The 72,089-nt window shown below is 46.2% G+C and overlaps 1 long non-coding RNA gene across 1 annotated transcript; it reads left to right on the forward strand.

Moving 5' to 3' along the window:
* Positions 1-15,175: 15,175 nt before the first annotated feature.
* Positions 15,176-33,555, forward strand: LOC146340600 (uncharacterized). Its single transcript, XR_014784076.1, has 3 exons — positions 15,176-15,338; positions 31,961-31,989; positions 32,380-33,555. It is a non-coding gene; the product is annotated as an uncharacterized LOC146340600 (long non-coding RNA).
* The last annotated feature ends 38,534 nt before the right edge of the window (positions 33,556-72,089 follow it).

Raw genomic sequence — 72,089 nt, forward strand, 5'->3', positions numbered from 1 at the left:
AATAAATAAATAAATAAATGTCTACACTGACTGGCAGCAGCTTTCTAGAATTTCAGACAAGGTTCTTTCCCTGCCCTACCTGAATATGCCAAGAATTGAACCTGGGATCTTTTGTGTGCACTGTATGTGCCCTATCACTGAGTTATAACCAGCTGCTGATTTACAAGCACTATCTGGACTGACTGTGAGGGAAAGACTCTGCAAATCTACTTCCAGGTAGGAAGAGTGAGCAGGAGGAACAAAGCAGCTACAATCACAGAGGGAGACCCTGCCCTGTCCTTGCAGTTGGTAGTATTCAGTGGAGACTGGTGGCCCCAATGCCAGTGGGGTAATGAATCCTCCCTGGATTTGAGCCAGAACCAGTCAGAACTGTAAAAGAGCTGTTCAACATGCTGGACTTGTTTTGGGACTAGGGTTCAGCACCTTGGATAGCTCCTTTAGAATTCTGGGTGGTCCTGACTGACACCCAGTGGATTCACTGCTCCATGACATTGAGGCCACCAACCTCCTTTGGCAGTATTCATGCCCCAAGGCCCTGCAAAGCTGAGAAGAGTTTCCATCTTCATCGATATGTGGACAATGATGTTGGAGGCAGGGAGCAAACCTGGAAAAAGTGCAGAAAAGGGCAGGGGTTGGAGCACCTTTCCTTCAAGGAAAGACTAAAGAAAATTGCATAATTCAGCCTAGGAAGAAAATGTCTACAAGATTCCTGTTTCATCTTTCCCCTTGTCCTTCTGTTTCCCCTGCACATACCTCCCCCCACCGCTGCACACACACTTACACACACACATTTAATATTTTACAGTTTTTACCTCTCGCGTATATGGACAGTAGAGCTAACTTAAAATGACTGTGATAATTCAAGAGCTATTTCACTCACATCAAAATGAGTTGTTTTGATCTGCCCATTTGTCAACAAAATAAAGAAGAATGCCCTGCAAAAACCCGCAAGTGCTGTATCCAAAAGAAGACATGGAGGATTAAAAGGCATCCCAGGCCTTTTTGGGTGGGTGGGGGAATTAGAGATTAAGAGTGCAGTCCTATGCAGGTCCACTCAGAAGTCAGCCCTACTGCATTAAATTGGACTTATTCCCAAGGAAACATGCTGAATAATCAGCACAATAAATCAGGCTCAGGAAGACAAAATTGCAGGTGAAGCTATTTCAAAAATCCCCCCCTTCAAATTACTGGGTCAAATAATATGTTTAAAAACAAACAAACAAACAAACAAAACAAAACCAGTCACTGTTTCTTGCAAGCTCTATTGGACCAAGCACCCAATTATCACATTTGTTGTTGCTGTGGCAAAGTGGCAACAATGCAGAATTTCCCTGTTCCTTCTGAATAAGATGAATAACAATTATACTAGAGATTTGCTCTCTAGTTATGGTAAATATCATAATGAGAGGGACAGAGGTGGATGGATCTCTGTGTTCTACTTTCTCTAACCTCCTCCTCCTTCTTTTTCTTTTTCTCCCAAGATAAGTCCATTCTATCCTGTTCTTGCAACATTTAAAGATTTTTTTCCCCCCTATCTAAAAAATCCACATGAAAATTAATACACATTTTTGGGTGCATTTCTTCCTAATGTATGAAAAAAAAATCCACATTTTCTCCTAAGATACATGTTTTTGCAAGGAATTTCCCCTGCTACATCCCTTTTTGTGCACAATTTTCCCTAATGTACCCATTTGGGTATGTGGCAACATTTGGAGAAGAAAACCCAAGGAAAATTGTGTTCTAGTTCTTGCTAGTGAAGTGTGAATTAGGTCTGCTTGTGTTCAAATGCAAGCCAGACAGATCTCCCCCCACTTCCCTATTGAGGGGAGATTCCAAAGAAATCACACAAAAATGATGAGCGCAAGTCACTCACATTACAAGATTACAGCCTTATTCATTGGATATATCAGTGAAGGGGGAATAGGATTCTAGACAATACTCAAACTACCCCACTTTCATGCATGTTAAGGTTAGGGATGTATGAAATGGTCCATTTTCAATCGGTTTCAGGTTGTGGGGTTTTTTTTGTTTTGTTTTGTTTTGTTTTGCATGTGTTCATGCGTTAGTGGGAAACACTGTTTCCTGAGCACTTGAACAATGTAATTAACAATCTGAACATGTGATGCAACATTAGGGACTGGAGAACCAGGGATGCCTGAGCTCATTGACATTCGCTGATCTTTACTTCAAAGCTTAGTTTGGTTCATTCCCATTCTTGTATTCAGTTTGTTCAAATGTGAAAAGTTGTGTATTTTGAGAAAGTTGCACATTTTGATGTGCAAATTTGGTGAATGCAAGTTTGGGAATTTGCAAGCGTTTTTGGAGAACATGTGCCCTTCTATTTGGGGTTATGAACTGGGCATTTCCGAGTGATTTGTGTGAAATGAACTGAAATTCTCATACATCCCTGTGCATAAATCCATTCTGTCCTGCTTCCACATGAATTCGAATTATTTTTTTCTTGAGGGGGGATCTGAATAAAAATTTTTGAATTTTACTAAACTAATTAAAATAGCTCAATAACTTATATCTGTTGAAATAAATATTCCTCTTCCCTAGAGTGAAATTAACAAATTTAACAGTGCCATCTGCCACAAAATAATCTGTCCCAGCCAATAAAAAAAATAACATTTTGTTTGAAGGGGAATTATCTCTGATACCAGCAGTAAGTGGATCAAAGTACTGAAGTGAATCCTCAATTCCAAATACAATGAGCATTCCAAAAGAAAGTGAACCAAATCCTCTACCTTGTGGCACCTAACTGGACAATGCTAACTGGACAATACCGCATCTCTTAGCTTCCGTTAACTGCAGGGTGTTCAATATAAGTTTGTATATATACTACGAGTCAAGGTGGGTCCAGTCGGCATGCTTACGGCTAAACCTTAATTAATTGACCTGGGACAAAGGCAGCTATTTGGGGAGGGGGGGTCATTAAAAAAATAAAAAGAAAAAAAGAAAAGATGTTGTGTTGCAGCAGAAGTGATACAGCTTTTGTTATTGTTATTGCAAAAAAGAAAGACATATTAAAATGCTTAAAATGGAGGAGGGCAGTAGCACAGGTCTTCTCATTGTCCTCCCCGTGATTGCCCCAGTTAGTATCATCCTGGGGTGTTCTGAGAAGTTTCCATTTACCCTTAATATCCACACATATGTTATGTGAATAGGGCTTCTGTACACATTTAATAGGAGAACTGAGACCAATACTTGTTTTACTTTCCCATTCACAGATGTATAGAATATTTATTTGGAAATCTGGGAACTCTCCAAAGCAATCAAAACCACTGCTTGATTTTTAAGGCCCAGAAGGACCACTACATCAACCAACAATTAGGTCAACAGCATTGAAACAATGCATCTTTATCATCTGACGTGAGATTATCAGTAGGGTGCACGCTGCACGGCCCAGACAATTTCACACAGATTCATGCCTGTCAATTTAAACTAGAGATGAAATACAACTTCAGGAAGGAGCTGGGACTGTCTTCTCCCTGAATGCTCATACAAAAAGCTAATCAGCAAAAGAAACATGTTGCACCAAATGTTTAGAGATTCAAGTTCATTAGAATTTTTTTTTTATGAAAACAGAATTCATAGCATTTGCAATTTCTTTCACAAAAAGATAAATAATTCCTTAAAGAGTTTTGCATAATAGTTAAAACAAAAACAAAAAACCTACAGCCACTTTAGGTATGTATGTATGTATGTATGTATGTATGTATGTATTTACTGTCTCTAACCTGCTCCCAACAACTTGATTTGAGAGGAATTGAGATTTTAAAACACAATGACATCTGCTGAAATTGCATCTGGGGGTAAAATCCAGCTCCAGACAAGCTGTTCTGATTAGTTTCCTCCAAGTTCATAATTAAATTGAAATGATATGGTCATCAATCATGATAGGTGCAATGGTGCTTAGGTGTAGATTATATTGTATGTGTTCCTAGCCCAGGTACATTTGCAACAGAGAATTTAGGATGAATGGATACAAACTTTCATAGCTCTACTTACTAAAGTTAGGCAATGGGTTGGATCCAGACTTAGTCATGCTTAGTGTAGACCATTGAAATCAACAGGACTTAAATTAGTGGTGACTAGCTTGCCCTGTTGATTCCAATGGGTCTACTCTAATCATGACAAAATCTGGATCCAGCCCAATGTCTTAAGTAAAAGTATGTAGTCCCGTAGCCAAGTGATGATCTTGGGTGCTGCATCCCCCTATTTAGCACCAGGCTTTGAACTAGAGCTGAGAGGATTGCCCCTCTTCCATATCTTGATTGTACATCTACATTCACTCTATCCTGCATCATACCCCTTCTGCATTCCAGTTTAACAAGAAGAATCTCAAAAATTAATTCCAGACCTAGCACATGTCATTTGCTTCTGTGTTCTGTTCCCCCATCTAAGCTAACAATGTTTGCATGTGTGTTGATGAAACATAGCCAAAAATGGACTCTTGACATGATGGTATGTACAGTATGGTTATTTCTACATTCTTTTCATGCTGCGCTTTACTTACAGACATGTTAACTCCTTCCAGTTGGTAGAACAACATATAAAAATAATCTTGATACAATGACACATGCAATAACATCAAGTGTGCTTTTTAAATTTGTCAGTATTTTATCGACTCAGCCTTCCATCCTTCTGAGTTTGCTGGGGGAAAGGTAGTCACAACTGGGGAGGGCAATGGCATGGCAAACCACCCCGCTACAGTCTGCCTCTGCCATGAAAATGCCAGCACAAGCAGCATCCCTCTAGGGGTCAGCAATGACTCGGTGCTTGCACAGGAGGAACCTTTCCTTGTGTGCATGGGCATCGGTAAAAGTAAAACACTGGGAAAATCATTTTGAAGCAAGCATCCATAATGTCACATCAAGACTGGTTTTGTTCATGTGGAGAGGGTGGAGAGTTGTGAATGAACTGAAGGACCTGAAATATGCATGCAATCTGCAGACAAGTGTGCACACATTACACTATGTACAAAATTAGGGGGAACTCCATACAAAATAATGGAGAATCCCTGATGCATCAATTCCACTTTGGAAGAAAGACCAAATATATCAACACTGCAAAATCCAGGGAGAAATGTGTATGAGAAGAAAACTTGGGAAACGTCCTACATGTCATGTCTCTCCCTGTTCAGTTAGCTTTAATCGGAAAAGGCCAGGGTACCACTGTGATTCAGCAGCCCAAACTGAGAGGACCATGAATCCTCTGCATAAGCAGGGTTCTTCAAAACTAATTCAGCCCCATCATAGTACACTGACTGTCTGCTCATCACACTGGATATCAGTCATCAATTGCACTGGACTGCACGGTGTCCCTGATAAGAATATAATTCTATTCCACGCTAGATCAGACCAAGTGTCCATTTAGTTCAGCATTCTGTTCACACCATGGCAAACCACCTGTTGCACTCAAGCAGAACATGAGTGCAGCAGCATCCTCCCCCCTCCCATGTTCCCCAGCAACTAGTGTACATAGGCATGCTGCCTCTGGTCCTGGAGGTACCATATAGCCACCAGGACTAGTAGCCATTGCTAGCCTTCTCCTCCAGGAATTTGTCTAACCCCATTTTCAAGCCATCCAAATTGGTGGCTGTAACATATGCCTGTTATTGTGATGTATGTGCTTATATTGTTTTATGTAACCCAGGGAAGCAAGAGTTAACAGAGTGTTAAGGAGTGAGAGAAAGGTGGGAAGTGCTTGTATGTATGTGTCAGGATTCTGAGGTTATTTAAGGAATGAACTGACAGTTAAGAGTCAGATAGGGATTTAGGGGATTGTGGAAGCAACATCCAGTAAGGGGGGTTTGTTGTATAGGACTTTAGAAGGGGTATAGTAGGTAGGGAAGTTAGGACCAAGCATTAATGAATAATAATAACATATAACTCCTCATGTTACAAATAAGTATTTTATTCTTTTTTTTAATACAGACTCCTGTGTGTTGATTGAATTGTTATGCTACTATAATTAAATCTATGTCCTTTCCAGAGAGAGTAAAAGGGCTGAAGCTTCAGTGTCAGGGGGTTTCTTTCTCAGTTTCAGAGGTGGAAGCTGGGGAAAAGCGGAACCCGAGGCAGGAATGTCACAGTAGCCATCAGTACATCTTGTGGTAGTGAATTCCATAGTTTAACTATGCACTGTGTGGAGAAAAAAATCTTTCACCAATCAGATTCATGGGATGACTTGGGTGAGAGAGGGAGAAAAATGTTACCCAGCAGTTCTAGGATCTAGTATCCAAATCTAGTCCAGCATCCTGGACTACCCATAGTGGCCAGTTAGGTGCCTATGGGAAGCTGACAAACAGGACACAAGTAGGGATGTCCAGGTTTTGTTAAGTCTGTTCTGTCTCTGTTTTGGATTGTTAGGTGTCTTTCGTTCTACTTATGCTATTTCGCATTAGCACTAATTCACTAATGTGCATCGGCTAATGCAAATCAGCACTAATGTGCATTAACAGATGTGCACAAGTGACCAAGTGCACATTAGTGCTAATCTCCACTTGCACTAATGTGCACTAGCACTTATGCCTATTAGTGCAAATCCCCCCCCCCATGAAAAACTGGTCCACAAGTCTGTGGAATCTGCATGACCCAGGAAAAGCCAGTCCGCTGCAGAATCTGCAGATCAGAGTCATTGAAATCTGAACTCACTTGAATCCACTGCGGATTTCTCCACCATTGCTAGACACTAGGGATGTTAGAAAATTCCGCCATGGATCCCAGGAGGGCCGAATTCCAATGAATTTGGCCCCCCGGAATCCGTGGCGGAATGGAGCAACCCGCCCCACCACCCCGCGAAAGCCCTGCGAAACGGAGCCTACCTGGCTGCGGCTCCGGCGGCAGCTTCAGCTCCGGCGGTGGCTCCGGTGGTGGCGGCGGCGGTGGCGGCTCCGGCTGCTGCCAGGCTGCTGTGGACACAAATGGTGTCCTGAATAGGGGACGCCATTTGCGTCCCTATGGTAGCCCGTGATAGGCTAAGTAAATACTTACATAGCCTATGATGGCTAAAGCGGGAATGCAAATGGCGTAGGGGACAAACTGAAGTACTTTGGCCACATAATGAGAAGACAGGATACCCTGGAGAAGATACTGATGCTAGGGAAAGTGGAAGGCAAAAGAAAGAGGGGTCGACCAAGGGCAAGATGGATGGATGATATTCTGGAGGTGACAGACTGGACCTTGGGGGAGCTGGGGGTGGCGACGGCTGACAGGAAGGTCTGGCGTGGGCTGGTCCATGAAGTCACAAAGAGTCGGAAGCGACTGACTGAATAAACAACAGCAACAATCACGGGCTACCATAGGGGCACAAATGGCGTCCCCTACTCAGGATGCCATTTGTGTCCATAGCAGCCTGGCAGCAGCTGGAGGCCGCGCTGCGGGTTGGCCCGGCCAGCAGCTCCGTGGCCTGGCCATGGAGCGGAGCTGGCCGGGCAGGATTCCAGGGGGGGAGGAATGGATCACCCCCCTGTCAAGGATTTTTGGGGGAGGGACAGAGTGCCTCTCCCCCACCGCGGATGTCCCTGGACAAAACCAGGTAAGTGTTTCGTACATCCCTACTAGACACAAGTGCAATTGCACCCTCCTCCTTGTGTTCACCAGCAAACAATACTGGGGGCAATATATAGCTGTCTAATCCCTTTTTAAACCTAAGTTGATGGCCATCACTACATCTTGTGGTCACAAACTCCATAGTTTAACTATGAAGAAGTCCTTACTTTTATCTGTCCTGAATCTCCCACCGATCAGCTTCATGGAACCCACTGGGTTCTAGTATTATGAGAGAGGGAGAAAAATGTCTTCCTATCTCCTTTCTCCACGCTCTGCATTATTTTATACATCCTTTTCTTCTAAGCTAAAAAGTCCCAAACATTGCTGTCACAACAATGTTATACCCACAGCCGATTCTAACCAATTATTTTGCTCCTTTGGGGAATAAGAAAACTTGGTTGTTGTTTCTAGGGAATTAGATGAAACTTGGTTGTTGTTTCTAGAGAAATAGATGTAGTGTTCAAAAATACCAACACACCTGCATTAAGTAGAGCTTCCACTTAAAGAGAACTCTAAACTTGAGAAGAGGAGAAGGGAAACCCCTCCAGTGTCTCAGCTGTATACCTAAGACTACGCTGTAGGATTAAGGTTTTATTTGTAATTCTTCAAAGCTCTATTTTTCTAGCAGTCCTATATAGTTTGAGGAATAAGAATATAATGTCTGCTTCAGTGCAGGGGAACGATATGAAACAAGTGAAAATAAGTTGAAAAATTAAATATACGTAGCATTATGTTTGGATTTAGAAACAGTGGGAAGTAATGAACCTCCTATATCTGTGTATCAATAAATAATGTAAATATGCAAGTATTGTGATGTTAAAAGAAGTGGAAAGGTTTAAAAAGGAGAAGAAAAGTTTAAGAAAAGCATACACAGAGAATTCCCAGAAAAGGGGAAAATAAGTATGTTGAGATGTATTCTTAGCAGGGATGTGTAAAACACAAGCTTCGCAAGGTTCTCTATAGTTCATTCAAATCTTGTTTCTACTCATGTCCATATCAGGTTGAGAGTGTTGTTGTTGTTAACTGAAATGCATGTGTATTTTAATGAACACTTGGCCAGGTGTATCCATTAATTGTGTACCTGTTTTTAAATGTATGCATTCTTCTCCTATTAAAGTGTGTTTGTGTGCATTTTTATAAAGTATATGTTTTTCATGCACATTTTTCAATATGCATGTTTTCAACTCCATTTCTTTTGTCTGCTAGCATGCAGTCACATTGCATGTGTGGAAAGATATGGACTTTGACTGCAGATTGCATTTGAGTCTGTGTTCAGCTCTGGGAGGTGAGAATTGGGTAAATTCTGGGCAAAAATTAAATTGAGACAAATATCTTATACATCCCCAGCTCTTAGTATTGCTAATGACCAGAATGGATTAAAAGGCTGCCAGCAGTAATACATATGCCAGTCTCCTCTCCCTCCTCTGACATCCTGTACCAGTTCATCCCAATAGTGATCCCCAGCTAGGGATGGCGGAGAATTCCACCACGGATTCCAGTGAGGCCGGATCCCCCTGGAATCTGTGGCGGAACGGCCTCCTGCCCCCTGCCCCCCCCGTGGAATCCCCCGGGACGGCACTTACCTGCGGTGGATGCGGCGGTGGCCACAGCTGGCCGGCTTTGGCCGGGCTGCTCCGGCTGCCATTGCTGTCCCTCCAGGCTGCCGTGATAGGCTATGTAAGAATTTACATAGCCTATCATGGCTAACCCTCCCAAAAAAAACCAGCGTACACAAATGGCGGTGGCTATGGCGGCCGCCATTTGTATTCCCTACTTTTCGCCGTTCTAGCCTACAGGAATATTTATGTAGCCAATTACGATGAAAAAAGGGGGAACACAAATAGCGTAGTGGGTGCTATTTGCATTCCTTTATTTTTCACTGTTCTAGCCTGCATAAATATTTAGGTAGGCTAGAACGTGAAAAATAAAGGAATGCAAATAGCACCCACTATGCTATTTGCATTCCCCTTTTTTTCACCGTTTTATCTTATGTAAATATTTAGGTAAGATAAATCAGCGAAAAATAGGCAATGCAAATGGCGGCCGCCGTAGCTGCTGCCATTTGTGTATGCTGGGTTTTTTTGGGGAGGGTAGCCATGATAGGCTACGTAAATTCTTATGTAGCCTATCATGGCTGCCTGGCTGGACACAAATGACAGTTGCTACGATGGAGCTCCTCCCCCCGTCCCTCCCACCGCGAAAGATTCCGCGAAAAGGTAAGTTAGTTTCGTACATCCCTATCCCCAGCCCACCTTCTGCAGAGGAGGGCAGTTTTGTCTCTCCTCCTTTGAGCATGATGTAAGGTGCTGGGTTGGTTGTTGAAGGATTTATGACTTAATGAATGGGTTGCTTAAAGTGGGTATAATGTTGATGCTATTGATATTAGTTTTTAATTGACCTATTGGTAGGTTTTACAGTCATGCATTTAATGATTATCCATCAACAATTGAACTGCAAAAATTATAATCTAATACTAATGTATTATTGCTAATGTGGTCAGTGATATCATAGGGATGTACGAAAGTGACTTACCTTTTGCGGATTATGTTGATGGTGGGGGGGAGGCGTTCCGTCCCTCCCCCCGGAATCCTTGACAGGGAGGGAGGCGATCCATTCCTCCCCCCCGGAATCCTCCAACGGCCACCTGTGCTCCACGGCAGCTCCGCGGAGCAGCTGGCCAGGCCCAGTCAGGCCAGAGCCATCCACAGCCAGATTTCCAGCCACGGAGGGCTCTGGGAAAAAACAACAACAACCCACATATGCAAATGGCGGTGGCTATGGCCGCCGCCATTTGCGTTCCTTCTTTTTGGCTGTCTTAATCTATGTAAATATTTACGTAGACTATGATGGAGAAAATAAAGGGGAACCCAAATAGCTTAGTGGGCACTATTTGCGTCCCTTTTTGATTCACTATTTTAGCCTACGTAAATCTTTACGTAGATTTACGTAGCTTTACGCCATTTGCGTACGCAGGTTTTGTTTTTTTTTAAACCCACCCAGCCATGATAGGCTACGTAAAGTTTTACGTAGCCTATCACATCGTGTATTTTTTTTAAAACCCAGCCATGATAGACTACGTAAATCTTTACGTAGCCTATCACATCTTTTTTTTTCTTTTTTTTACCAAGACTGGAAATGGCGGCGGCGGCGGCAGCCGGTCGGAAGACCAGCCGCCGAAGCCACCAAAGCTGCTGCCGGAGCTGCCGCCACCCGGAAGATCCGCCCCGGGTAAGTCTTGTCCTGGGGGGGATCCGCAGGGGGGCGGGGGGTGGCAGGCCGTTCCGCCACGGAGTTTGGGGGGCTGAATGAGCTGGCATTCGGCCTCACTGAGATCCGTGGCAGAATTCTCTGACATCCCTAGTGATATGTGCTATTATTGCATTCAGATTGTTGTCATGTTGTTTTCCATGAATCACTTTGAATGCAATGTATTTTTGGAAGGTGTGGTGTATAAATTGACTATCACTGTGACTATTCCAACAGTATACTGTGCATGAATCTCTTTGAACATCATCAAGTGATATGTACATGCTATGTATTGTGTCCATAATTTCTTGTTACAGGCACACAAGATAGCCACAGTGTTTTCTTTTGTTGTTTTCCCCCTGCAAGTTGAGCTAAAATAGCATTTGGAAAGGCTGTATATACAGTTAACATTTCCACACAGTTACATTTGCCACTCTTTTCCTTACAAGCACTAGTTTCTTTACTTATATAAAAATTGCTGCACTGCCCTGTCTTGGAAAAGTAAAACAGTTGATATGTGCTGAAAGGCTTGAGATCCCTAGCTGGCAGGCATGACTTCATCTATTGCTCCCAAATTATCATTTGGCATCTTACATTCTGTGACCCAGACCCCCGCCACCCCCACCCCCAACATTATTTGATTCTTCTTACTGCAAGTCAGCAGGTCTCTTCTGAAATGGTTAGATGTTTCTGTTAAGAACCAAAGCAGCAGGGATAAGGTGAAAAAGCAAAAGGAAGAAAGTATATTTAGCTTGCTAGTTGAAATATTCAGAGTATTCATCTCTGGTTCAGTAGCGTGATATTTGGTTTCCTTAATTTAAGTCACAGATCAGACATGAGAATTATAGCTATTCACAGCATCACTCAGTGGGGCATGGCAAAATAACAAATAACTGAAATATCAGAGCTTTGCTTTGTTTTAAATGCTGCACAGGGTCACAACAGCAGGTCAGCAGATAAATGCATGTATATACCGTGTGTGTGTGTGTGTGTGTGTGTGTGTCTTAGATTAGAGAGAGCTAGCACATCACAGTGGTTGATGTTTTTATTATATATGCTTTCCCAACACAATTAATCCAGCTCTTAGTCCTGTTATCTCCAGCAATACTCTAAGAAACAATGATTGCCTGGCTCTATGACCATCCTCATGAACAGGACTTCCTGTTTTTTGTTTATCTACCCATTCTTCTCTCTGCCTACCTTTCTCACACCATTTATATCTCATTATCTGGCGCACTGACCATACAACACACCTGCACCCCTCCTTCAGGAACATTGTAATTGCCTCTTCTCAGGCCTAATCCCTGTCTCTCTGTATGTTTGTCTGTCTGTCCGTCCATCCATCCATCCCTCCATCCATATTAGAGCTGTGTGAAAATGGCCTCTCAAAATTCATCACCATCTTTGTGGGCAAAGAAATGGGGGTGGGGTCGGGATTTCACAAAATTTCTCCAAGGAGAGGAGAAATTCTCTAATAGTTTCTCACAAAAAAAAGTTCAAAATTGGCAGGGGAAGGTGACTACCACTAGGGATGGCATGGGCATCTGATTCCATCTGGGAATCTGGTGGAAGTGCCACTGCCCGCATCCCCGAGCCCCACTCACTGAGCCCCTGCCCGCTCTCCCCCCCTGCCTGAGCTCGATGAATGGCTTGCACTCATCCCAGTAGCCTCATCAAGGTTTGCAGTCACCGTTTTTTGAGAAATAAAATGGTGATCACAAAAATTCACGTATCTGTGTATACGTGAAAATGCGCATTTTTGCAAGTGTGCATATTTGTGTATGCAGAATGTGCATTTCGCGAATGTATATATTTGCATTTGCATGGAAATGTGCATTTTGCAGAAATACGCATTTTTTAAGGATGTCAGAGAATTTCTCCATGAATCTCGGGGAGGCCAAATGCCAGCGTATTCGGCCCCCCCGAAATCAGTGGCGAAACGGTCTGCCCCCACTGCCCCCCCGGGACGGGACTTACCTTGGGCGAATCTTCCTGGTGGCGGCAGCGGCTCCGGCGGCGGTGCGGTGGCGGTGCAGCGGCGGCAGCAGCTGCAGCAGCCGGTCTTCTGACCGGCTGCTGCTGCCACCATTTCCAGTAAAAAAAAAAAGTGATAGGCTACGTAAAGGTTTATGTAGCCTATCATGGCTAGATTTTTTTAAAAAATACCGTGATAGGCTACATAAATGTTTACGTAGCCTATCATGGCTGATTTAAAAGAAAAGAAAAAAACACATGCGTACACAAATGGAGGCGCCCATGGACGCCACCATTTGCGTTCCTTATTTTGACACGTCTTAGTCTACTTAAACATTTACGTAGACTAAGACGGCGAAAATAAGGGGAACGCAAATAGTGTAGATGGTATGCTATTTGCGTTCCCCTAATTTTCGCCATCTTAGTCTACGTAAATGTTTACGTAGACTAAGACATGTCAAAATAAGGAACGCAAATGGCGGCGCCCATGGGCGCCGCCATTTGCGTACGCATGTGTGTGTGTTTTTCTTTTAAATCAGCTGTGATAGGCTACGTAAACATTTACGTAGCCTATCACGGCTGACTGCAGGGACGCAAACGGACCCAGGACGCATTTGCGGACCCGGCCGGCCAGGATTCGGGGGGGGGGAGGGACGGAGCACCTCCCCCCCGGCCAGAATTTTTTGGGGAAGGGATGGAGCACCTCCCCCCCAGACAGAATTTCGGGGGGGAGGGACGGAGCGCCTCCCCCCCGGCCAGAATTTCGGGGGGAGGGACGGAGCGCCTCCCCCCCACTGTGAATGTCACCCTTCGAAAAGGTAAGTGACTTTTGTACATCCCTAGCATTTTTGCACACAGACTCAAATATGCATTCGCAAAATGTGCATTTTTATTTTTCAAAAAATGTCACCCGCAGAGCTCGACAAGGCCATCAGGGTTAGTGTGGGCTGCTCACCAAGCATGGGAGGGGCTCAAGAACAGTCTGTGGACTGGCAAGAGGGGTCAGGGGCTGGGCAGATGCCCGGAGAACCCAGACAGGGATTGTTTTGCACATCCCTAGCTACCACATATAAAAATGGTGATGAAAATGTGGAGAAAATTCAGGGATAGCCTCCCCCCCTCCCCCCTCAGGGATAAGAAAAAAGAACTTTTCTGGGGGAAATGTATTCTGAGAAATGTTGGTCCAATTCTAGCTGTCATTTTCCAGGGTCCAGCACCTTCCCCAGAGTCTTCCGAACATTAAATTTGTGAGGGGTGACTGTGGATACATCTGGTCTTTAATGCATATGATTATAATACCACCACTACTTCCCTGAAACCCCTGTAGCAGGTGTGAGGGGGGGCAATGCTGTGTCCACCTCTAGGGAAGAGGTTCAGCCAGTGCTATGTGAAAATCTGTTCTCCAACTTCCTAAAAGGGTTTGCTTGTTTTGTTTTTTTCCACTGCTCATTTGTCTGTCTCATTCTCAGGACAAGTTATAATTTATTTTGAATTGCTTTGGGCTGTGTTTTTGAGCTAACTTAATCACTGTGAGGTGCCTGAGGGAGCTGCCATGTGGTGCCCCCTTTCTATTACACATATCTTCATTGCTCCACAGCCTCCTAGGCTGCCTGCACTTTTTGTTCTGAAAACAAACAAACAAACAAACAAACAAAACTATGGGAGGATTTACCTCATGATGTCTTCCCCTGGGCTTTAATTGAAATGTGGGAAGCTGAGGAGGATACAGGCCACCAGAGAGATGATTGAATACAGGCTGGATCTAGGGATGGTGGAGAATTTCTCCCCGAAACTTCGGGGGGCCGAGCGCCAACGTGTTCGGCCCCCCGAACAAGTTTCGGGGAGAAATCCTCCGCACCCCCCCCGCACCCCACCCCCCCCAGGACGGGACTTACCTTCCCTGAATGTCCCTCCCGGCGGCGGGTCCGGCAGGCGGTTCGTCAGGTGTTCGAGCGGGGCGGGAGCGGCAGCTGGTCTTTCGACCGGCTGCCACCGCCGCCATTGCAATAAAAGGAAAAAAAAACGTCCCCTGATAGGCTACGTGACGATTCACGTAGCCTATCATGGCTAGATTTGCAAAGTCAGCCGTGATAGGCTACGTGAATCATCACGTAGCCTATCACGGGTGACTTAAAAAAAAAAAAGTGTGTACGGATAATGGAGGCCCCCATAGGGAGCCGCCATTCCCGTTCCTTATTTGGTCGCTGTAGTCTACGTAAATGTTTACATAGACTACAGCAACTAAATAAGGCTTTTACGCGCCTTTACGCGCTTTTTTTTTTTTTAAGTCACCCGTGATAGGCTACGTGACGATTCACGTAGCCTATCACGGCTGACTTTGCAGATCTAGCCATGATAGGCTACGTGAATAGTCACGTAGCCTATCAGGGGGCGTTTTTGTTTTTTGTTTTACTTTCACGTTCGCAGCTGGGCGAGGCGAGGCGCCTCCTCCCCGGCCTGAATTTCGGCCGGGCGAGGCGGGAAGCCTCCCCCCCCCGGCCTGAACTTCGCGGGGGGAGCAGCGAAGCGCTCCCCCCCACCGCGAACAAGCTGCGAGAAAAGGTAAGTGACTTTCGTCCACCCCTAGCTGGATCTACACTTACTGCCTTTTTTTGCTTCCAATGAGGTTTCACTGCCCGCCTTTCACACTACGCAGTAGCTGCCTCAAATTGGAACAGGAATTTCCCACTTCCGTGCGCCCGCTTTCAATACCCTAATATCCCAGTATTTCCCCTTAATGTGCTCTGATTTTCCGCCTTCGCTACCATATCCAGTCGTAGTCCCCTCCCATGCCTGTCCATATGAGGCGGGGTTTGTATTTCCCTCCTGCCCAATCACAGCTCTTGACGCCCCATGTCTTCTTCTGGTTACTGATCGCATAGCTTCCTTAGCAGCCCCTGTCTCCTTAGCAACAAGCAAAGGGCTGGATGTGCGTGCACTTGTCTGATCTCAGAAGCTAAGCGGGGTCAGTCCCCATCAGCACTTGGATGGGAGTAGGGATGAATGAAACACTTACCTGGTTTCGTCCAGGGACATCCACGGTGGGGGGGAGGCGCTCCATCCCTCCCCCCAAAATCCTCGATGGAGGGGGAGGCGATCCGTTCTCCCCCCCAGAATCCTGCCCGGCCAGCTCCGCTCCGCAGCCAGGCTGCAGAGCCACCGGACAAGCCAACCCGCAGCGAAGCCTCCAGCTGCTGCTGGGCTGCTGCGGATGCAAATGGCATCCTGAATAGGGGATGCCATTTGCGTCCCTATGGTAGCCCGTGATAGGCTACGTAAATATTTATGTAGCCTATTATGGCTAAAGTGGGGACGCAAATGGCGTCCCCTGCTCAGGACGCCATTTGCGTCCACAGCAGCCCGGCAGCAGCTGGAGCCGCCACCAGGTAGGCTCCATTCCAGGGGGCTTTCGCGGGGTGGTAGGGTGGGTTGCTTCATTCCACCATGGATTCCGGGGGGCTGAATTCACTGGAATTCAGCCCCCCTGGGATCTGTGGCACAATTCTCTAAAATCCCTAGATGGGAGTAGGGACGTACGAAACTCCCCTTACCTGGCTCTGCCGGTTTCCACTGGGGGGGGAGGTGCTCCGTCCTTCCCCCTGGAATACTCGCCGGGGGGGATGCACTCTGCGCCTCCCCCCTGGAATCCTGGCCTGCCGGCTCTGCTTCGCAGGGATTCCACAGAGCCGCCGGCCGGCTCCACCAGCAGCCAGACATCCGGCCGCTGGCTAGCAGGGACGCAAATGGCAGCAGTCATAGCCGCTGCCGTTTGCGTCCCTGTGGTCAGCCATGAAAGGCTACGTAAAGACTTACGTAGCCTACCATGTCTGGCTTAAAAAAAAAACAGCTACAGCCGCCGCCATTTGCATTCCTTATTTTTCGCTGTCTTAGTCTACATAAATATTTACATAGACTAAGACGGCGAAAATAAGGGGGAATGCAAATAGCGTCCGCTACTCCATTTGCATTCCCCTTATTTTCGCCGTCTTAGTCTATGTAAATATTTATGTTAGGGATGGCAGAGAATTCCCCCACGGATCTTGGTGAGGCCGAATGCCAGTGCATTTGCCGCCCCGAACTCCGTGATGGAATGGCCTGCCACCCCTCCGCCCCCCCCCCCGTGGATCCCCCATAGGACGAGACTTACCTTGGGCGGATCTTCCGTGTGGCGGCGGTTCTGGCAGCAGCTGCGGCGGCGGCAGCTGGCCTTCCGACTGGCTGCTGCTGCTGCAATTTCCAATCTTGTAAAAAAAAAAAAAAAGACGGGATAGGCTACGTTAAGATTTATGTAGCCTATCATGGCTTGTTTTTTTAAAAAAACACACGACATGATAGGCTATGTAGGGATGTGCAAAAGTCACTTACATGGTCCCGCGGCTTGCTTCGTGGTGGGGGGGAGGCACTTCGGTTCTCCTCCCGAAGTTCAGGCCGGGGGGGGAGGCGCCCCGCCTCACCCGGCCGAAATTCTAGGAGTGCTTGAAAGTCACTTACCTCGTCTCGCAGCTTGCTTCGCGGTGGGGGCGAGGCGCTTTGCTTCTCCCCCCAAAATCCTGGGGGAGGGGGCGGAGGGTGGAGAATTTAGGCATTATCTTTGCAGAATCAGGGCTTCTCCACAATGTTTTTTTTTCCCCCCTAATTGAGGCATGATCTTTGAAGCTTCAAAGTTGTGGAGCTCCACAACTTTGAAGCTTCAAAGATCTTGCCTGAATTAGAAAAAAACAACATTGCAGAGAAGCCACGATTCTGTGAGGATAACACCTGAATTTTTTAAAAAAAACACATCCGGAGCGGGGGAGAGGAGGGGTTAAAACTTAGTCTCATTTGAGGGGATACAACAACCCCCTGCTCAATGCAGGAAGCCTGATTCCCAGGCAGTCACCCATCCAACTGCTGGCCGGGTCCGACCCCGCTTAGCATCCGAGATCAGACAAGCGCATGCAGGAAAACAGCGCAGTGCTCGAGTGAGAACCGAGCTCGCACATTCGTTGAAGCACTGCAACAGGGAAAATGGGTGAGTGTGAATAATCACATTTTAATGCGAGAGCATTTAACCTGATGGGACACCGAATTCATTGCAATGGCGGGCACAATGTAGATCGGCCCACAATTGATATTCATACCCAGCAACCTCATGAGGAAAGTGAGCACAAGAAGCTGTAGCTGGTGCAGAACATGGCGGTTCGCCTGATTAAAGTCAGCCACTGGTGTGATCACATCACTGTGGTGCTGAAGGAGTTGCACTGGTTACCAGTTGTTTTCCGGGCCAAATTCAAGGTGTTGGTTTTGAATCCTATACGGTTCTGGCCCAGCCTATCTCAAGGAGCATCTCCAGCAACACCAGACAGGCCACTTAACAAGATCAGCCTTGGATGGCCTTCTCTCTGTCCTATCAGCCAGGACAGCTAGGCTGGTGAGGACGAGGGAGAGGGCCTTTTCTGTGGTGTCCCCCACTCTGTGGAACTCCCTCCCTAGGGAACTCTGCCATGCCCCGTCTTTAATGAGCTTCCACTACACACTGAAAGCTTGGTTATTCAGGCAGGCATTTGGGGTGGGTTAGGGCATTTTTCTTCAGCAAAGGAGATCGTTACCTTGTCGTGGTGCTGGAGCTTGAGCACCTCAATGATGTCATGAGCTAAACCGTGAAGGGACATCCAAGATGGGAAGGTCATGGCAGAGAGGTCAGACTAAATACGATCCCTGGGGAAGGAAATGGCAACCCACCCCACTATTCTTGCCATGAAAACTAAATGGATCAGTACAACCAGAGATATGTCGGTATACCATCGGAAGATGGGACTCCCAGGTCAGATAATGGTCAAAATGCTATTGGGGAGGAACAGAGGATAAGTTCAACTAGCCCCAGATGTGATGACGCAGCTAGCTCAAAGTCGAAAGGACAGCTAGCAGCCGATGGTGCTGGAGGTGAACGATGAATCCGATGTTCTAAAGATCAACATACCACAGGAACCTGGAATGTAAGATCTATGAGCCAGGGCAAATTGGATGTGGTTATTGGGGTGATGTCAAGACTCAACCTTGGGGGAGCTGGGGGTGGCGACGGCTGACAGGAAGCTCTGGCGTGGGCTGGTCCATGAAGTCACAAAGAGTCGGAAGTGACTGACCGAATAAACAACAACAACAAAAAGGGCATTTTAAAATAATGTTTTAATGTATAATTTTACTGTTTTAAATTATACTGCTGTACATCACCCAGAGTGGCTGGGTGACCGGCCAGATGGGCGATTAAGAAATTTAATAAATAAAATAAAATCCTGACTCCAGCCCATGAGAATTTCTCTGAACTTCTCTTTTTCTTTGAATTTCTTTTCAAAACAAATTGTTTTTTATCAGATTGAATAAGGGTGGTCAAAAAAGTGTGCAAGAAATTTTCAGCACAGCACTAATGTTCCTACATACACCACACATACCCCCCCCACACACACACACACACCATCCCTGCTGTTTCAGTTCCTGAATGGTGAACTTGCAGGTCTGAAGTTCCTCTTGAAACCTCAAGAAAACAATTAGAGCCTGCACCTACCTTGAAATAAACAAAGGAACTCTTTTAACAACATGGATCTTTGGATCTGACATTCTCCAGGTTTTCCTAGCAGCTTTGTTTCCTTTGGAATCCCACCTTTCCCTGAGTGACATTTATGTTTTTCATTCTGTGTTTGGCAGGCAATGTTTTTCTCCCAGGGGGGTGCCCACTGCTTGCACCCTTAGAGCGTGCACAAATCTTCCATTTGGCAAAAGTAGCCACTTAATGTGGAGAAAGGGCTCCTGCCTTGGGAATACGTATTAGGACCGAGTAGAGCAGGAAGCAGGGACTTTATTATAGTCTTTCTGTTGAGTCTAGCTGAGCCAGCAGGTGGTGGCAGGATGGTGATTACAGCTCAGGGAAAGAGGAGAGCATAATCTCACCCTGCTCTGAGTAGCTGGACCATTGCCTGTGTCTGCTTTGTGCAGTGTCGTTCCTAAAGCCCCATTTCAGCTGACAAGCTCCTCAGAGCTTGCTTGGCCATCGATCACTCATAACCTGACAGAGCCATGGAGCCTACTGTGTTGAAAGATTCCTTGCATTTTACCTGGAGGTGCCTGACAGCTCCAACAGCTAGCATCTTCCCATAAGTCCTTCTTCTCAGTGTAGCTGGGGTCTCTGCCAGTTATAAGCTGTGATTATTCCATATGGATTCAGTTCTCCAGCTAAACAGCAATCTGGCAGCCGGCTAGGACTTTGCTACCAACCAGGAATCCAAAACATTTAAGCAGCATGGTGCTCTTCGAATGCTCTTTAGCACCAAAGTCACATCTTCTCACACCCAGTTGGAAGAACAGAAAGCTACAGACAATGTTAAACTTCAGTCACATGCAGTGAAATCAGATGCATATTTACTCAGCAGTAAGCCAATGAGCAATGGGGCCTACTCTCCAGGTAAGCATACACAGGATGACAGCCTGAAAGACCATAAATAATGTTTAAGCTCTTTGCAGGTATTCAGTATGTAGTCACAGAATAAATCACTAAAGCATGCCTGGCTGGAGGATGCAGGGAGTAGGGCTTCTTTCTGTCCAAACATGCACAGGTTTGTGCCCTTAGCTGTCTTATGTAATGTGAGATCATTGTCACAGACGGCTCCCCTGATCTCGGTTGGGATGGGGAAATCAGTCAATTCTTGGTCCAGGTCCCTTCCACATCACTTCACCCATAATGCAAAAATTGTTCCATCCCATTTTCACCCGCATTCTGCAATTAGTACAAAAGCTGCACGACATGTTGCATTAAGTAGCTTTAAATATATATTTGAAATGTATTCTCTCTTAATATATACATTTATAAACATATTTTCTTTCAAAATATTCATTTTGAGCCAAGAACCGTGTCAGAACATTTGGAGAAGTATGAAATCATCTGGTGGATTATTCATTTGTTTGTTTGTTTGTTTGTCTTTATAACCCTTCCAGTCTATGAGAACTCAAGGTGATGCAGAATAAAAATAAATGATTAATATATATATAAAAAAGGTAAAGGTGTCCCCAACCAGTCGTGTCCAACTCTAGGGTGCGGTGCTCATCCCCGTTTCTAAACCGAAGAGCCAGTGCTGTCCAAAGACGCTTCCGTGGTCATGTGGCCAGCATGACTGAACACCGAGGTGCACGGAACGCTGTTACCTTTCCTGCCGAGGCGGTACCTATTTATCTACTTGCAATTTCTTGTTTTCGAACTGCTAGGTTGGAAGAAGCTGGGACTGAAGACGGGAGCTCACTCTGTCACGCAGCACTCGGGTCTCGAACTGCTGACCTGCCGACCTTCCAGTCTGCATATATATATATATATATATATATATATATATATACCCAAAGCCTAACACTGGGGATTACTGGGGGGGGGGGAAGAGAGAGCGAGCATCATTAACCATTTAAAGCTTGGCAGATCAATATTGTCTTTTGTTAGGCTAGCCAATAAGAAGGCAATATTGTACCTGTGGGCACCACTGTACTCCCAGGCACCTTCCTTGATGCCCGCCAGGGTGTCCCACCCCTCCCATGTGGGTCTGACTGTGTGTGTGCATTGAACACATTTTCATACTGGCAGCTGGGATTGGTGTGTGTGAAATAAATTTATGTTTAAAAAAAAATAGCATGATTTTAATCTGGTGTTTTAATTGTTTTATATTTTTACTGTTTTATCTCTTGTGTTCACTGCTCCAGATCTGCTCTAGATGTGGAGCAGTATACAAATATTGTAAATAATAATAATAATAATAATAATAATAATAATAATACTTGATGCTGAAAACTGTGGGTTGAAAGGAGTTGTTTCGTATGTTGGACTCAGATCTCCTTCTTCTGCCTTGTACTCAGTCTTTTGGGCAGGTTACCTGTTCTTTGCCACCCCTCCCATGGCAGCCATTTTTGAATCACTATTTGATATGAAATTTAGTTGTCCTTTGAACTCCTCCAAATTTTACAATGAAGGTATCCATTTTTTTAAGCGTACAAAAATGTGTATGCTAGGGAAAATAACATTTAACACAGCATTATATTAGGACATTTGCTTGCAAAATGAATTGTGTATATTAGGAAAAATGCATACAAAATACATGTATTAGAAGCACCAAATATGCACCAAAATGCTTATGAATTTTCAGGCAAACTTAAGAAAAGAAATATCGGGGTTTTGGATGAACCTGACTTAAGACTGGAGAAATTCTCAAAGTTTGAGATGAACTGAATTTAAGATTGGGAAAATAAAATGAGAGGGACTAAAATTGACAGATTTATCCATCTCTAAATCTAAAGACTGCAGCTTGAACAATGGCTGGAGCAGAACAAAACTTACCCTACCATTGAAGACCGTCCTGGCCCAAGAGTCTTCAGGAGTGGGTTGATTTTTACTGTAAGATCTTTTAATTACCCTGTCAAATCAGTTTCCACTAACTTGAACAAGAATTAATGTTCCTGCAGCCCTGAAAATGGTGTGTGTGTGTGTGTGTGTGTGTGTGTGTAGGGACCAACCACCTTTCAGCCAAGAGGGTCTTCACCAGTGGGTTTTTGCCCTATTCCAGCTGTTTTCAGACCTTTAGAATCGTTAGCTCTGACTTGTCAAGTCAATGGAGACATGAAGCCTCTCTCTATCACATGCGCTCGCGCGCACACACACACACACACCCCTTTCCTTCCCATCTCTCTGCCTCCCCATACTTTTTTTGAAATGTCTGAATATTCACTAAGATTTAGTCCCTATCACTGCAGTCCAATATCATACAGCAGTGTTCAAAAGGCAAGGCATCCCTGGGTCTTCTTGCCATAGATACCTGCTTACACAGCTGTTAAGTAAAGTTGTTCTATGTCAGCACTTTCAACTGCACACTCATATTCAAGGCTTACTGGTAGAATTTGGCTGTGAAGCCTGAAAGGATTTGCCCTGGGTGTCTTCATTGCTCCTCTTTTAAATTAAAATAGTACTTCCCATAGTTAAGTGTTACATGAAAAAATAGAGCTGATTTTAATTTAGTTTTAGGTGACTATGTTAGCAATTATAGCACAAGATTATATATACATGGGACCATGGTGGCTTAGTGGTTAAGACGCTGAACTGCAGACTGGAAGGTCGGCAGGTCAGCAGTTCGAGACCCGAGTGCGGCGTGATGGAGTGAGCTCATGTCTTCAGTCCCAGCTCCTGCCAACCTAGCAGTTTGAAAGCAAGAAATTGCAAGTAGATAAATAGGTACCGCTTCGGCGGGAAAGGTAACAGTGTTCTGTGCACCTCGGTGTTCAGTCATGCCGGCCACATGACCATGGAAGCGTCTTTGGACAGCGCTGGCTCTTCGGCTTAGAAACGGGGATGAGCACTGCACCCTAGAGTCGGACACGACTGGTTGGGGACACACACACACGGGAAAGAGAGAGAGAGAGAGAGAGAACCATTTCACTTTGTGATATTACACTACATTATGGTGTAATATCACTATGTAAACTTTCTACTCTTATACTGCAGACATTGATGACTTCATGTTATAGCAGTATTCATTTCTGCACGCAGACTTTTTTTTTTCCTGGATTGAGGCCACTGACATCAGCAATAATAATAGTGCCAGGCTGTGCTCCAGCTTTGGAAAAGCCCTGAACAAGCTGTCCTCCCCCCAGCCCCAGAGTCACGGGCCCCAACCACTATCTAGCCAGCAGGAAGGCTACCTGCCAGCCCATCTGTGGTGGCAGCCCTGAGCTTCCATCATGTTGGTGGCAGGGCAACATAATCAAGATGGTGGTAATTCAAGTGTTTGGGCCCAGAGCTCTGTTCAGCATCACAGCCAGGCTGCCCTCATCCCTGCCAGCTGTCTAGTACCTGTGTCGGCAATGGCGGTGGCCTGGCATCGGTGTTGAGCAGAGATCCAGGCCCACACACCTGAACTCCCCAGTAGGGATGTACGGATTGTGAAAAATCTGTTCCGTCTGTGTTTTGTGAAGTGTCAGGTGCCTTTTGTTCCATCGTCTGTCCATCGATGGAATCGGATTTTTTTTTAAGTTACTTCTTGTTCTTCTTAAGGTGCCATCTCCTATTGGTTAGCGATCATTACAGCTATATTTTTTTTTGATGCTGCTGCTCTGAATAGTTGTATAGTTGTATAGAAGTACAGCTGAATCAGTCCCTCAAATGCTTCAACCATGATGTTCGTCTTCTTACTATTGATCTTTTCCCTTCCATTTCCCCTTGTTTAATGAGGTGGAGTATGGCATTTTTAAATTTATTTTTTGCCTCGGATAATATGACCCAAGTATTGTAACTTCCTTCTTTACCAATGGTCTTTACCAATTCTGTTTACTGACGTTACTGCATTTGCTCAAATCTGCATTTGTGCAAATCTGCATTTGGAAAAATTTGTGCTCGCAAAAATGTGCAAATCCCCCCAAAATGTGCAAATCCCCCCCCCAAAAATGTGCATTTTTATGCTTTAGCCTATGGGGAAAATGTGCATTTTGGACCTTTTAAAAAAAAAGTGCATTCTTCTATTACTGAATTTGCTCAGAATTTCTGAAAGTTAGAAAAATGGTCTGCAAGTCTGCAGATTCTGCCCAACAGGGGGAAAGCTGGTCTGCTGCAGAATCTGTGGGTGAGATTCATGAATATCTGAACTCATTTGGTTCCTTTGCAGATTTTGCCGACACCCCTACTCCCCAGTGCCACCATCTTAATTATGCTGCTTTCCTGATGTAGTGGGCTGGCATAATTAAGATGGCAATGACAGTGAGCTAAGGGATGTGCTGTGGTCCTGGAGCCCCACTTTGCACTGTTGCCAGGCCCAGCTGCCTCCCCACTCCCCCCACCTGAGTCACGTCAGCTTTAACCATGGTTGCAGTCCATCCACAGTCTGTGCTGGGCCTGAATTGTGCTTTGGGAAAAAGGGGGTTGTTAGAAGGCCTAAACAGATGTGACACTGGATAACCTATCTTCTCTCTCTCTCTCTCTCTCTCTTTAATGTAGCCATAGGGAACTCTGCTTTTGATCAAGGCAGAGGGACTGGTGGGTAGGGAGCCCAGTCAGAGACATCTAGTTGGCCATTACTTCCCCAGTCTAAATAATCACCTGAAACTGCTACTGCCCCACTGGATAAAACAAACAAACACATATGTGTATATTGCATCTCCCCCTGCCACCTCCCCCCCACTGCCTCAGGTGGGGCTAAAAGCAATTTGTTGGGAGGGGATTTAGACTAGGGAAAACACTGCCAAGGGAAATGGTTCAGCCCCAATATTCTGACTGAAATCAAAGCCCCCTGCCACTTCTATAACATTAAATGGGATCATTGTTTTGTTAAACTCAAGGGCCTCCTTCTCCAATATGAAGTTGCTCAGAATTTAAGATTTGTATCAGATATCCTCTTACTTCAGAGGCTAGGTAGGCAGTGTCTAGGGAGAGAGCCCTTTCAGTGGTGGCATCCTAGTGATGAAACATCTTCCCAAGGTGTTGACACTTGTCATTTAGATGATAGGTTATACTTCTTTAAAAACAATTTAAAAATCCAAAATGATTAACAGGTAATTGGTGACTATTGCATGTATCCTTTACTGTTTTTCATCTGGTTTTAGACTGCTTTCTGTTGCTGCTGCTTTTAAAAAGTCTTTTACACCACAATTCTGCATCGATTTTGGGGTGGGGAAGGGGAGAATTCAAGCCCTCCTGGGATCATGCCAGCCAGGTCTGAAGATGGAGGTGGCTTCCTACTGTGTACGCACACGTGTGTGTGTGCCCGTGTGTGTGCCCCTGTTCTGTTTGGCTTTTTAAAAAACTGACAACTTCCCATGGGTTCCTAATGGAGGGAAGTTTATTATGCCAGCTACAGGGCTGGTGTATATTCCTCCATTTGGAGGACATGATATGGAAATGCTGGATCTTTGCAGCACAGCCAAAGCCTCCCTCAATCTGCCCCTGACACACACCCAAGATTACCCATTCCCCTCCCTACTGCAGTTGGAGCACTGAGGGCAGAGGAAAGATGGCAGGTGAGGTTTGTGCCTCAGTGAGGGATAGTCCAGTGGTGGACCTCTTTCTCCAGCTGCAAACAGAAAGGTCCATTATCTTAAGACTGCTGGGACACCCTCTCTTTTGTGGCCTTATTGCACTTTTTATTGTTTTCTAAGTAACACTTTTTTGTAAATGGATTAAAAAATAAAATAAGAGAATAAAATAAGAGAGTGGTATAAACAAAATAAATCACAGAGTGGTATAAAGGGATGGACAGACTCACCCGTGTTAGCACTCTACAGGTGCTTGCTGAGTTGCCGCTGCTGCCAGCCCCTGCTTGCCAGGCGACATGAGCCCTGGGGGGCTCGGAAAGCAGTCTGGGAGTGCCCCACAGCTGCCCACTCCTTGATGTGAGCCACCACTTTTACACAAGATGGTGGCCCTCTAATTTTTGTATTTTTAAAGCTGCACAAACAGCTGTCAAGCTTTGACAGGCGGCGGAGGCAGGAGTCACCTGCCAACTGCGTATTCTCTGCTCCTGGCAAGGAGGGGAGACTATGCAGTTGCCAGGCGACTCCTGTCTCCATCGCCTGGCCCCTTACACCTAGGGATGTCGAGAGCATCTGTTTGGGGGCTTGAGCTTGGCGGGTTCCTGCCATTTTAACCCCCCGGATGTCAGTCCGCGACTTCCTGCTCTTGCCCAACTTGGTGCATCTTTGCCTGAGTGGTGACGGCAGGATGGGAAGGCTTCCCATCCTGCCACTGGGAACAACTGTGCCCCTCTCTGCCGGTGCTCAACAGAGAGAGGTGCAGTTGCTCTGGGCGGTGGTGGTGAGAGAGGCCCTCTCCTGTCACTGCCCCCTTTGTACTGGTGCTCGGAGCCAGTGCAGTGTAGGGGAGCCTGTGCAGTGTAGTGTTGAGAGTGTTGGACTGAGAGCTGGGAGATCCAGGTTCTAGTCCTCACTTGGCCAAGGAAGCTCCCTGGGTGACTTTGGGCCCATCACAGACTCTCAGCCCAACCTCCCTCACAGGGTTGTTGCTATGAGGATAAAATGGAGAGGAGGACCACATAAGCTGCCTTGGGTTTCTTGCAAGAGGGAAAAAGATGGGATATAAATGCAATAAATAAACTCTGCCTTTTATGGGATACCCAGTTGTGCAGAGAAAGCCCAAGCACATGTATCTACAGCTGTGCGCAAATGGCCTCTCAAAATTCCCCAGCCTATTTGTGGGCAGAGAAATTGGGGGGAACAATTTCACCAGATTTCTCCATGGAGAGGAGACATACTCAACAGTTTCTCACAGATAGGCCTCCCTATTGGCATGGGTTGTAGCACAGGTTTTCTTTTTTCCTAAGGGTTTTTTAGTTTATTGCACTGCTCCTGCAAGTGGCAACAGCATCAACTATGTTGAGGCTTCCACTTTTCTGAGCCAGAATTTTGAATTTCTTTTGAATTCTTAGCTTACCTAATCACTGCAAGGTGGCCATGAGTGCTGTGTGTTCTCTCTCTCTTACCCATCTTTCCATTGCTCTGCAGCCTCCCAGGGCACCTGCACTTCCTGAACTCAAAAAGCTCCATGGGAGGAGTTGCTTCATGATGTCTTCCTCCTGATAGCTTTAATTGAAGTGTGGGAAGCTGAGGAGGTGGCTAAAGACTGCCACAGAGATTATTGTACAACGAAAGACAAGACAATCATGCACAATCCATGGCCACCTCATTAGTAAAGTAAGGAAAAGTACCCCCAATCCCAACCCATGAGAATTTCTCTGAGATTTCTTCTCCTTTGAATTTCTTTCTGAAAGCAAATTCTTTTCTAAGGATGGACAAAAGTCCCTTACCTGGTCCCGCAGCTGTGTTCGGTGGTGGGGGGGGAGGTGCTCCATTTCTCCCCCCGAAATTCAGGCTGGGGGGGGAGGCACCCCATCCCTCCCGGCCAAAATTCAGGCTGGGGGGGGCACCCCATCCCTTGCCACCGAAATTCAGGCCGCGGGGAGCGCCCGTCTCCCCGGCCGCAAAATAAAAAGGTAAATTAAAAAAAACACACACGTGATACGCTATGTAACGATTTACGTAGCCTATCACGGCTAGATTTTCAAAGTCAGCCATGATAGGCTACGTAAATCTTTACATAGCCTGTCACGGCTAACTTTGAAAAAAAAAAGTGCGTACGCAAATGGCAGCGTCCATGGGCGCCGCCATTTGCGTTCCTTTTTTGGGCAGGGGTAGTCTACGTAACCCCTTCATCGATCACTGCCTTGTTGTGGCGAAGGGGCTTGCATAACTCAGTGAAGCCATAAGCTATGCCGTGCAGGGCCACCCAAGACGGACAGGTCATGGCAGAGAGTTCTGACAAAATGTGGTCCACTGGAGAAGGAAATGGCAACCCACTCCAGTATTCTTGCCAAGAAAACCCCATGGAACGTATCACAAGGATAAAAGAGATGACGCCGGAAGATGAGCCCCTCAGGTCGGAAGGTGTCCAATATGCTACTGGGGAAGAGCAGAGGGTATTTCCAAGTAGCGCCAGAAAGAGTGAAGCGGCTGGGCCAAACCCGAAAGGACACTCAGCTGTGGATGTGTCTGGTGGTGAAAAGAAAATCTGATGCTGTAAAGAACAATATTGTTTAGGAACCTGGAATGTCAGATCAATGAATCAAGGTAAGCTGGAGGTGGTCAAACATGAGATGGCAAGACTGAACATCGACATCTTGGGAATCAGCGAACTCAAATGGACAGGCATGGGCGAATTTAATTCAGGTGACCATCATATCTACTATTGTGGGCAAGAATCCCTTAGAAGAAATGGAGTAGCACTCATAGTCAACAAAAGGGTGGGAAAAGCAGTACTGGGGTACAATCTTAAAAATGATAGAATGATCTCAGTACGAATCCAAGGCAAACCATTCAACATCACAGTAATTCAAGTCTATGCCCCAACCACTGAGGCCGAAGAAGCTGAGGTTGATCGGTTCTATGAAGACTTACAACACCTTCTAGAACTAACACCAAAAAAAGATGTCCTCTTCATCATAGGGGATTGGAATGCTAAAGTAGGAAGTCAAGAAATCACCGGGATAACAGGCAGGCATGGCCTTGGTGTACAAAATGAAGCAGGACAAAAGCTAATAGAGTTTTGCCAAGAGAACATGCTGATCATAGCAAACACTCTTTTCCAACAGCACAGGAGGCGACTCTACACATGGACGTCACCAGATGGTCAATATCGAAATCAGATTGATTATGTCCTTTGCAGCCAAAGATGGAGAAGCTCCATAAAGTCAGTAAAAACAAGACCTGGGGCTGACTGTGGCTCAGATCATGAGCTGCTTCTTGCAAAATTTCGTCTTAAATTGAAGAACGTAGAGAAAACCACTAAACCATTCAGGTATGACCTAAATCATATCCCTGATGAGTATACAGTGGAGGTGAGGAATAGATTTCAGGGATTAGACCTGATAGACAGAGTGCCTGAGGAACTATGGACGGAGGTCCGTAACATTGTTCAGGAGGCAGCAACGAAATCCATCCCAAAGAAAAAGAAATGCAAGAAAGCCAAGTGGCTGTCTGATGAGGCTTTACAAGTAGCTCACGAAAGAAGGGAAGCGAAAAGCAAGGGAGAAAGGGGAAGATATACCCAACTGAATGCAGAGTTCCAGAGAATAGCAAGGAGAGACAAGAAGGCCTTCTTAAATGAACAATGCAAAGAAATTGAGGAAAACAACAGAATGGGAAAGACTAGAGATCTCTTCAAGAAAACTGGAGATCTCAAGGGAACGTTTTGTGCAAAGACGGGCATGATAAAGGACAAAGAAGGCAGGGACCTAACAGAAGCAGATGAGATTAAGAAGAGGTGGAAAGAATACACAGAAGAACTATACAGGAAAGATCTGAATGTCCCTGATAGCCATGATAGTGCGGTCACTGAACTTGAGCCGGACATCCTAGAGAGTGAAGTCAAGTGGGCCTTAGGAAGCATTAGTAACAACAAAGCTAGCGGAGATGACAGTATTCCAGCTGAGCTATTTAAAATCCTAAAAGATGATGCTGTTAAAGTGCTGCTTTCAATATGCCAACAAATCTGGAACACTCAACAATGGCCACAAGACTGGAAAAGGTCAGTTTCCATTCCAATTCCAAAGAAGGGCAACGCTAAAGAGTGTTCAAACTACCGCACCATTGCGCTCATTTCACATGCCAGCAAGGTGATGCTCAAAATCCTACAAGATAGGCTTCAGCAGTATGTGAACCGAGAACTACCGGAAGTACAAGCTGGGTTTAGAAGAGGCAGAGGAACTAGAGATCAAATCACCAACATTCGCTGCATCATGGAGAAAGCAAGAGAATTCCAGAAAAACGTCTATTTCTGCTTCATTGACTACGCTAAAGCCTTTGATTGTGTGGATCACAACAAACTGTGGCAAATTCTTAAAGTGATGGGAGTACCAGACCACCTTACCTGTCTCCTGAGAAACCTGTACGAGGTTCAAGAAGCAACAGTCAGAACCAGACATGGAACAACCGATTGGTTCAAAATTGGGAAAGGAGTACGACAAGGCTGCATATTGTCACCCTGCTTATTTAACTTATATGCAGAGTACATCATGAGAAATGCCGGGTTGGATGAATCAGAGGTTGGAATTAAGATTGCTGGGAGAATTATCAACAACCTCCGATATGCAGACGATACCACCCTAATGGCAGAAAGTGAAGAGGATCTCAAGAGCCTCTTGTTGAGGGTGAAAGAGGAGAGTGCAAAAGCTGGTTTGAAACTCAACATTAAAAAAATGAAGATCATGGCATCTGGCCCCATCACTTCCTGGCATATAGAAGGGGAAGAAATGGAAGCAGTGACAGATTTTACTTTCTTGGGCTCCAAGATCACCGCAGACGGTGACTGTAGCCATGAAATTAAAAGACGCTTGCTCCTTGGGAGGAAAGCTATGGCCAACCTAGACAGCATAGTAAGAAGCAGAGACATCACCTTGCCAACAAAGGTCCGTCTAATCAAAGCTATGGTTTTCCCAGTAGTAATGTATGGCTGTGAGAGCTGGACTATAAGGAAGGCTGAGCGCCGAAGAATTGATGCTTTCGAACTGTGGTGCTGGAGAAGACTCTTACGAGTGCCCTGGACTGCAAGGAGGTCAAATCAGTCCATCCTAAAGGAAATCAACCCTGAGTGCTCATTGGAAGGACAGATACTGAAGCTGAAGCTCCAATATTTTGGCCACCTAATGCGAAGAGAAAACTCCCTGGAAAAGACCCTGATGCTGGGAAAGACTGAAGGCAAAAGGAGAAGGGGACGGCAGAGGATGAGATGGCTAGATAGCATCACGGATGCAATGAATATGAACTTGAGCACACTCCGGGAGAGAGCGCAGGACAGGAAGGCCTGGCGTGCTATGGTCCATGGGGTCACGAAGAGTCGGACACGACTGAACGACTGAACAACAAGTCTACGTAAAGATTTACATAGACTACGGCGAAAATAAGGGCAGCGCAAATAGTGTTGCCCTTATTTTCGCCATAGTCTACGTAAATCTTTATGTAGACTACCCCTGCCCAAATAAGGAACGCAAATGGCAGCGCCCATGGGTGCCGCCATTTGCGTACGTGCTTTTTTTCCCCCAAAGTCAGCTGTGATAGGCTACGTAAAGATTTACGTAGCCTATCATGGCTGACTTTGAAAATCTAGCCGTGATAGGCTACGTAAATTGTTACGTAGCCTATCATGTGTTTTTGTTTGTTTTTTTTACTTTACGGGGAAATGGCAGCAGCGGCTGCCGGTCAGAAGACCGGCCGCCACCCCCACCACCACCGAAACGCCGCCGAAACGCCGCCGGGACCTGCCACCGAGAGGGACATTCGAAGGAGGAAAGTCCCATCCCGGGGGGGCGGGGGGGTGTCAGAGAATTTCACCACCAATTTCGGGGAGCCGAATGCGTTGGCATTCGGCCTCCCGGGGATTCGTGGAGAAATTCTCTGCCATCCCTATTCTTTTCTCTCAAATTGAATAAGAATGTACACCAAAAAGGGAAAGACAGTTTCGGAAGAGCACTACATATCACTTCCTATCATCTCTTGATAATAATAATAATAATAATAATAATAATAATAATAATACGGTGATTTCAAAATGTGTGTATTTTGAAATCACCATATTATATGCGCAGAAATGTGAATTTTTGCGATTGACTTTTCTTTTCTTTTTTAAATAGCAACCATGATGTTCAACAAGGCTGTCGGGGTGAGTACAGGCTGCTCGCTGAGTGTGGGCAAGGAGTGAGTGTGGGCAGGGGCTCAGAGAGCAGGGCTTGGGGGTGCCAAGAAATCAGGCTCCCATGCCATCCCTAATCCTGATTCCTCCTTCCAAATATACACTGACTGGGTGAAAGGGCTTCATTCTGTTATCCTCTGTACACACAAGGAATTCACACCACACCCCAAACATCTCTCTTCTAGAGCCTAAAACAACTGCAAAAGCCAATAGCACAGAGACGGGAAACAGTGTGATATTTAAAAAAAACAGAAACAAAACCCACACTCAACAACTCATATCTGTCTTCTGAGTTTTGACTTCAGTGCCTGAGAACCTTTGCTTGATGTTTTCTTTTTCTTTTCTTTTTTATGTTCAAAGGCTGCAAGTTTGACTTTCGGGTGGTGCTCTGACTTCTCCCTTTGAAGCTAGTGGAAAAATCCTATTTAATCTACCAGGAGAAAGACCACCAAGAGGAGTGGAAAAGGAGAAAAAATGCTTTGAAAATTCAGCAATGCATGACAAGAAGAAATACAACACTCTTTCGAAAGTGATGGGGTGGTTAAATCCCCCACTGTTAATGAAGAAAATTAGGTTCACTTCAGTGACTGTGCCATCTGTAAGGGCTCAGACCTGTTGAGCACTTGCCCTCTACAGTCAGAACATCAATCCAATATCTCAGGTATGACTGTAGGGTGCACAGTTGCACCCATGTCCTCCTCTTTCTCCAAACTCTTCTGTCCAAGATCAAAAGATCTGAGGTCTCTCCTCCTAGGCAGCCTCCCTACTTCCCTCCCTGTTCTAAATATAACAGAGCAAACCACAGACTTTCATTCAGACATTCTGGTCTTACAACAAAATTGCACCTAGGGATTCTTTAGCATTTTGAACTTGGGTCCAGGTTATCTGAAAGACCCTATAATCCCCTATGAGCCTACTCACGCCCTGAGATCTTCAGAGGAAGCCCTTCTCATCGTCCCACCACCATCACAGGCATGCCTGGTGGGAACAAGGGAGAGGGCCTTCTCGGTGGCTTCCCCAAGGCTCTGGAACTCCCTTCCCAGGAAGGCGAGACTGGCACCCTCCTTGATATGCTTTCGTAGGCATGTAAAAACTTTTTTGTTCCAGCAGGGCTTTGGGCATAACTAGTCTAGACATGTGAAAACATGATGGATGGATACTATTTTTCTTGTTGTCTTTTAATGTTTTGATATTTTTACAATTTTAATATTGATGATTTAATTATATTTTAACTTTTCTACACTTGTATTTCTATTTCTATGTTTTAATTGTATAAGTTTTAATGTTGTAAAGCTTGAGTCCCAGTACTGGGGAAAAGGTGGGATAGGAGAAGAAGAAGAAGAAGAAGAACTTTGACTATCCCAAAATGAAATGAACAGGTCTTCATCTCTAAGATTAAGATGTGGATTGGAACTTAGCTATCCAGTACATTTTGCCCTTTTCCAGATGTTGCGCTGCAGTTCTTAAGTGTTTAACCATATTAAAATATGAATGCGAGTATTTTGAGATGATATAAAAAACTCACAACCCCTTCGTGAATCATGGATCACTCCTTGTTGTGGCGAAGGGGCTTGTATAACTCAGTGAAACCATAAGCTATGCCATGCAGGGCCACCCAAGATGGACAGGTCACGGCGGAGAGTTCTGACAAAATGTGGTCCACTGGAGAAGGAAATGGCAACCCACTCCAGTATTCCTGCCAAGAAAACACCATGGAACATATCACAAGGCTAAAAGATATGACGATGACGCTGGAAGATGAGCCCCTCAGGTCGGAAGGTGTCCAATATATTACTGGGGAAGAGCAGAGGGTATTTTCAAGTAGCGCCAGAAAGAGTGAAGCGGCTGGGCCAAAGCTGAAAGGACACTCAGCTGTGGATGTGTCTGGTGGTGAAAAGAAAATCCGATGCTGTAAAGAACAATATTGTTTAGGAACCTGGAATGTCAGATCAATGAATCAAGGTAAGCTGGAGGTGGTCAAACACGAGATGGCAAGATTGAACATCAACATCTTGGGAATTAGCAAACTAAAATGGACAAGCATGGGCAAATTTAATTCAGGTGACCATTATATCTACTACTGTGGGCAAGAATCCCTTAGAAGAAATGGAGTAGCACTCGTAGTCAATAAAAGGGTGGGAAAAGCAGTACTGTGGTACAATCTCAAAAATGATAGAATGATCTCAGTACGAATCCAAGGCAAACCATTCAACATCACAGTAATTCAAGTTTATGCCCCAACCACTGATGCTGAAGAAGCTGAGGGTGATCGGTTCTATGAAGACCTACAACTAGGGATGTCAGAGAATTCCGCCACGGATCTCAGTTAGGCCGAATGCCAGTGCATTTGGCCCCCCGAACTCCATGGCGAAATGGGCTGCCCCCCGCCCCCCCACGGATCCCCCCCGGGACGAGAACTACCTGGGGTGGATGTTCCGGGCAGTTTCGGCGGCGGCAGGTGCGGCGGCCGGTCTTCCGACCAGCTGCCGCTGCCACCATTTTCAGTCTTTTTTTTTTTTACAAGACGTGATAGGCTACATAAAGATTTACGTAGCCTATCATGGCTGGGTAAAAAAAAATGTGTTCCTTATTTTTGGCCGTCTTAGTCTACGTAAATATTTACATAGGCTAAAACGGTGAATCAAAAAGGGATGCAAATAGCGCCCGCTACGCTATTTGCGTTCCCCTTTATTTTCGCTGTCATAGCCTACATAAATATTTATGTAGACTAAGATGGCCAAAAAAAAGGAACGCAAATGGTGGTGGCCATAGCCGCCGCCATTTGCATACGCGGGTTTTGTTTTTGTTTTTTTTAACCAGAGCCCTCTGCGGCTGGAAATCCGGCTGTGGACGGCTTTGGCTTGGGCCTGGCCAGCTGCTCCACGGAGCTGCTGCAGAGCACAGCTAGCCATGGAGGATTCCGGGGGGGAGGAATGGATTGCCTCCCCCCCATCAAGGATTCCGGGGGGAGGGATGGAACGCCTCCCCCCTATCAACATAATCCGCGGAAAGGTAAGTGACTTTTGTACATCCCTACCTACAACACCTTCTAGAACTAACACCAAAAAAGATGTCCTCTTCATCATAGGGGATTGGAATGCTAAAGTAGGAAGTCAAGAAATCACTGGGAAAACAGGCAAGCATGGCCTTGGTGTACAAAATGAAGCAGGACAAAGGCTAATAGAGTTTTGCCAAGAGAACACACTGATCATAGCAAACACTCTTTTCCAACAGCACAAGAGGCGACTCTACACATGGACATCACCAGATGGTCAATATCGAAATCAGATTGATTATGTCCTTTGCAGCCAAAGATGGAAAAGCTCTATACCGTCAGTAAAAGCAAGACCTGGAGCTGACTGTGGCTCAGATCATGAACTTCTTATTGCAAAATTTCAGCTTAAATTGAAGAACGTAGGGAAAACCACTAAACCATTCAGGTATGACCTAAATCATATCCCTTATGACTATAGAGTAGAGGTGAGGAATAGATTTAAGGGACTAGACCTGATCGACAGAGTGCCTGAGGAACTCTGGACGGAGGTCCGTAACATTGTTCAGGAGGCAGCAACTTAATCCATCCCAAAGAAAAAGAAATGCAGGAAAGCAAAATGGCTGTCTGATGAGGCTTTACAAGTAGCTGAGGAAAGAAGGGAAGCAAAAAGCAAGGGAGAAAGGGGAAGATATATCCAATTGAATGCAGAGTTCCAGAGAATAGCAAGGAGAGACCAGAAGGCCTTCTTAAATGAACAATGCAAAGAAATTGAGGAAAATAATAGAATGGGAAAGCTTAGAGATCTTTTCAAGAAAATCGGAGATCTCAAGGGAACATTTTGTGCAAAGACGGGCATGATAAAGGACAAAGAAGGCAGGGACCTAACAGAAGCAGATGAGATTAAGAAGAGGTGGAAATAATACACAGAAGAACTATACAGGAAAGTAGGGATGTCAGAGAATTCCGCCACAGATCTCGGTGAGGCCGAATGCCAGTGCATTCGGCCCCCCAAAATCCATGGTGGAACAAAGCCCCCCCCACAAAAGGCATGCAAAATGGAGCACTAACCTGCTGTCGTCTGCGCTGACTTGCGAATGGCGGCTGCGCTGTGACCACTATTCGCTTCCTCATCATAACTGTGATAGGCTACATAACTAATTCCGTAGCCTATCACGGCTAATGCAGGAATGCCATTTGTGTCCCTGCAGAGGCCGTGATAGGCTACATAAGTATTTACATAGCCTATCACGGCAAGCTAAAAAAAAAAAAAGCATACGCAAATGGCGGCGGCTACGGCGGCCACCATTTGCATTCCCTTTTTTTCACTGTTTTAGCCTACGTAAATATTTACATAAGCTATTACAGCAAAAAAAAGGGGAACACAAATAGCATAGTGGGCGCTATTTGTGTTCCTTTTTTTCTCACCATAATAGCTTACGTAATAGCTGTCGCTGCCGCTGCTACCGCCGCCACTGCCGGAGCCAGAGCCGGAGCCGCAGCCAGGTAGGCTCCGTTTCGCGGGGCTTTTGCGGGGTGGAGGGCTGGGGGGCTCTGTTCTGCCATGAATTCTGGGGGGCCGAATTCACTGGAATTCAGCCCCCCTGGGATCTGTGGCAGAATTCTCTAACATCCCTAGGCCTGACATGCGATGGTCCATGGGGTCATGAAGAGTCGGACACAACTTAATGACTGAACAACAACAAAAAACTCACAGACCTATCTGGAAATGGAATGGAACAGAATTGTGGTTAAAAGCATGTCAAACTGGCATGGGCCAGAAATAGACAAGTTCACCCATCATGTCATGCCCTCTCTGGAGGACTCCTCTTTGGAGGTTGACTCAGAGCCCCCCAAGCGAAGTATCACAACAGAGGTGCCTGTGTGTGGGACGTTGAGGCATATCTGGTGGATCCTGAGCCCTTGGGGGAAACAAACTTTTCCAGTGGGGGCTATGTGATTAGATGCCAGGCACTGCTCAGCTGGTATATATAGGGGAGTCCCCCTTTTTCCCCCATTCCTAACAATGAAAATGATGAGCTCTATGGAGATTCCTTTAAAATGTTCAGTTTTTAATGCAACAGCCCTTGGTAAAGTGCTGATCAAGTATGATGCGGTGGATATGGCATTGGCCTTGAAATGAGACAGTGTAGGGTACCATATCTGTATGGTACTGGTACCGTATCACCATTGAGCTCCCATCATTTCATCCCTAGCTCCAGCCCACCTAGCAGTTCAAAAGCATACCATCTGCAAGTAGATAAATAGGTACCCCCATTTTGGTGGGGGAAAACGCTGGCAGCATTCTATGCGGGGAGCAGGAACCGGTGTTGGATCTGCCTGGATGCAATCGGCGGAGGAGTGGTGGAGAAAAAGCCCGGATGAGCCGACTTCCCTAAGAACGCTGCTGGCCAGCTGATGCAAAGCTAGCTCACCCTCTTGTGGTGCATCAGTGCAACAAAGACTAGCAACTACCGGCACCAGAACATCTACAGTGTAAAAACATTGTAGACTCCCTGGCAATGTGTGCCATATGCTAAATAAATAAATAAATAAATCACCATTGTATGGGCTGAGATGGCTATTATCAACATCTGCATGTGGCCCCAATTTAGAACAGAGCCAGAACTGCTGTTGGGGAGTAGTGGCTGGGAAGCCATCCCATCTTCAATCAGATTATCAGTTTTGTAAGGAGTGAGTTTACACAGGGGGGAACTTAGGGGTGGACGAAAGTCACTTACCTGTCGTCGAAGCTTGTTCGCGGTGGGGGAGAGGCGCTTCGCTGCTCCCCCCGCAAAGTTCAGCCTGGGGGGGAGGCTTCCCGCCTCGCCCGGCCGAAATTCAGGCCGGGGGGAAGGCTTCCCGCCTCGCCCAGCTGAAATTCAGGCTAGGGAGGAGGCTTCCCGCCTCGCCCGGCCACGAACTCCAAAGTTTAAAAAAAAAAAGAAATGCCCCCGTGATAGGCTACGTGACGATTAACGTAGCCTATCATGGCTAGATCTGCAAAGTCAGCCGTGATAGGCTACGTTAATCGTCACGTAGCCTATCACGGGTGACTTTTTTTTAAAAAAAAAAGCGCGTACGCTAATGGCAGCCCCCATAGGGAGCCGCCATTCGCGTTCCTTATTTGGTTGCTGTAGTCTACATAAATCTTTACGTAGACTACGGAGAAAATAAGGGCAACGCAAATAGCGTTGCCCTTATTTTCGCCGTAGTCTACATAAAGATTTACGTAGACTACAGCGACCAAATAAGGAACGCAAATGGCGTCTCCCTATGGGGGCCGCCATTATCCGTACGTGCTTTTTTTTTTTTTTAAGTCACCCGTGATAGGCTACGTGATGATTTACGTAGCCTATCACGGCTGACTTTGCAAATCTAGCCGTATTAGGCTACGTTAATCATCACGTGGCCTATCACGGGGGCGTTTTTTTTTTCTTTGATTGCAATGGCGGCGGCAGCAGCCAGTCGAAAGACCGGCTGCCGCTCCCGCCCCGCACGAACACCCGCCGAACCGCCGGCCGGACCCGCCGCCGGGAGGGACATTCGGCAAAGGTAAGTCCCGTCCCGGGGGGGGTGTGGGGGGTAGGGGGGTGCGGAGAATTTCTCCCTGAAACTTGTTCGGGGGGCTGAACACATTGGCGCTCGGCCCCCCGAAGTTTCGGGGAGAAATTCTCTGCCATCCCTAGGGGAACTCCAGGTTCATAGCGGGATGCCAACTGCCTACACACAGAAGTAGGGCCTGTAAAAATGATGAAGAGTAACCATATTCCTAAAGCTGCAAGCCTATAGCCACTTAGCTGGGACTAAGTCCTATTGAACTGAATGGGACTTGCTTCTGAGTAGACAAGTATAGGTTTGCACTTTAAGTGCTCTAATCACTGCTCTGCTTAGGTAGGGATATGAACAAATCTGTTTTGCTTTCTACAATTTCCATTTTTTTTTAAGCACAAGTTCATCCCATCCCATTTCTGCATCAGTCTGCAATTTTTTCGTTAAAAACCTACACAAAAACCTGCACACATTTTTATACACATTTCTCCAAGTATACACATTTTTGTATGCAGTTTTCCCTAATCTACACATTTTTGCAAGCAATTTCACCCCAAATATGCCTTGTTGTATACAATATCCCCTAATGTACACATCTTTTGTTCACACATTTACCTAAAGTGCATATTTTTAATTGGAGAAATGCATGGCAAAATTTGGAGAAGTGAGACTAATGAAGAATAATTGTGTTCCAGTTCATGCAATAGTTCAAGAAGTACAAATTTGGTAAGTTTGTATTGAAATGTGAACCAAATGAATTTCTTTCTCTCTCACACACACTTGTTTCTAGTCCTAGGTGGTGCTGATGTTTAGAGTTTAGAATAAAACAACAAAACAAAACAAAAACCAAACAAAAAAGGAGGAAGAGGAACTATTTGACAAATGCATTTCAAATCCATGTTGTTGGGTATTTGGCTTGTCTAATATATTATACACCCCAGGACTTTCTGAAGCAGTCTCTTCCATACATTTCCTGACACCCACTCTATCTGTTCCCTATATACACTGATTTGTTTGCTGGTGGGAATTTTACTTGATTGTGGGAATCTGTTAAGGATGCAGAAAGCTGGTGCATTGTTAAGGGGAAAGATATATGATTATTTTCAAAGCTCCAAACAATGTTGCAGACTTGATTTATGATGGTTCATTCAGGGGTTCAATAGGAAGGTCAGGTGAGCCCAAGCAATGACAAACCATTTGCCAACTCATTCTCCCTTTCCTTGCTTTGCCAGGCTCAGCCAAGAGATTATCTTCTCTCAGCCATTTGTAATGGCCATTAAGACCTGATGATTACAAAGAAGAAGAAGCAACACCTTGGGGCTACCTCACCATTGTCAGGTGTGTTCAGCATTAACTAGGCTATGTTGGCCCCTTTGCTACACTGATCAATAGAATATCTTGTTTCATTATTACAGCTGGCTCCATGTTGTGACAATATGTCTTCATTGGTTCAGATAGGCTGAGCTTTGGGGATGCTGAGAAACCATGTATTTGCAGATGCTGTGCAGTGCAGTATGGCTAAACTGTTCACTCCAATAAACTGTGGAGAGCACTCCATGAATTATTAAAAACAATTAAAGGGGGGGAGAGAGAGAGAGAGAGAGAGAGAACATCTGTAAGGATATGAACCAGAAGAAACCAGTAGGAAATTCTATCCAACTCTATAGGCTGTAGAATTTTACATTAAAGGGACACAGGAGTATCCCTTTAGTTATGGTGAGTCTCAAAAAAACCCAACAAAAGAAACAAAAAGTTTCCGCCATTATAATCCTCAAAATTTTCCTGCTTATACAATGGATGCCTGCTTAGCTGATAGCCTGAAACTTGACATACATGATCTACCTGATGAGGTCTTCAGTTGTGCAAACTTTCAAGGCGATCCAGTAAAGATTGTCACAGGTACAGCTAGTGATACACGAACCCCCCACTGTGTGGTCTGGGGGAAGGGGTCCGTGGATGGGCAATCCAGGCCACTCAGGGCCCCATGGAATCCTCCAGAGCCCAGCTGCATCTGCAGGAGTTGGCAGAGCAGCTGTCCAGCTCCCTATAGAACATGATACACTAATGGCGGCTGCCATTAGCCTATTGCGGGAAAAATACAGCCATAAATGGTGTATTGTACATCGTTCGCGGCTGTAAAGCACTAACTTTGACCTAAGTACAGCCATAAACATCTGCAATATAGGTCAAAGTAAGTGTTTTAAGGCTGGAAATGGCATACAATACTCTGTTTAAGGCTGCATTTTTCCCCACGATAGGCTAATGGCAGCCACCATTAGCCAATTGCATCATATAGGGAGCCGGAGATCCATTCCATGGGAACTCCTCCAAACCTGGATGTAAGTGTGGCCACTCCACTGCAGACTCCAGAAGTCGGATTCTTTGGAATCCGGCCTCATTTAAGTCCATGGCAGAATTCTCTGCCATCCCTAGATACAGCCATTTAATATTGCTGAAAATGGGCACATCTGTACTTTCTACTAGGGCTGTCTACCGCCTTGTCACGAAGCCTGAATAACGAGGTGAAGTGGGCTTATTTGAAGCAAAAGCCTCATGATATGAGGTGAGTCAGAGCAGTGCCAAGGTGACCTGGGGTGAAGGCCCCCCCCCCCACGAAATGCCTCCTCTGTCTCATATATTCAGAGCTCTGCTTAATGCTTGAGCAGTCCAGGTAGGCTGTCTCCAAAAAGTATCACCTTCTGAAAGCTCATGGGGAGGGGAAGGAGGAGGAGGAGGGTGGAGGGAGGGGGAAGGTGAGTGGATGTGGGAAGGCAGGGGGAGGCAGGAAGGCGAGCGCAGGAGAGGGAGGGAGTGTGCTATGGCGAATAGGAACTCTCAGCCAGAACTGACGCCAGCAGTCTTCAGAGAGAGTGTGTCTTTGAGAGTGTGCTAGCTGTGTCTTTGGGAGAAGGCTGGTGTATGGGTAGATGATCATGTGTGCACGTGTGCATTCCTCGGAGTTATTCCTTCTATTTCTTCATTTTTTGTCACCATTAGGCTTACCTCAATATTTAAATTAAAAGGAAACAGCTTGGTTGTAGTGGGATCATTCCCTTGCTCCTTGCTTGGGATGGTGTCTTTGCAGCACGCACCCCTTCCAGCCACCTTCTCCTATTTCTTTCTACCTCTGACTTGTTTGTTATTTGTATTAGATATATTCATCTCTCCTTTCCATATTTTTTCAAACTAACATAGCTTCTCCTCGGTTGTTGCTGCTACGCTCCCCCGTCCCCCGCCATTTTTGTGTTTGTTTGTTTATGTCACTTGGATTCTGGAAAAGGCTGTGTTTGTTATTTAAGGTCAACCCTCATTTCTGCTTTCTCCATTCTATTTCCTTGTAATTTTTGTCTGTCAACTCTGTCTCTTTTAGATTTTTTTTTTTTAAACAGTCTTATTTCGATTTTTTAAAGCAAACATTGACTTCTGGGCATGTCCCCCCACTTTTAAGTCATATTCAATCATTTAGGTTTTTTTTCCCTTGCTTTCTAAATTCTTAAAGAAAAGCATATTATAGCAGCCTATGTGTGTAGTGTTTGGTGTCCCCCCGCCCCCGCATGCTGAAGTGAACCGTCTGTGTCTTCTCTGTGCTGATCCTCCTGAAACAGAAACAAAAGAAGGGTTTTATAAATTATTGTTCGCTTTCTCTTGGCCCTTATTCTGTCACCTCTGCTGTCATGTATTTCTTGAAGTTAACCTGCCTTCCATAAAAGAAGATGAAATATAAAACAATAAATTAAAGATTTGCTTAGTCGTTTGCTTAGGTAGTTCTGCTTTTCTTTAGCTTGTGTGTGTGTGTGTGTGTGTGTGCACGCGCGCGCGCTAGGTTTTTGTTCCACCAACACTATACGTCCAAATTTCAAGGCAGTGTGGAAAAGCATGAGACCCATAGTATTCACATTAATTACCTTCTTATTCCAATAACACTCTTCTGTGTGGCAAAGCAATCCAGTGCAATATGAGGCATCCTCAGAGTGTTGGCTGGGGCAGAGGTGGGCGAGGTGCTGCTGTCACTAGCAGCACCGTTAAGCCAGCTGTCTGTCCCCTAGTCTAGATAATGTATCCTGGTGCAGTAGGACAGCAGAGCATGGAGGCCAGTTGCAGTGCCCAATGTTCACTGTTCAAGGAGCCTGGCGTGGGCAGGTGCACTAGTTGCACTCTTGCCCAAGGCAGAGCAGCATCTCCTTCTGTTGTGGAAGAGGGGAGCCGGCTGATGGACGTTAGGTCAGAGGTGTCTGATGTCCTCAGAGTGGTGGAGGGTGAGGAGGAGGAGATCCTCCAGGGTGTGATGGAGGAGAAGCAGCAGGCAGAGGCTCCAGCACCCGACCCCTCCTCCACTGTTTCCCTGCTCGTGTGGTCCCCCCCCCCAGAATCAAGACAGGCAGTCTGCATCTCCACCTCCCTGAAATGTGAGGGCAGCGTTGTGTGGAACCACTGTGAGGTGGGAGTGGATCCCAGCACTGCTGTGTGCTGCCACTGCAAGGTGTCTCTGAGCAGGGGGAAACAGCCAGGGCACTACAGCACCAGCAGCCTGCTCCTGCACTGACGGAGGCAGCACCAACTGGTCTTGCTCGGGGAAGAGTCCCCCACGTCCCAGCAGGCCGGCAGCAGGGGCAAGTGCAAGGCTGGTAGTGCCTCCAGAACTCCTGCAAGCTCTCCGTCTCTCACCCCCAAGAGGCTTAGGCAGGCCACCAAGGAGGAGGTGGGGTGGGGGAAGTATGGGTCCACCAGGTGGAGGTTTCCAGCGTTCAAAAATCAGTGGCCCTTCTGGGCTAGGCCCTGACCGTGTTCATTCAGGATACATTCAAAATACTCATGTAATGTGTGCTAGAAAAAAACAAAAGCAGATAAAAAAATAACCTCTTCCAGCCTGCCTCCCATCGTGTATTCAGGCATAGAGGGGCTGAGCTGGTGATTCTTCTGAATAAGGATTGTTTTGGACTTCAAACAAACCTGCAGCAGAGATTAGGGATAGTGACCTCTGTTTCAACACACTTTCCCTCCTGAGTTTGGTCTGAGTTTCTGGGAATATCACATTTCACCTGTGCCTAGTATGCAAGACAGTGCCAAAGTGCCTGGACTTTGGTGGGTGGGATGCCCTCCAGGGGGGCTGGGAGGGGCCCATGTGTCATGCATGTCCATGGAAAAAAGGCATACGTGTTATAGCTCTTTGCTTTGGGAGTTTTTGTGGAAAAAATCAAATTTCACCAGTGCCTAGCACACAAGCTAGTGGGCCAAACTGCCGGACATTGGTGGGTGGGATGCCCTTGATGGGGGCTGGGAGGGGACCAGGCAAGCATCACGCATGTCTGTGGAAGGAGTTACAGCCCTTTGCTTTGGGACTTTTCCTGGAAAAGCTCAAATTTCACTTGTGCTTAGTACACAGGCCAGTGGGCCAAACTGCCTGGGCTGTGGGATGTGTGATGCACTCAAGAGGGGCTTGGAGGGGCCAAGGTATCATGTGTAGGGATGTACGAAAGTCACCTTTTCTACGGGGTGATTCGCGGTGGGGGGGAAGCACGGAGCGCCTCCCCCCGAAATCCTAATCCGCCCGGCTCGCTCCACGGAGATTCCGTGGAGTTGCCGGCTGGGACTGCCCGCAGCCAGACATCCGGCCACAGGGCAACTTGCAGGCAAAAAAAAAACAGCGTATGCAAATGGCGGCGGCTACGGCGGCCGCCATTTGCATTCCCTTTTTTTGCCATTTTAGCCTATGTAAATATTTACGTAAGCAATTACGGTGAAAAAAAAAGGGGAACACAAATAGCGTAGTGGGCGTCATTTGCGTTCCTTTTTTCCCCACCATTTTAGCCTACGTAAAGATTCACGTAAGCTATTACGATGAAAAAAAGGGACGCAAATAGCGCCCACTACGCTATTTGTGTTCCCCTATTTTTCGCCATAATAGCTTATGTAAATATTTACGTAGGCTAAAACAGCGGAAAAAGGGAACGCAAATTGTGGCCGCCGTAGCTGCCGCCATTTGCGTACATTTTTTTTTTTTTTTAGCTTGCCATGATAGGCTACATAAATACTTAGGTAGCCTATCACAGCCTCCACAGGAACGCAAATGGTGTCCCTGCGTTAGCCGTGATAGGCTACTTAATTATTTACGTAGCCTATCACAGCTATGATGAGGAAGCACGGATGGCAGCAGGTAAGTGCTCAATTTTGTGCACCTTTCATGGGGGGGGGCTTCGTTCTGCCATGGATTTCAGGGGGCCGAATACACTGGCATTTGGCCTCACCAAGATCCATGGCAGAATTCTCTGACATCCCTAATCATGTGCATGTGCGGAAACAGGGAGACGTTACAGCTCTTTGCTTTGAGAGTTCCTGTGGAAAGCATCAGATTTTAACTCCACCTAGCACAAAAACCAGTGGGCCAAACTGTCTGAAATTTTACAGGTGTTCTCCTCTCCAGGGTGGTGGAAAGGTCCCCAGATTTCATGCCTATCATGAAAACTAAAAAAAGTTATGACAATTTGTGTTTTCCCATGCAAGTCAATGGGGCAACCCCCAAAACGGACAATCCAGACATCCAAATCTTGCTTCAGATTCGGATCTGATTCGAAGTGGAGGGGTCTGAATTGACCTGAGCCAGATAGGGTTACTTCAGAGGATCCAAAGCAGCATCCAAAGTGGGTTGGCGGGTCTGTGTACAGCCCTACTTTTTACTCCAAGCAGCAGTTTCCATGCTACGATGAAAACTACTGTTGTACTTTATTCAGGTTTGTTGAGATGTGCCTTTCATTGGTTAGGGGACATTCTGAGCAGCATTTCAAATGTTATTAAGGTTTTTTCTGCCTCATAAAATCCTATGGCAGCAACTGCTGGCAAAGTTATGTCAGGCAACCTCAGTTTCACTCTGAAGTGAGAATGCTGCCAGTACTCCAGAGTTTTGAGAGGAATTCCAGTATTCTTGTGAGTATTCTGACAGTGGGGGTGGGATAGCGGGAAACTGTCAACTGAAATAAGAGTGGGTAATTTTTATGATTGTGGGAATCACTCACTGACTGACAGATCGCTGATGAAGAGTGGACAGGGACGGAAAGGGAAAACTGGAATCCTGTGGAGTAAACATTTCTGAATATACAGAGGTATATCTATTCATCTGTGCAGATCTACTCATCTACTCTATTCCTCCTGAGTTGCTTCACCATGTGGGATGAGAATGAGTGTTGCCCAGTTGCCAAGGCAACATGGGAAGGCTTGCCTCCCTTCCAGTGCTGTGCTGTGAGCCTGTAAGGCTGCAGTACAGTGTGTAAATACTGATACAGGTCAATGTAAGACCATGCACTTGGGAATAGAAATCCCGACCACAAAAGAAGGGGAAAAGATACCGCTCAGTTTCATTCAATGATACAGTGACAGAAAGGACAGCCGAGCCTGGTGCAATATTTGTAAGGCTTCATTACAATTGGTTTTGTCCCCAAGCTCCTAGTACATTTATCCACTAGGCTACTGGTATGGGGGGGGGGAGGTAATTATCAGATTATGATGGCTCGCTGCACCTTATTGACACCTTCAGCAAAGGGGGTCACCAGTCCTTCAACTGCAGGGGAATCAAACCTTAGACCTGTGAGACAAATCCAGCCTTCAAGGGGTTCCAAGATGGCTGTCCCCCCTTCCCCATCCACTTTTCCCCAACATATTGGGGGATTCCTGTCTTCCCCTTCCCCATCCACTTTCCCCCACTTTCCATATTTTGGTGGATTCCTGGCTTTTGCCCCCTCCCCTTTCTTAAAAAAAAGGGGGGGAAAGGTTGGAATGTCTCTCCTAATGGTTATTTACTGGCAGTAAGATTTTAAGCTAAGATATGCTGGTATTTTGGTATTCAGGCTTTTTTGCCTTTGATCCCACCCCCTTTTGCCTTCATCCCTGCTCACCATTGGAATGCAGCCCCTGAGAGTTCCTCCAAAATTGAATTCAGCCCCAGGGCTGAAAGAGGTTCAACACTCCTATTCTAGTGGAAACAAGGTCAAGACCTTTTCCAGTCAGTCTGGGACAGGACAGGACTTCATTGATGGAACAGGCAGACGACCCTGGAATAAGCAGATCATAGTGTCCTTTTTAAAAAGCCTAAGTGTCACCCTTTTTTAACTCAACACAATGGGTGCTGATTGTATTCTTGCTTAAAGATGTCCCTCTGCTAGCTGTTATTTTTCTACTATTTTCAGCAATGCTCCATGGCATTTTTCACACAAAATCCAGCAGAAGGAAGCAGACATCTTCTGACACCACCCCTTTGCTTTGGTTTTCAGACATTTTACTAACCCAAGTTACATTGGAACTTTACTTGGGGTAGGAAAACATCTCCAGAAACCATTTGTGTATGCTTTTTTAATAGGTCTGGATGAGGAACAGGCAAACACCCAGACCGATAGTGTTAGTCTGTAAAACAGCTTCAATTCCCCTTAAATCAAACAGCATACATTAGCATCCTCAAGGCTACTTCTTAGTAGCTCACTACAAAACTCAGATATATTTATTACTGGCATTATGCCAAAAGCCAAACTGATTCTTCAATGGCTATAAGCAGGGATGCTTTCAAATTGCTTCCCAGATTGTTTTGATTGACCCTGTTTGTACAGAAACATTGATTCATTGGTGAATCACCATCTTTTATTTCTGATCTTTGCTCTGAGTGTAGTCATGCATGCAAGGTTCACCAGTTTTCGTTTGGGGTCTTTTTCTTTCTTAGTGGATATTGATGCAAAAGTGCATTGATTAAAATATTGATTATTCAGTGGTTTCAGGATCCCTTTTTTGCACATTTAGGCTGGGACTAAGATCTCCCTTCCTCCCATTCCCAGTTTAAAACTGGGGAAAGTTCCATATAGGTTGAGATTATAACACTGAGATGGAGAAATCGTAGTGATGTTGAAGGAGAATGAAGATACTTCTGACAATCTATTCAATGCATAAGACATTTTTTCTCTCTCTATGATGTATCTAAAAGATTTAAGTGCTGGGGCCCTTGAGGTGATACAAAAATATTTGCAGTAAATAACTACAAAAAGCTCTGTTGTGTTCTCAGATGATTCTGTATTGGTGTTTTTACAGGGACCTCTCCAAACCGCTTAAGTATTTGAATTTGATTCTCTTTCAAGTAACGCTCTCATCACCTTCTGTGAAGGTGGAAGGCTCAATTAAGAGGATGTTTTTCAGCGGGGGTTCCCAAAAATCTCTTGTCTGCTGAGCATGCCATGCAGACATGAATTTCCAAACATCAAAACATGGTCTTATGCAATGATTTGATATCTCTTACTGATCAGTCTTGCCTAAGGTCACCCAATGAGCTGATGAAAGCTTGCTGGCAGGAAAGAAAGTTTCATATGTAGATAGATCCAATCCTTAGTGAAGACAGTAGATTTGTACAAGTCTGTTCCTTTCCAAAGGTTTCCCTACCCCCATTTTGTTTCACTAAAGTGATGTGAAGGCGGAAGACATGGCCAACATTCCAGAAGGGTCTGTGTATTTGCTACAACATAGGATGTGATCAAAAGAATCTCACACACCTTCTGATATGGAGATGAATACTTGTGTCAGTATATGTGAAATCCTGTGGACAGATTCTGCTAATCTTTTGAGACAAACATTGAAATGTAAACAATTCTTCTGACATTCCTGCAGATGTTTCACTAAACAGGGTTCTCAACTTCACCTCTGACTTCACCTTGGGGGAAATGTGGTGGCTTCTCACGAGAAGGATGTATACAATGACATGTATATTTTAGGGATGGCGGAGAATTTCTCCCCGAAACTTCGGGGGGCCGAGCGCCAACGTGTTCGGCCCCCCGAACAAGTTTCGGGGAGAAATCCTCCGCCCCCCCCGCCCCCTGCCCCCCCCCGGGACGGGACTTACCTTCCCTGAATGTCCCTCCCGGCGGCGGGTCCGGCTGGCGGTTCGTCCGGTGTTCGAGCGGGGCGGGAGCGGCAGCCGGTCTTTCGACCGGCTGCCGCCCCCGCCATTGCAATCAAAGAAAAAAAAATAAAAACGTCCCCTGATAGGCTACGTGACGATTCACGTAGCCTATCACGGCAAGATTTGCAAAGTCAGCCGTGATAGGCTACGTGAATCGTCACGTAGCCTATCACGGGTGACTTTAAAAAAAAAAAAAAAAAGTGTGTACGGATAATGGCGGCCCCCATAGGGAGCCGCCATTCGCGTTCCTTATTTGGTCGCTGTAGTCTACGTCAATGTTTACATAGACTACGGCGAAAATAAGGGCAACGCTACTTGCGTTGCCCTTATTTTCGCCGTAGTCTACGTAAACATTGACGTAGACTACAGCAACTAAATAAGGAACGCGAATGGCGGCTCCCTATGGGGGCCGCCATTCGCGTACGCGCTTTTTTTTTTTAAAGTCACCCGTGATAGGCTACGTGACGATTCACGTAGCCTATCACGGCTGACTTTCCAGATCTAGCTGTGATAGGCTACGTGAATCGTCACGTAGCCTATCAGGGGACTTTTTTTTTTTTTTTTTACTTTCGTGTTCGCGGCCGGGCGAGGCAGGAAGCCTCCTCCCCGGCCTGAATTTCGGCCGGGCGAGGCGGGAAGCCTCCCCCCCCGGCCTGAACTTCGCGGGGGGAGCAGCGAAGCGCTCCCCCCCCACCGCGAAAAAGCTGCGAGAAAAGGTAAGTGACTTTCGTTCACCCCTAGTATATTTGTCTTCGCTTCTTCCCCCCCCCAATCTGGGTAAATTAATCAGGAAGATAATGCATGGCATGGCTACCTAATGCATCTACAATACACCATATTTACTGGGGGGGGGGTTGGCAAAAAAAAAGTATTTATCTCTGTGTTCAAAACAGTTATATTTAAAAAGTTATCACATGAAGAGGATGTAGTTTAAGCTTCATAAAACCCCTTTACATGTATCACTAGCAATGTGAAATGCTCTTTGCTTAGAGCATTGATTGACATACTCTTCACAATAAGCCCTCACTGTCAAGTGTCTCCTTTGACATGCTGGTAGAGGTGTATTGAGCTTTTGAGCAGAGGTGCTTGCATAATCGAGCACCTGTGTCTGAATCCTTGCGAGGAGGTTCAAGGCAAGGATAGCTCAAAAGGAAAGCTTTTTGCGGTGCCCCCAATGTATCTGTATCTAAACTGGGGATGTATGAGGATTTCAGTTTTGCTCACAATGCATGCAAGCATGCCCTGTTTGAAGCTCCAAACGTGAGTATGAGCAAAAGCACATTTCCATCAAAAACATTCACAGATCATCAAACACATGCTTGGGTTCATCTTGCTCCCACTTCCAGGTCTGATTTGCACAACTTTCCTAATTTGCACACATTTCCTCAGGGTCCTGCATTGGCTGTAGCAGTCTCAGTGATAGGGATGACAAAAGTCCAAGTAATAAACCAGGCCAATGTTCTAGGACACAGGTTTTAGTTCAAGGGAGTGCAGGCAAAGGCAGACGTGATCAAGATAACAGGCGCAGACTCAAAGCACAGGCCATCAGTCGAGCATATGGAGTCAGGAACAGCAGGAATAGTCACACAGGCAGCAGTCAAACACAGTTAGCAAATCAGATACATACACAATCCAGTAGCAGAGTCAAGCACAAGTCCAAGGTCTGTAGTGCAGAGGTTCAATCACAAAGCAGGATCAGGGGATAAGGCAGGAAGAGCCGATGAGACATTGTTTCCAGCAACTAGCAGATTCTGACTGAAGGCTTTGAACCACAAAGGCTGCTGACCCCCATCCAGGCTCAGCTGTTGTCCACTGGAGTTCTCTGGCCAGAGCCCTACTCAAGAGGAGCTGCTTTCTCCCAAGGATTCCACCTTTGTAAGCTAGCACTCCTTCTTACAGGAAGCCTACTGGCTTTTTGCTTGAGGTGATGACACTCCTGGGGATCAGGGGGTTGCTCACCATCTGCTCCAGAGTCAGTCTCCCCTTCCGCTGACAGCGATCTCCCCCAAAGGCCCAGACTCCTCCTGGTCTGATGCCAGTGACTGATCTAGCATTCCCTTGGTTTCTAGAGGCTCTACTTCTTCCTCTGAGGAGGATTCCTCTAGTCAGGGCATGACACCCAGCAGACAAAATCAGCCATGCTTTATTCCATGGAGTAAATTTTGGGAGATTTGTGCAAATGTTAGGAGGTTTGCACAAATCAATCATTTGAGTACTGCTCACTTTGTGCAAATCTCCTGTTCACAAATAGGGCACATGATGAGTGGTTAGATGAAGTTTGGAGAATCCCAGCGATCTTGAACAATGCTGATTCGCCCATCCCCATTCAGTACTAGGGATATATGAGAATTGTGTTTATGTTTGCAAATAGGCAAACTTGTCCTGTTTGGAATAGGAATGTCATGGAATTTCGCCACGAATCTCAGGGAGGCCGAATGCCAGCGCATTGGGCCCCCCGAAATCTGTGGCAAAATGGTCTGCCCCCCGCCCCCCCCCGGACGGGACTTACCTTGGGCGAATCTTCCTGGCGGCAGCAGCGGCGGCGGCTCCGGCGACGGGGCAGCGGCAGGGCGGCAGCGGCGGCTGCGGTGGCCAGTCTTCCGACCGGCTGCCGCCACCGCCATTTCCAGTAAAAAAACCAAAAAACCAAAAAAACGTGATAGGCTACGTAAATGTTTATGTAGCCTATCATGGCTGAGTAAAAAACAAACAAACAAACCTTGCGTACGCAAATGGCAACGCGCATGGGCGCCGCCATTTTCCTTCCTTATTTTGGCACATCTAGTCTACGTAAACATTTACGTAGACTACGGTGAAAATAAGGGGAACACAAATAGCGTAGCATCTACGCTATTTGCGTTCCCCTTATTTTCGCCGTAATCTACGTAAATGTTTACGTAGACTAGACGTGCCAAAATAAGGAATGCAAATGGCGGCGCCCATGCGCGTTGTCATTTGCGTACGCACGTGTTTATTTAATTTTTTTTTTACTCAGCCGTGATAGGCTACGTAAACATTTACGTAGCCTATCACGGCTGACTGCAGGGACGCAAACGGCAGCTACGGCTGCCGCCATTTGTGGACCCGGCTGGCCAGGATATGGGGGGGGAGGGACAGAGCGCCTTCTCCCCCGGCCAGAATTTCGGGGGGGAGGGACAGAGCACCTCCCCCCCACCTCGAATCACATTTCATTAAAAGGTAAGTGACTTTCGTACATCCTTAGTTTGGAATTCCAAATGCAAGTCCAAGCATGGTCTTTTTTTTTTTTTTTACTCAGCCGTGATAGGCTACGTAAACATTTACATAGCCTATCACAGCTGACTGCAGAGACGCAAACGGCAGCGGCTACGGCTGCTGCCATTTGTGGACCTGTCCAGCCAGGATTCGGGGGGGGAGGGACGGAGCATATCCCCCCCTGGACAGAATTTCAGGGGGGGAGTGACAGAGCACCTCCCCCCCGGCCAGAATTTTGGGGGGGAGGGACGGAGCGCCTCTGCCCCGGCCAGAATTTCAGGAGGAGGGACGGAGTGCCTCCCCCCCACCTCAAATCACATTTAGTTAAAAGGTAAGTGACTTTTGTACATCCCTAGTTTGGAATTCCAAATGCAAATCCAAGCATGAATGCATGTTCTCTGAAAATGCTAGCAAATGTCCAAACTTGCGTTTATGTTTGAAAATGCACATTTTTGTTAAAAAAACAAACAAACAAACAAAAACACACATTTTCATAGGGGAAAGTTGCCATGTTCCCATTCAAAATGCACATTTTCCCCTCATGAATGAAACAAACAAACAGAAACATGGGATCGAATATGGGAATGAGGTGAGCTTAGGGATGGCGGAGAATTCCGCCACGGATTTCAGTGAGGCTGAATGCACAGGCATTTGGCCACCCAAAATCCGTGGCAGAACAGCCTACAAACCCCCACCACCCTTCGGATCCCCCCCGGGACGAGACTTACCTGGGGCAGATGTTCCGGATGGCGGCAGCGGCGGCTCCAGCGGCAGCTTCGCCGGTGGCAGCGGCTGGTCTTTTCGACCGGCTCTTGCAGCCGCCAGTTGCAATCTGGTCTTTTCCCTTTTTTTTTACCCAGACGTGATAGGCTACGTAAAGACTTATGTAGCCTATTACATCTGGGTTAAAAAAAACAACAACAACCGGCGTACGCAAATGGCGGCGGCTATGGCGGCTGCCATTTGCATTCCTGAGTTTTCACTGTTTTACTCTACGTAAATATTTATGTATACTATTATGGCAAAAAAAAAGGGGAACGCAAATAGCATAGTGGGCACTATTTGCATTCCTTTTTTATTCGCCGTTTTAGCCTATGTAAATATTTACGTAGGCTAGAATAGCGAAAAATGAAGGAACGCAAATAGCACCCCCTATGCTATTTGTGTTCCCCTTTTTTTGCTGTTTTATCTTACATAAATATTTACGTAAGATAAATTGGTGAAAAATAGGGAACACAAATGGCGGCCGACAAAGCCGCCGACATTTGTGTACACGTAGGGTTTTTTGGGGGGGGGTTAGCCATGATAGGCTACATAAATTCTTACATTAATGGCTGCCTGGCTGGACGCTGCCTGGCTGGACACAAATGCTGCCAGGACGCTGCCTAGCTGGACGCAAAACCGCTATAACAGCTGCCTGGCTGGATGCAAATGGCGGCTCCTATGGCGGCCGCCATTTGCATCTGCAGCAGCCCATCCACGGCTGGAAATCTGGCTGCGGACGGCCCTGGCCGGCTGCTCCACGGCCTGGCCACGGAGCAGAGCCAGCCATCGAGGATTCCGTGGGGGAGGACTGGATCGCCTCCCCCCATTCCCCTCCGCCGTGAAAGATTCCGCAAAAAGGTAAATGGGTTTCGTACATCCCTAGGTGAGCTGAGCTTTTTAACCTAGCCATGATAGTCTACGCAAATCTTTACGTAGCCTATCTAGGGATGGCGGAGAATTTCTCCATGAATCTTGGGGAGGCCGACACATTCGGCCCCCGGAAAGTGTTGGGGAAATTCTCCGCCGGCTCCCCGCTCCCCCCCGGGATGGGACTTACCTTCGGCGAATGTCCCTCTCGGCGGCAGGTCCCGGCAGCGTTTCGGCAGCGTTTTGGCGGGGGGGCCGCCACCGCCATTACAAAACAAAGTAAAAAAAAACCACACATGTGATAGGCTACGTAACGATTTACGTAGTCTTTCACGGCTAGATTTCCAAAGTCAGCCATGATAGGCTACGTAAATCGTCACGTAGCCTATCATGGGTGACTTTGGGGGAAAAAAAAGTGCGTACGCAAATTTGCGTTCCTTATTTGGACAGGGGTAGTCTATGTAAAGATTTACGTAGACTACGGCGAAAATAAGGGAACGCGTCACGGTTTTTTTTTTTCACTTTTTCTTTCGCGGCCGGGGAGACGGGGCGCTTTTCCCCGGCCTGAATTTCAGCTGGGCAAAGCAGGGCACCTCCCCCCCCTCACCTGAACTTCAGGGGGAGAACCGAAGTGCCTCCCCCCACCGCAAAGCCAAGCTGTGGGACAAGGTAAGTCCCTTTCGTCCATTCCTAAGCCTATCACGTCTTTTTTTTTTAAACACTGGAAATGGCGGTGGCGGTGGCCGGTCGGAAGACCGGCCACGGCAGCTGCCACCGCCACCGCAGCTGCCGCCGCCCGGAAGATCTGCCCCAGGTAAGTCTTGTCCCGGGGGGGGATCCGCGGGGGGTGGGGGGTGGCAGGCCGTTCCACCACAGAGTTTGGGGGGCCAAATGCACTGGCATTCGGCCTCACCGAGATCCATGGCAGAATTCTCTGCCATCCCTAGTTTTTTCCCCCATTTTTTTTATTGTGTATTTCAACAAACAAAACAAACAAAAAATCTAGGGTTGCTGGAGAAATTCAAGATGGACCAAAATGAGCTCAGCTTTCTAAGAATCTGTCCTGTGTAATCTTCTGCAGAGTGGCCCCCTCAGGCCGCGCAGAGTCTGTGGACTTTCAGATGATTTCCACCCTCCCCGAAATTTATGCACATTTATTCCTAGGAAAATATACAAGTTTCTGCTGAAACATTGAATGGAATGGGGTAGAATATGCTAAATGTTATGTAATGAGGTAAATTATGTAAATACTCACGTAAATACTTACGTAATTATTTGCAGATTTTTCTGCATTACGAAAAAAATTTGCATCCATCTGTGGGCAGACGATGGAACAAAAGGCATCTGACAATCTGTGAAGCACAGATGGACTGGATTTTACATAGTCCGTACATCCCTAGAGAAAACAACATAACAAAACCAAAAAAGAAAAGAAAAGAAAAAAGTATAACATTCTAAAACCCTCAGTTTTTAATTACTACAATATTCTAGAAAGGTTAAAAGGGGGGGAGTATAGGTTACACATAAACTTCAGTAAGCCCAGACCAAATGTCCACATATAAGTCCATTTGCAAGTTACATATATATACTACCTTTCAAATGTTGCTAGCGTTGTTAAGTCTTCAATCTATTGCATTATGTGCGTTGACGTTTTATTCTTCCAGTATCATAGTTAGGGATGGCGGAGTATTCCACCGCAGATTCCAGTTAGGCCCCCCAGAATCCATGGCAGAACGGCCTCCTGCTCCCCTGCCCCCTCCCACGGAATTCCCCAGGATGGCACTTACCTGGGGCGGATGCAGCGGATGCAGAGGATACGGCGTATTCAGTGGTGGTGGCAGGTGCAGTGGAGGCGTCTCCGGCAGCAGCAGTGGGTGCAGTGGCAGCGGGTGCGGCAGCGGTGGCGGATTCAAAGGCGGCAGCGGGTGCGGCAGCGGTTAATGCTTAAATATTTACGTAGGCTAAAATGGCGAATAAAAAGGGATGCAAATAGCGCCCGCTACGCTATTTGCATTCCCCTTTATTTTTGCTGTCCTAGTCTATGTAAATATTTACGTAGACTAAGACAGCCAAAAATAAGGAACGCAAATGCCGGCGGCCATAGCCGCTGCCATTTGCGTACGCATTTTTTTTTTTTTAACCCAGATGTGATAGGCTACGTAAGTCTTGGTGGCTATCACCATTTGCGTGCACTGGGGTTTTCCCCCTGCCGTGATAGGCTATGTAAATATTCACGTAGCCTATCACAGCGCACTACAGGGATGCAAATGACGGTGGCTACGACAGCCGCCATTTGCGTCCCTGCAGGGCAGCGCAGCAGCCGGATGTCTGGCTGTGGGTGGCTGGAGCTGGCCGGCAGCTCTGCGGCTTGGCTGCAGAGTGGAGCCGGCTGGTCAGGATTCTGGGGGGAGGTGCGGAGTGCCTCCCCCCCCGTTGAGGATTCCGGGGGGAGGGACGGAGCACCTCCCCCCACCTGCGGAACCCGGCGGAGACAGGTAAGCGGGGTTTCGTACACCCCTAAACACATATGGGTTCCTGAATGTTAAAATCTGCATCCCACATCTAATTCTTTGTGTAGGTAATTGGTTACTTGCAGCTCACCTTTATGTACAAGGGTAGAGCTAGGGATAAGTTTGGGTTTTTATGGATCTGACCTGCCACAGATTCTGCAGTGTACTGGCTTTCCCCCCCTGTTGTTGGGCAAATTCTGTGGACTTGTGGACTGTTTTTCTAACTTCCAGGTATTTTACGCAAATTTAATAATAGAAAGTTCTTACAGTATGCTCCCCTTAACTGCTTTATTCATGTGCCACAGCTTCTTGCACTTTTGTTCCACATTTCTGTAGCTGTGAAAAAGTGCAGTCTGGCCAGCATCATTTCATCAGATCTCAATAAAGACCCACACCTCCTTCTCAAACCAGATTGGGTTTCAGGGCAGGAACTTCTCTCCCTCTTTGCCCATATTATGGATGAGAGCTGTAAGTACACTTGGAATTTAATCTGCCAAATCTATTTCTCTGTCAAAAACAGACAGTGTCTTGCAACAAAAGGAGCTAATCAAACAAAAGTGAGTCAAATTGTCTCTCTAGCAGCCACAGATGATAGCAACTACGCATTGCAGACAGTGATAGAAGTCACAGCAGGAAAACAAAGAGTGTTGACACTGGTAAAGCACGTCAATGCCTGGAGACGTTCATTCACAGCAAAGGCCTGTTTGGAGGATGGATAACAAGTACAACATGAAATGGTTGCTTCCATGTGACTTTGCTCTCAAAGGTTTATTAGACTATGTTAAATAGACTATGATCATGGTTTCAGCTGGGAAAAAAAGGAAATGTGTGAATCACATGAAAAATTAAAACGTAATTAACAAAACCCACATGGAGCCATCCATACAAACATTAATCCCACATGAAAATAACAAGACCACATGAGATTTGCAAAGTTTGTACCAGCTCTTATGATACTGGTTGCCTTTGTATAACACATATAATCCAGACTCCCATCCCCTTATATCGGACATTGATAAGCATCTGTAGATGATTTTTTATTTATTTATTTCTCCTTCCTTCTTTCTTCCCATTGGATTAGAAGAGCATCAGATGGAAATAGATTATGGATTATTGCAGGGGAGAAATGTGAATGTTTCCTTGGAGGGGAAAAAAGTGGTATATAAATGTAAACATAAATAATTAAGTAAAGGAGCAATCCTATAGCTGCTAGATTGTGTCTAGACGACCATAGGATTTTTTGGTTTCTGGGAACTGAGCTTGAGCCAGGGCTCTGAGCAAAGATCCTAGAAACCTCACTCCCCACCACCCCACCACCCCCTCGTAGGGAGTGCAGTTTGTCCCCATCTCCATGCTCATAAGCACAGAACAGAGTCGGCAAAAGGGGGGGCACTCCCAGGAGTGGGGAGGGGACGAGACTGTGTAAGCATTGTTACAATGCTTCCTATGCACCATCCGCTGCCCCCCTCTCTGAGGCACCCCAGCTAGACAGCCAAAATTGGCTATCTAGCCACAAATGCAGAGTGGCCCTGCATTGGATAGTTGGTTACCTCCAAGTTCATAAGGGCTGACTATCCCCAATCCCCATAGGATTGTGCCCTAAATAAACAAGCAAGCAAGCAAACAAACAAATAAATAAATGTTCATATTAAGTTCTTTCAAAGACTGCTGGGCTTCCTTTCAACATATGCTCTTTCCAAAGCAGCATACAAATATGGTAAAATCAGTTTAAAGCTATCATCAAAATCAATATTTAAAATAATAAAACAGAAAGAACGAATACATATCATTTTGGGTCAGACATCCCATCATAAGTTCTAAAACCCTTTCACACAACGGTGAAAAGCAATAAGCACCAACAGGAAAGATTAACATACACTCTTAACTAAAAGCAGTCTGAAAAAAAACGTCTTTAGGGGCTACCTAAAAGAAAGTATAGAAGAAGCTAAACATACCTCTCTGGGAGGGAGTTCCATAAATAAGGGGTTACTATCAAAATGGTCCTGTCTCTCAAGCCCACAAACATAACTGTACCTACTGGAGGATATATGATCAAGGCCTCTTTGCTGATCCTAATTCTCACACAAGTTCATATGGCTGTAGGCCAGGAGTGGGGAATGTATCAGTTGACTGCAACTCCCATCAGCCCTAGACAACATGGTAAATGGTGAAGGATTATGGGACTTGCAGTCCAACAACATCTGGAGAGCCACACATTTCCTATTCCTATTCCGTAGGTGGTCCTTTAAGTCTTCTGATCAGTTTAGACAACACTACCATAACTTTGAATTGGGATTGCAAAGGAATAGGTAGCCATTGCAGCTGGTGGAGAAGTGTTGTCATCTGGCCTGAACACTTTGCTCCTACCAGCAAATGGGCTCATGCATTCCGCACCTAACTGAAACCTCTATACCATCTCCAAAGGCAGACCCACATAAAGTCCATTACAATTGTGTAGCCTGGATCTAACCAGGGGATGAGTAACTGAGGCAAGACCTGCCATATCCACATAAGGTTGCAGGTGGTGTATCAGCCTAAGCTGATAAAAGGCAGTGTTACTCACTGCCATGACTGTGCTTCCACAGATAGTGCTGAGTCCAGGAGCACACCCAAGCTACAAACTTGGTCTCTCAGAGGGGTGCAAACTCATCCCGAACTGGTTGAACACTCTATCCAGATTGATCAGCTTCTCCACCCACAGTCCCTTTGTCTTGTCTGGATTAATTTTTGGCTCATCCATCCCACGCTGCCTCCAAACAGCTGTTCATGAGTTCCAAGGAACCAGCAAAACCAATGTGATGATAATAGAAATTGTGCTTTGTTCATTTTAAAGGGCAATTTTAAGATTTTGTCTAATGTGCACAACATTTTGAATCACAGCATTTTAGCTGAGATGTTTATCCATCTGAAGATTCAGTTCAGACACCAGTTGGGCAATTTGGAGTAGGGATGTACAAAACTCCCCTTACCTGGCTCCGCCGGGTTCTGCTGGGGGGGAGGTGCTCCGTCCCTCCCCCCGGAATCTTCACCGGTGGGGGGAGGTGCTCCGCACCTCCCCCCCAGAATCCTGGCCAGCCGGCTCTGCTCCATGGGGATTCCGTGGAGCCACTGGCCAGCTCCACCACCAGCTGGACATCCAGCTGCTGGCTAGCAGGGATGCAAATGGTGGTGGCTGTACCTGCTGCCGTTTGCATCCCTGTAGTCAGCCGTGATAGGCTACGTAAAGGCTTAAAAAAAACACAAACAAACAAGCGGCTATGGCCACCGCCATTTGCGTTCCTTATTTTTGGCCGTCTTAGTCTACGTCAATATTTACGTAAACCAAGACAGCGAAAATAAGGGGGAACGCAAATAACGTCCGCTACGCTATTTGCCTTCCCCTTATTTTCGCCGTCTTAGTCTACATAAATATTTACGTAGACTAAGACGGCCAAAAATAAGGAACGCAAATGGTGGTGGCCGTAGCCGCCACCATTTGTGTACGCCTTTTTGTTTTTTAAAGCCAGACGTGATAGGCTACATAAGTCTTTACGTAGCCTATCACATCTTGTAAAAAAAACAACAACAACAACAAGACTGCAAATGGCAGTGGTGACAGCCGGTCGGAAGACCAGCCGCCGCAGCCACCACAGCCACCGCCACCGCCGCAGCCGCCGCCTCCTGGAAGATCCGCCCCAGGTAAGTCTCGTCCCGGGGGGGATCCGTGGGGTGGCGGGGGGTGGCAGGCCATTCCGACACAGATTTTGGGGGGCCGAATGTACTGGTATTTGGCCTCACCGAGATCCGTGGCGGAATTCTCTGCCATCCCTAATTTGGACAACAGCCCAGCTTGGTTTGAACTGCTTTGGAGGCCTCTTCATTCAACTTGGGAGTGACTCAGAATTGCACTTCAGAAATCTGAAGCTTCATACCTCCACTTTTGACTATCACTGGAAATAAAAACTGGGATGGTGCAAGAGCAGCTTTTACAGTTGTGGGGGGCAGGGAGAAGCAATTCTCTTAGGACGCAATCCTGTATGGATCAACGGCTGCTTCCAAACTTGGGAAAAACCACCTATCCACTGCAGGAAGGGAGGATTGGTGAGGAGCACATCTCCTCCATGCTCCCACTGCCCTGCTTTGATGGCTAGACAGCTGATTTTGGCTGTCTAGCCACGGGACTCAGAGCACAAGGTGGGGAGGCTGGATGAGATGTGGGAGATGTCATACCAGCACTTCCAGTCTCCACATCCTGCCCCCAGAGCCTCCCCATTTCCCCCACTCCTCACTGCTCTTCTGAGCATGGCACACAAGGCCACTCTGTGCTGCCTAAATGGCATGGGAGGGGCTGGAGGTTGGTTCTACAGGAACCAATCTCAGAGCATGGGCTCCGAGATCGGTTCCCAGGAACCGACCAATCCTGTGGCCATCTAGCCACTGACTAGCGGCCATAGGATTATGCCCTTACTCCCTTGTTTTTCTTTTGTGGGGAGCATGAAACAGCATACATGTGAAAACAGCATAATACTACTGATGTCTCTCTAGGAAAGAAACCTGAAAAAAAATCAGAAGGGTACGTTTGGGGGAGGGGGGAGGGGGTTGTTCCAGGTGCCTTTAAAGCAGAGATGCAGAAGAACTTTCAGCCTGAAGGCTGCATTCCAGTGGTGGGCAGGGCTGAAGACAAAAGAGATGGGACCAAAGTACCCCCAAAATATTGGTATGTTTTAGCTTAAATCTCTTACTGCCAGTAAGTAAGCCTTAGGAGAGGCATTTCCAAGTTTTAGAACAGGAAAAAATGCAGAAAAGCCTGGAATCTACCAAATGATCAGTGGTCAGAGGAAGGGGGTGAAACCAGGGGAAGGGCACATAGAACCCCAGAGAGCTGGATTGGGACCCCTAGAGAGTGTGATCCTCCCCCCCCCCAGTTCTGCACCTCTGCTTTAAAATTTATTGGGTAAAATGGGGTTTATTTCCCTTTCCTGTGTGTTTGTGGACAATTCCTAGACACACACCATAGTCATGACCCTAAGTAAGAAGCCTGGAAGATTTCAGAAGGACAGGTGTAAGGGTTAGGGATTTATTTATTTATTTATTTATTTATTACATTTATTGATCACCCATCTGGCTGGTCACCCAGCCACTCTGGGCGATGTACAACAAAACATTTAAAACAATAAAATTCTACATTAAAACATCATAAAAAATACCCTATATATATATTCATCATAAAATAGAGTTTTGTTCATGTTGTGCTCAACTGACAGCACTAGAATTGCAGAATTTTTAAGTGTTTCATCCTTGATGGAGCAGACAGCATATTGAGAAAATATATGAAAGTGTGCTAGGGTTGGCGGAGAATTTCTCCCGGAAACTTCGGGGGGCCGAGCGCCAATGTGTTCAGCCCCCCGAACAAGTTTCGGGGAGAAATTCTCCGCAACCCCCGCCCCCCGCACCCCCCCCCGGGACGGGACTTACCTTTCCCGAATGTCCCTCCCGGCGGCGGGTCCCGGCGGCGGTTCGTCGGGTCTTCGTCAGGGGCAGGGGCAGCAGCCAATCTTTCGACCGGCTGCCGCCGCCGCCATTCCAATAAAAGAAAAAAAAAAAAACGCCCCCGTGATAGGCTACGTGACGATTAACGTAGCCTATCACAGCTAGATTTGCAAAGTCAGCCGTGATAGGCTACGTGAATCGTCACGTAGCCTATCACGGGTGAATTTTTTTTTAAAAAAAGCGCGTATGGATAATGGCGGCCCCCATAGGGAGCCACCATTCCCGTTCCTTATTTGGTCGCTGTAGTCTACGTAAAGATTACATAGACTACGGCGAAAATAAGGGCAACGCTATTTGCGTTGCCCTTATTTTTGCCGTAGTCTACGTAAAGATTTACGTAGACTACAGCGACCAAATAAGGAACGCGAATGGCGGCTCCCTATGGGGGCCACCATTTGCGTACGTGCTTTTTTTTTTTTAAGTCACCCGTGATAGGCTATGTGACAATTTACGTAGCCTATCACAGCTGACTTTGCAGATCTAGCCGTGATAGGCTACGTTAATTGTCATGTAGCCTATCACGGGGGCGTTTTTTTTTTAACTTTTTATTTCGCGGCCGGGCGAGGTGAGGCGCCTCCTCCCCGGCCTGAATTTTGGCCGGGCGAGGTGGGAAGCCTCCCCCCCCAGCCTGAACTTCGCGGGGAGAGCAGCAAAGGACCTCCCCCCCCCCACGAAAAGCTGCGAGACCAGGTAAGTGGGTTTTGTGCACCCCTAAAGTGTACACTGTAGAGCTTATCTACATCGTATACTGCAAGGGGAGACTTCAAAGCTTAGTGTGTTTTCAAAAGGGATTTTCTTCCCCACCCTTTGTGGGCAATTAGCTGTGTTCTGTGTTGTGTGACTGTATTATACACACACACACACACACACACACACACACACACTATTATAATAGCGCTTGGTGCAACCATAAATGTCTTCTTGCTTAATAAGCACCCGTCCCTCTATATTCTTTCAGGGTGGGATGAAGGGAATCCTTTTCACTCTTTGTTTCAGAGTGAGAAGCCTAGCTGATCACTGGGCTTTACGTTAAGCAGTGGGTGAAAAAAGAAAAGAAAAAAAAGACATATTGCATGCAATATGTCTTTTCACGGATGGACAGACCCACCTCTGTCTGGATTGCTGGGATCTCACTGAGCCCTCGCTGGCCACCCAATCCTGCTCTCAGCCACAGCGAGCTGCCTGGGCAGTCCATGAGTGCCTGATGACATGTGCTCAGCCACCTGCTTCCCTCTCATCCTCCTCCTGTCCTGCCACTACCACTGCAGTAGACAGGATGGGAGGAGGAGAAGGGAATGCCATGGTACCTAGCATGGGAGCCAGGTGAAGGGAGCTGGGAAAAGCCAGTAGCCAGGCGAAGGGAGTGCCATGTTAGCTAGGATGGGAGAAAGAGAAGGGAGCACCACTCCTTTCTCATCCTCCCATCCTGGATACCACAGCGACAGTGGTGGGACAGGAAGGACGAGAGGGAAGCCCTCTTCCTGCCCCACCACTGCCTGTAATGTTGAGAAAATGGCCCCTTTATGGCCACCATTTCCACAACATTAGATTTACAGAAATACTGAGCCACCATCTTCATGCAACATGGGAGCTTGGAAGGAAGCGGACAGCTGTTGGGTGCTCGCCAACCACCCTGTGCTGACGGACAGGGTCTGGTAATTTGCAGCAGCTCAGCAAGTGGGGTCTGGGAGGTCAAGCTGGGGGGATTCCATCAGACTAAACCCTCCTCTTGGACTCTCATGACACCCCTACATGCAGATGTGCATAAACAAAATCCTAATGATTATGGAACAGGAACTTTGGGAGGGGCAGAGAAGTAACTTGGGATGGGGCATGTAAGCCTTCCCACAAACCCTTCTTTCCTAAAGGTACTTCCACTCCAAGATGTTTCCACATGCCACAGAGTTCTAGAAGTCTATTTGTAACAGTAGCGATGGGTGGACTGGGCCCATCATAATTTGCTCACTGTTTTACAAGTCCAACTTGATTAACTCAGACAAAAGTTCATTTATTAAAAGATTTTGAAATACCATCAAATGTTTGCACACGCACATGACCAAAGTGCATCTTGGAAATGTAGCATGTGCAATATGATTTTGTTTTCCATGCTACCCATCATGACATCATATGTCACATCATGTCCTTCTCTGATGGGCTGTCATTGCATGTGCTTTCTCGACCATTGCAGTGGCATCTTCTCTCACCTTCATTGTCTCCTGATTTGAATTTCAACTTGCAATTTGCTTAGAGCACTGACTGCTCTCTTTGTTGTTACTCTGTAAAGTCCCATGGGAAGTGATGGTAGGATAAAACAACAACAACAACAACAACAACATTTTACTAAGTATATGCTTGGTTGCAAGACCAGGTTGCATAACCTGTGAATTTGGATATTTACTGTACACTCGAGCTGAAATTTCTCAGAAAACTGTTTTCTGGAGAATTTTTTTTTTGATATAATAATTTTATTTTTAAAAAAGAATAACAACAACAAGAACAACAACAACATAAACACACAATACACGTACACTAAAATATCTCTTAAGATTGTAAGATATCTACCTTTGGCCCCCCTTACACAACAAATGCTTATTATTATTCTCTACTTCTTATCTTAGTTGTATATCATACATTGAGTTAACAGACATTATCACATTTCTCTCCTAGTTTTTAACAACAACAACAAAAAGAGAACCAACCATCTCAAAGTTCAAAATCCACATACATAGATATCATTTTTCTCTATCTCTTGTACAAATTCTATAAAAGGTTTCCAATCTAACATAAATTTAGTCGTTGATCCTTCATTAATTATAATAGTAAGTTTGCCATCTCTGCCAGCTCCAGAGAAAAATTAAGGTCTTCACCCACAAAGCAAGGGCCACTATACAGACATATTTCCAAATTTTCCCTACCATTTTTGTGGTGGCTGCTGTCCTCCCCACCCCCCACTCCCATAGTGGAAGATAGAAAATAGTGGGCCTGGTGCTAAGGCAGTTGCTGCTGGTATCACTTGCAAAAGAAGCACACACACAAATAAACCAATGAACAACCTTACAAAAAAAAAGAAGCTGTAATGCTAATAATGAGCCTCGTCCCAAGAAACTGTTGGAGAATTCCCCCCCCCCGGAGAATTTTCCCCTCCCTAATTTATCTGCCCACAAATAGGGTGTAGAATTTTGAAAGGCCATCTGTGTGCTTTTCTACAGTGCCAATATGGTATAGTTTTGTTTCTGATTCATTCTCTTTTTTCGTTTGCTAAAAGGGCAGAGAGAGAGAGAGAGAGAGAGATTGTTGGAGTCTTGAAAAGGTTGAGAAATTAGTCAACCCCTAATTTTAATGGACATACTGAAAAGGAGGAGATGAGAGGTTATTCCACATTAGACATTCCATTGGATAATGAACTCGTTTGTTGAAGAACCAAGAGCCCCAAACCATCAATTAGATCAGTTTTCCAGTTAATCCGTTACAACCCACTAGATTATATGTCTGTGATACAAACTTTATGGCTTCATTAAAGCTCTACGAATATATCGTATTTATGATGAACATTTGCTCTATTTTTCTCTAATTCTATTACTATTACCCAAGTTCTGAGCAGGTTTATGGAGTGTAAAAACCTCAGATGCAGCCATGAATGTTTGATTCTGTCACACAGAATATTATTCCTGTAGAAATGATACTGTGTTTGGAATTACATTGGGGGGGGGATCCGGTGGCTGAATCACAAACCTGAGGAACACCGAAAGGTAAATGAAAAATGAGGTACTTGCCAATCCTCTTGGTTATTTCCTTTCCTCTGAAATGGGCATTAGCTTGCTCCATGAGTTTTCATGGTATACATTCACTAGGAAAATGACAGGACCTGCTAAAATAGGTAATGAACTGCTGTTAGCTGCCATTACTTAGACAAATGGTACACTTTTTTTTAAAGCATTCCTCCTCTTCACAAGTCCTGGGAGTAAGAGTCACACCCTTCAGAATTGTTCATTTTGTCATTTTTCCAAAAATTAGACTACTTTAGACCTATTGTAGACATTCTCAAGCAGTTAGCATCACACACCAAAGACTCAGATTGGCCCTGCTCAGGGAAGGCCCAGTACATCTTGTTCCCTGAGGGGACAAAATTTTGGCCACCTCCAGTCCACACATAGAAGTCAACTGGACTGAAGGGACAGATGAACCTGTAAGTTTTCAGTTTCTCTCATTTTTCCCATCTTAACTTTGTCCCATCCCATGTCTGCATTGGTTTCTGAAGTATTTTTTTTAAAATATATATAAACAAATTGGCACAAAAATATACATTTTGTTAGGGATGTATGAGAAATTAGTTTCAGTTTGTTCTTGATCAGGAATTTACGCACTTTGCATCTTCCGGACAGAACACGGACCCGGCTGGAATCTGTGGTCAAAGACCATACATTTCCGAGCTCGCAATGTGATTAGCGGACCAAAAAACAATGTGTTTTTGACAGCATATGCACATTTTAAAAATTTGCACAATTGATGCATACATTTGCGGAAAATATGCATGGAAATAAGCATGGATTTTCATGTGAAAAGGAAATACACACACACACAAAAACAAAGCTCACAGTCTGATACAGACTTGAGCCAGGATGATAGAAACACTGTCACCTACATTCTTACTTGACATTAGTACAACTGTGAAGAGATACCTTTTCTCTCTAGGATTTTGCAAAGCTTAGGCATTCAATGATGAACACTCACTTCCTGATTAATAGATTATTTGGCTGCTTTCATACTAAACCCACCTTGAAATGTGCCAAAGTTAAACTCACCTTGAAATGTACTTCATGCCACAGCCACCTCCGAAAGTGGGTAGGGGAAAACTGAAACCATCTCTCTCTCTCTCTCTCTCTCTCTCTCTCTCTCTCTCTCTCTCTGTGTGTGTGTGTGTGTGTTTGCAAGGACTGCAGAAGATCAGCATTTTTATTTTTATTTTTTGGGGAGGTGGCTAGCAGACAGTCTGTTTGGATGTAGGGGGACTGACTGGAATGATATGGCTGTACACTGCCTTTATGTGCTTATGTCTGCATCTTAGGAATGGGGGAGAATTTCTCCCTGAAACTTTGGGGGGCCGAGTGCCAATGCATTCGGTCCTCCGAAGGTTGTTCGGGGAGAAATTCTCCGCCCCCCCGCCCCCCCCGGATGGGACTTACCTTTCACAAATGTCCCTCCCGGCGGCGGGTCGCGGCGGCAGTTCGGCAGGTCTTCGTCAGGGGCGGGGGCGGCAGCCTGTCTTTTGACCGGCTGCCGCTGCTGCCATTACAAGAAAAGTAAAAAAAAAAAAAACACCCCCGTGATAGGCTACGTAACAATTCACATAGACTATCACGCCTAGATTTGCAAAGTCAGCCATGATAGGCTACGTTAATCGTCACGTAGCCTATCACGGGTGACTTTAAAAAAAAAAAAAAAGCGCGTATGGCTAATGGCGGCCCCCATAGGGAGCCACCATTCGCGTTCCTTATTTGGTCCCTGTAGTCTACGTAAAGATTTACGTAGACTACGGCGAAAATAAGGGCAATGCAAATAGCGTTGCCCTTATTTTCACCATAGTCTACGTAAATCTTTACGTAGACTACAGGGACCAAATAAGGAACGCGAATGGCGGCTCCCTATGGGGGCCGCCATTTGCTTACATGCTTTTTTTTTTCAAAGTCACCCGTGATAGGCTACGTGATGATTAACGTAGCCTATCACGGCTGACTTTGCAGATCTAGCCGTGATAGGCTACGTTAATCGTTACGTAGCCTATCACAGGGGAGTTGTTTTTTTTTTTTTGAAGTTCGCAGCTGGGGAGACGGGGCGCTTCTCCCCAGCCTGAATTTCGGCCGGGCGAGGCAGGAAGCCTCCCTCCCGGCCTGAATTTTGGCCGGACGAGGCGGGAAGCCTCCCCCCCCGGCCTGAACTTCGGGGGGAGCATCGAAGTGCCTCCCCCCCACCGTGAAACAAGCTGCGAGACCAGGTAAGTGACTTTCTTACACTCCTACTGCATCTCCATATTTCTTGTTCCTTTCTTTATGTGTAAATAAACAAGGGCACCAAAAGGTATCCAGCACTGTTCCAAAAGAAAATGAAGAAGTCAAAGTTCCCCTAAACTCCCCACCATTATAGATTGAAGCTGGGGAAAGACATAACATTTTATGTGCCAGGGTTAGACCATTTCAAGTAAAAGTAAGCCATTTATCTCTTGGATAATTTTTTTATCTCTTGGATAATTTTTTACATCTCTAGATGTAAAAAAAGTGATAAAGAGCTATCATCCTGTCTCTTTTTCTCCTTTTCCTGGTAATTTCTAGCATAACACATATGGCATGACAGCATTATGCTCTATAGCAGCCTTCCCCAACGTGGTGCCCTCCAGATGTTTAGGACTACAGCCCCCATCAACAATGATGGTTTGGACATTCTGATTGGAGCTAATGGGAGTTGTAGTCTAAAACATCAGGAGGGCATCAGATTGGGGTAGGGTGATATACATTACCTTCCATTGCCAGAACTGGGCTATGAACATCTGTCTGGGGCAAGGAAGGAGATGGGACCCAAGAGCCATGGGACCAGTAATCAGGACCCAAAGGTAAATCCAAATAGTAGAATAGAGAAGCAAGCCTGAGGTCAGGGCTTCTGTGCATGTCAGGACTAAAAGACAAGCCAGGCAACAGGGTTGAAGAGGAAGTCAAGAGAGGCCATCTCTTCCTCTGGATTTTTAAATATTGAAATATATTCTTGTGAAGGTTTGAAGTCTACAGAGGCAAAGGGTGTGTGGGGGAGGTCAGGCTTAGAGGCCTGTAGTCTTCTGTTGGGAGGGGGTAACCCTGAGAGGAGTAGTTTCATTTCTCCAGTTAAGTGTCAGTTTAATTTCACCGCTTAAGTTTCATTTCTTCAGGTTTGAAGCAGTACTTTTGGTTTTGAGGGAGGATGGTATATATAGGGATGATGGAGTAGGGATGTCAGAGAATTCTGCGACGGATCTTGATGAGGCTGAATGCCAGTGCATTCGGCCCCCCGATATCCATCACAAAAAGATGCCCCCGCTGCCCCCACCCCACAAAAGGCACGCGAAATGTCCCCCACCCCACCCTGCTCCTGTCCGCGCTGCTTTGTGAATGGCGGCTGTCCTGCGGCCGCCATTCACTTCCTCCTCTTCATAGCTGTGATAGGCTATGTAAATGCTTATGTAGCCTATCACAGCTAATGCAGGGATGTCATTTGCGTAAGTATTTACGTAGCCTATCACGGCAGGGGGAAAAAAAACCCAGCGTACGCAAATGACGGCAGCTACCGCCATTTGAGTACACTGGGGTTTTTCCCCCTGCCGTGATAGGCTACGTACTTACATAGCCTATCACGGTTCAATATAGGGACACAAATGGCGGTGGCTATGACAGCCGCCATTTGTGTCCCTGCAAGGCTGTGCAGCAGCTGGATGTCCGGCTGAGGGCAGCCGGAGCTGGCCGGTGGCTCCACAGCTTGGCCACGGAGTGGAGCCAGCCGGGCAGGATTCCGGGGGGAGGGACAGAGCGCCTCCCCCCCATCGAGAATTCTGGGGGGAGGGATGGAGCACCTCCCCCCTACCGCGGATTGCCCGGCGCGGAGCCAGGTAGGTGTTTAGTACATCCTTATGCTGGAGAAATTCGAGATGGATTAAAATGACCTCAGATTTCTAAGAATCCAGCTTGCGGAATCCGCTGCAGAGCATCCCCCTCAGGCCGTGCAGAGTCCGTGGATTTTCAGATGATTTTTTTTTTTTACTTTCCTGAAATTTATGCATATAAATCTGTAGAAAAATACATAAGTTTCTGATGAGGAAATGTTGAATGGAATGGGGGACAATACAATAAATGTTATGTACTGAGGTAAATTATGTAAATACTTACATAATTATTTCTGTATTTTTCCGCATGCCGAAAAAAATAATAATATTCGCATCTATCTTTGGGCAGATGACAGAATGAAAGGCACCTGACAATCCACAAAACACAGACGGAGTGGATTTTACACAGTCCATACATCCCTAGGTATATACCAGGTGGCCCCAAAGTAGGTATACAATTGTTTAGAATGTTGATGGGAGGGGGAGAGAATGTGTGAGTAGAAGATGTGTAGGTGGAGTCAGAATGACAGTTGGGAAGAGTGAGTATAAATGTAAATGCAATAAACATCATGTAATGGAATACATTTCGAGCGCTTATGAGATTAAACAGTGTTAAACAAATGTAAAGGTAATAAACAATGTAATAAAATGCAAATAAACAATACTGTATACCTACTTTTGGGCCACTCTGTATACAGAGAGCAAGAGAGCCAATAAGAGCAAAGACAGCCAGAGCCTGAAATGAGAGCAGAGTCTGAAGAGTGAGCAGGAAGAAGCAGGCTAGAAAAGTCCAAGGACAGCTAGGGTAAAGGAACTTGCATTTTGCAACTTTTATTTTATTTTAATGCCTTTTGTATCACTCAGCTCTATTGTGTAAATACCATTAGTTGTAATCTGTTTGCATTAATTCTACTAGTAAACTGTTGTGGTTAAATCCTATGTCTAGAGTGTTAATCACCCCACATCTTCAACCTAAATCTCACATTACTAGGAAGGGAAAAGTATAGAAGAAGAAAGTTGGGACTCTTAAGGAGGCAAGAGATCCTTAAGGAGTTGTTCAGGGGGTCTGAGTCATAAGTGGAATCTTGACAACTCTTCACTTTCCTGATCAGATAAAAGTGCCACTGGATTTCATTTCCATTGGATGAGAGAGACTTATGGACTGGGTTCACACAACTTGCTTACCCACATTCAGTAGTTGAGTGTAGATTGTTGTTGAACCATGGATTAGTGTGTTGTCTGAACCCAAGACATTTTCTGCAGGATGGCTTGTTAACCATGCAGTGTGGCTTATTTTTCTTGAACAAGCCACTTTGGCAACCCATGGTTTGTTGAGCATGGTGAACAAGCCACACTGCATGGTTAACAAGCCACCCTGTGGAAAAGGTCCTGGGTTAAGATAACATGCTAACGCATAGTACAACAAATAACCCATGGTTCAAGAACAACCCACACTCAACCACTGAGTGTAGGTTAGCATGCTGTGTGTACAGCCCCATGGTGTCTGAAATAGCGCTGTGTTGAAATTAGGGATGTACGAAAGTCACTTACCTTTAATGAAATTTGATTTGTGGGGGGGGGGAGGTGCTCCGTCCCTCCCCACCGAAAGGCGCCCCCGCCCCTGACGAAGACCCGACAAGCCGCCGCTGGGACCCGCCACCGGGAGGGACATTCGTGAAAGGTAAGTCCCATCCTGGGGGGTGGCGGGGGGGTGGCGGAGAATTTCACTGCCAATTTTGGGGGGCCGAATGCGTTGGCACTCGGCCCCCTGAAGTTTCGGGGAGAAATTCTCCCCATCCCTACCCGGCCGCGAAACAAAAAGTAAAAAAAACAAAAACAAAAAAAACCCGTGATAGGCTATGTTACGATTAACGTAGCCTAACACGGCTAGATTTCCAAAGTCAGCCGTGATAGGCTACGTTAATCGTTACGTAGCCTATCACGGGTGACTTTGAAAAAAAAAAAGCGCGTACACAAATGGTGGTGCCCATAGGGCGCCGCCATTTGCATTCCGTATTTGGGCCCGGTAGTCTATGTAAAGATTTACATAGACTATGGCGTAGTCTACGTAAATCTTTACATAGACTACCGGGACCAAATAAGGAACGCAAATGGCGGCGCACATAGGGCGCCACCATTTGCTTACGCGCTTTTTTTTTTTTTAAGTCACCCGTGATAGGCTACGTGACGATTTACGTAGCCTATCACGGCTGACTTTGCAAATCTACCCGTGATAGGCTACGTTAATCATCACGTAGCCTATCACGGGGGTGTTGTTTTGTTTTTGTTTTACTTTTATTGGAATGGTGGTGGCGGCAGCTGGTCGAAAGACCGGCTGCCGCCTCTGCCCCTGTCGAAGACCTGCCGAACCGCCGCCGGGACCCGCCGCCGGAAGGGACATTCGGGAAAGGTAAGTCCCATCCCGGCAGGGGGCGGGGGCGGGGGGGCGGAGAATTTCTCCCCGAAACCACTTCGGGGGGCCGAATATGTTGGCACTCGGCCCCCCGAAGTTTCGGGGAGAAATTCTCCCCCATCCCTACCTGCAATACAATGGTTCTCTACAGATGGCAGATGCACACAGATGCAGCAGCTCCTGACTAGGGATGGATGGACTCACCAGAGTCTATGCTCAGCTGCTTGCCCATGTGAGCCAGGCCATGAGAGCCCCTGGAGGTCTTGGATAGCTATCTGGGAGCATGCTGCAGCTGGCCGCTCCTCCATGTGATCCACCATCTTTTACACAACATGGGGCTCTATATTTTTTGTATATTTACTGTTGCACACCACGGTGGCCATAAAGGGCCATTTCCACAACATTAGAAGCCTCTAATGTTGTGGAAATGGCCCTATATGGTGGCTGTTAATATATGAAAACATAAAGCCCTATCTTGTGTAAAAGATGGCGGCTTGAAAGGAGGATGGGCAGCTGCTGGCAGGAGCAGACAGGTCCAGTAAGTCCCATCTGCTCACACGGCTTAGCAGGCAGGGGCAGCAGCTCGCCGAGCTGGATTGGGATGGGAGTGAGCAGGGAGGGAATCTGATAGACACCTGGACCAAGGCGGGCACCCACACCAT

The sequence above is a fragment of the Heloderma suspectum genome, chromosome 6 (genome assembly GCF_057233095.1).
Source record: "Heloderma suspectum isolate Gila_16-S chromosome 6, 16-S_ref, whole genome shotgun sequence".
In the NCBI taxonomy this organism is placed as follows: Eukaryota; Metazoa; Chordata; class Lepidosauria; order Squamata; family Helodermatidae; genus Heloderma; species Heloderma suspectum.